At 39.4% G+C, this 72089-nt stretch overlaps 1 protein-coding gene across 3 annotated transcripts; it reads left to right on the forward strand.

The window, feature by feature from the left end:
• The first annotated feature begins 2005 nt into the window (after window positions 1-2005).
• SS18 (SS18 subunit of BAF chromatin remodeling complex) lies at window positions 2006-44557 on the forward strand. 3 transcript variants are annotated; one of them, XM_039730083.1, is made up of 11 exons: window positions 2006-2211; window positions 5675-5751; window positions 6962-7046; window positions 18845-18998; window positions 25331-25552; window positions 33489-33656; window positions 34371-34475; window positions 36659-36751; window positions 37477-37599; window positions 40218-40351; window positions 42480-44557. In XM_039730083.1, the coding sequence occupies exons 1-11, from the start codon at window positions 2143-2145 to the stop codon at window positions 42504-42506; spliced, it is 1257 nt and encodes a 418-aa protein (XP_039586017.1). In that variant the 5' UTR covers window positions 2006-2142; the 3' UTR covers window positions 42507-44557. The 3 variants fall into 3 exon arrangements, with proteins under 3 accessions (XP_039586017.1, XP_039586019.1, XP_039586018.1); XM_039730084.1 differs by lacking the exon at window positions 36659-36751 and having other exon boundaries at window positions 2013-2211; XM_039730085.1 differs by lacking the exons at window positions 34371-34475; window positions 36659-36751 and having other exon boundaries at window positions 2012-2211.
• The last annotated feature ends 27532 nt before the right edge of the window (window positions 44558-72089 follow it).

Raw genomic sequence — 72089 nt, forward strand, 5'->3', positions numbered from 1 at the left:
GCTTTTTTCAATGTTTGTTTAGATTTGTTGCTATTTATGAATGTGGAAGTCGAAAATGTTAAACACATGAATGAAAAAACATCACAAATGGCAAAAAAAACCAAAACAGTCCTCAGACAAAATGAGGCAAAGAAGATAGTTTTAATGACTATGAATGAATGATCTTATATCTTCCCTCTAGAAACTGACAGAGTTGCATTTCAAACACTGTTCTCCTGTATTTTGCATGGAAATAGGAATGTACTAAAAGAATTCACATATTTAGTTTGTACCATTTGTGGAAATAAAATGGGAAATTACTCCTTTCGTTTTAAGGTTCCTCACCTGTGGCCTCCCACAAGCTTTTTCTTTTTTTTTTTCTTCTTCCTCAACTCAAAAGCCAACCCGAAAGTGTGGAAGAACAAAATGGAACATTCAGATCCTAAGAGCAGTGTTTATGTGGCTGGCATCTAACTACATCTAACTCAAACGCTGTGATCACCAAGGCACCCCAGTGCAAAATACTTGATACAAATACACAGGGGTCGGGCAACCAGAGCATGACATCTGGATGTCCCACTTGTGGAAAAAGAAAAACATTTTGTGGCATTCCCCAGTGTTCAGTGTATTTCATGGGAACATGTTTGCTATGCCTTGGGACACTTTCAGACACCTCAGCAGTTCTCCAGGGACAAGTATATGCTAAAAAAACAGTATTCATAATTCTGTTACTAACTGGGTAGGAGATGGTTGGTTCTGATTGCACACTGATTTGGCCCATGGCCATCATGCATTCTTCACTCGAAGGGTTCTTTGCTGCTGTTTGCAGTAACTAAAGAAGTACCAAATAGAACACACAGGTACTACAACAGTTACTCTGAGTCCACTCCAAGACCATGTAATAATAACAACAGATCACTAGTAACTAAAGAAGTACCAATTTGAACACACAGGTACTACACCAGTTACTCTCTGAGTCCACTCCAAGACCATGTAATAATAACCACAGATCACCACTGCAACTCTTCATTCTTCCAAAAACTCTCTTAGACTTTGCAAACTTGTTCACGAGGCTCCTCAGCGACACCGAGATTCCCTCCAGCGGCTGCACTGATACAAATCGAGGCTGGTTTCAGGGCTCCCAGCATCTGTAATTTTATGTTTAATGTTGCAGCCGAGCTTCTTCTTGCTCTGTTTCACTCTCAGGGCAGTGAACCTGCAGCCGTCCCCGGGCAGCTGTTCCAGTGCTCTGCCACCCTCCATGTAAAAATCCTCATTTAGGAGAGGAAACTTCTTGTGTTCTAGTTTATGGCCACTGCTCCTTGTCCTGTCGCTGGGCACCACTCTCTTGGCACCCTCCTCTGAGATGTGTACATGCATGAATGAATCGTCTGTTCTGGAGACTAACAGGGTCAGATCCTGCAGTGTCCCTTCAGGAGAGATGCTCCAGACCGGGTCTCCTCCAACTCCCAGCGCGTCCCTTCAGCACCTCCCGTCCCGTCCCGCTCCGCCCCGCGCTGCCGCCAGAGCGGGCTGCCCGGGTGCAACCAACTGCGGCGCTGGGCAGAGGGGGGACTAGAGACTGCCGCCCGGCACAGCCTGAGCGTGTCCCCTGCAACGTGCGCGCCACAGCATCGTCAACCCCCCCTCCACCCCCCCAGTCGACCGTACCACTTCCCTGCTATGAGGCTCGTCGGGCAGGAACGTACCAAGGCGACGGAGGGAAAGGGGCAGACAAGAAAGGCGCGTGACAAGGCGGTGTGGGGAGATCTCTTTCGAAGCGGCTCAGGGTCGGCTCTCGGTCCAGTTTTTCTGGCCGGGCCGAGAAAGGGGTAGACAAGAAAGGCGCGTGACAAGGCTGTGTGGGGGAGATCACTTTCGAAGCGGCTCAGGGTCGGCTCTCGGTCCAGTTTTTCTGGCCGGGCCGTACGGGGCGGCCACGGTCTCATCGAGACGCCCTCTCGCCAGGGGGAAAAGCAGGGAGGCGCCGCCGCTCCTCCTTAACCCCTTCCCCCGGCGGGACGGGGATGGGCCGTCCCACCGGGCGCGCGCCCCCGCCCCCCCGCGCGCCGCGTTCTTCCCGGATCGCCGCCAGTGCTGGGTCCGCGGGGCGCGCGCGCGAGCGGGCGGGAGCGGAGGCGGGGGCTCCCGGCAGCGCCAGACATGTCGGTGGCGTTCGCGGCCCCGAGGCAGCGGGGCAAGGGCGAGATCACGCCGGCCGCCATCCAGAAGGTGAGGAGGGCGCGAAGAGGAGGGCCCGGCCCGGCCCGGGCGGCCCCGGGGGCTGCAGCTGCCGCTTCCTGCCGCGCGGGGAACGGGGGCGGCGGCGGCTCAGGCCCGGAGCGCCGAGGCCCCGGCGGGGCAGGGAGGAGGGCGGGCCGCACTCGCCGTGCCCGGGGCTGGGCCCCGGCGGGACGCTGCCCCTCTCTGTGCGCTTGGACACTTGTTGGAGGGTCCTGGGGCCGGCGGGAGGCGCCGGGCGAGGGGGGCGATGCCCCCGGGCGCCTCCAGCCCGCGTTTTCCTTCCTCCGCTTGGGCTGCCCCGATCGCCCCCGCGGGCCTGAGCTGACCGAGAGGACTGAAAGTGGAGGAGCCGAGTAAGTCCTTCCTGCGGGGGGGCTCTGGCAGCGGGAGCGCTGCCGGGGTGTTCCAGACCCTCTGCCTGACTCCGGGCGCTGCGGGGCGGGAGGCGGCTCCAGTTCCCAAACTTGGTCGACCTGGTAGTTAAGGCTGCCTCCCAGTAAGCCTGAGGTGTGATTGAAAAAGAATATCGCGTTCGGAGCCAATGACAGCCGCTCCGGAGGACTCCGCCTAAGCTTGTGTGGGAGGGAGCAAGTTAACTCGCTAAAGCGATCGAAGAAAAGCGCATACAGGACTAATAATAATCCACAGCAGCAACAGAGGAGCACGTTCAAGTTCACTGGTAACTATGTGGTGTTTAGGAACTTAAGACTCGTACCATCATTGGTATGGGTGGCCGCGAATCAAACAGATTTTAGATTGGTACAGCTCCTTATGTAGAGGAGTTCTTCAGGTAGATAGAGCTAGTCTCTGATTTAGTAAAGAATTGGAACCTCTACAAAGCAGATGTTACAGCAATACGGACCTCAAAGAAGACCCTGGAGTTGTAATGGGAACATCCAGGGTACTGTAGGAGAAGTCAGTGCTTAGGAACTGTTGATGAAAAATTCATATCCATTGGGTGGAAAGCTACACAGAGGTAGTCAGTAGAGACTTCAGGATGCTGAGGTGCACATTGAGAATATGGACGATAAAATTCTCCTCAGTCTGTAGTCAAACTATTAGGTTGATGGTGGTGTGCTGGCAAAACCCCAGTGTCAATGTTGAAGAATTTTTGTAATGTACCTAAGTTATCAGAAGCCCTGAAGGTATATTATCCAGCTGGAAACTAAATTCTCTTTCGATGGTAAGTGTTTATAACTATCCCAGTTCTCTATCAGCAAACATTCAGTTAAACCTGTAAAAAACAGGTTTATGTTGTGTATGCAGCCCCACCTAGGATACAGTTATATTCCTTCTTGTTCCCTGTCCTCTTAGCCCTAGCATTCCTGTCCCCCTCCGGTCCTCTCCTCCCCAAGATGTCTGGCTTACATGGCTATAAGAAGAATGCAACCATCAATGGGCAGTTTCAAGGTGTGCTTGTCTGCTAAGCCTTAAGAATCTGCTGCTTCCCTCAGGACAGTGGGAGGTGTTCTGAGGAGAGCCTTGATTCACAGCTTCCTTTGTAAGTGCTCTGTTAGACTTTGGTATCAAAGGTATTATCTCATTTTTTCCTTTTTTCCTGATGAAAATGGCCACTGTGTTTCTTACAAAACTTGAAGTTAGTACATGTGCTGCGTGCCAGTGTAGCAGTGGGTTTGTGGTCCTCTTCAGAGAGTGCAGCTGTAGCTTGGCCTGTTTTCTGAGGCTCACACAGTAGCTGAAAATACTGCAGTTATGTCTGTGTTTAGTGCTTAATGAGTGTATTTCCAGATCCAGCATTTCAGGCAGAATACTTGCACTGGGATCATTCTAGTCTATTCTGGTGAATTATTGTTTAAAGTTTAAGAAAATTTGGCTGACTGGCTCGTTCTTACTGGATAGAAGTCCTGAGTGAACTGCTTAAGGTTTCTGATTCCATACACTTTTCATAGTAGAGATGGATTAGGTACAGAAAAAAGTGTCACTACTTGGTTTTTTTTTCCCTCCCTGTAGAATTTCTTAGAGAAATAAAGGTTGTGGAATGGTGTTGTGCTTTCCTTGTGGAAGGATGAGTCTAGTCATGGCTAGTTTCAGCCATGTTTGGAAGAAGGTGAGAATTTGTGGGATGTTTTAAGATTCTGCTAGTTTTGTGAAATTCAGCAGCTGAGTAAAGGGATCTAGCTTTCCAGTGAGAGAAAGCAAAGGACTAAATTGATGCAAAATTTTGCATTTGGCAGTAAATTTCCCATTTTTGTAAGCTGACTTTGATAACTTGGCTGGTGGCTCAGATTAGCCATGGTTCTGGTGAATCTTGCCTGATCAGAGTGCAGACCATGAGCTAGAAGGATGAGTGTGGGCCACGTGCACTCCAGGAGACCAGGTTGTGTGTTTTTTCCTTGTTTACAGAGCTTGGAACACTCTGACTTCATGAACTTTTTGTAGAAAGTTGTGAAATTGGCCATTTCCCATAATTTTTAGAACTACTCTTTTTTGGTGAGAAAATTAATTAGTTTGTGTTCATTTTCATGGACTCTGCTGAAGTATGATAGATTCGTTGTGTCTATTTGTCCTGGTTCTGGCCACCACAGGATTAATTCTTGCAGCAGCCAGGAGGGCTCATGGCATGGACCTGGAGGTTTTCCTGCAGCGCCTCACTCCATTTCCAGGGGATGGTGGAAGGGGTCTTGTATTGTTGGGGGCTCTGTGTGGTGAGCACTTGTCTGTGAATCATTTGCCCTCTTGTACCCTCCATTAGTAGTATTTTTGCTGGTATTGTTTGTTTCTTATCTCAGTGGTATTTCCAGTAAATTTTTGCTATCTCAACTGGTGATCTTAACCTTTTGTACCTCCAGTTCTCCTCTCCACCCTACCAGTGGGGAGAGGAATGCATGGTTTGGAGTGTTTCAATGGGAATACTAAATTGGGCAATACCATTCCTAAACCATAATGTGCTGTTATACCAAATATTTATAAAATGCAGTTTAGTTAGAGATTTTCATGTAAATATTGCCTGGCTTTCTAGTACATTTGCTTTTAACAAATCTGGCCAGCTCAGTTTTCATCAATAACAATTTCAGTGTCTTTTAAAATTAAATTTATAAGCAGTTGCAGGCTTTAAAAGGAAAAGGGAAGCTTGGGGCATGGACTTTTGAGTGAATTTCTTGTTAGCAATCAAATGAAGGAATGCAGAAAATTTTTAAAACTTTTTAAGAACTTGGTGCAGAATCAGCAAGGTATTTGAACAGGATGCTTCACAAATGTAGCTGCTGATGGTAGCACTGTAAAACCCTTAAGCCAGAACCTGTAAAACTGATCAGAGGGTGGAAATGGGAGCAAAACAGTGTCCTGCAAATAAGTGGTGACGTCAAACTTCTGGATAACATTTTTTGTTGTTGTTTAAGAAGAGGAGCATTACTCAAGACTCAAACTTCTCTTCAGTTTCTTTCCAAAAAGAGCATGGAATTGACTTCAAACTTCTTCTTTATTGTTTCAGATGTTGGATGAAAACAACCATCTTATCCAGTGTATAATGGACTATCAGAACAAGGGAAAGACTTCTGAATGCTCTCAGTAAGACCTTAATCCATACCTACTGTGGATGAATTTCTATCTAGATCATCATTCTTGATTTGTGTAGCTTACCTTACAGGACATCTGTGCTGTGAAGAAAAGCATTGCTACAGATACTACACTTGAAATTCTTGGGGGTGGGTGGGTTTTATTTGCTCTAGGAGTATCACTTTTCTCACTGAAATGTTGCAACTTGCCTACTGCAAGTTAATGTCGTGGTGATGATGCTCATAAAAATAAGGACTGTCTAACAAAGATCTTTTTCTTCTGTATTGTAATTACATTGTTGGAAAGAAGTAGTTTTGTTTGAAAAATTCTCAAAGCTAAGTAGGAGAATGGACTTTTCTGCTTCCTGATGGCATGTTTGAAAACCACCTGCTTTTCACATGTCCAAGAACTAACAGGCTTGTTGTAGAAGTTTGGCTTGCCAAAATATCTGTCATAGACTTCCTGTCTAGTGGGGTCTTTGTAGAATGATCTGAGAGAACTATAGAAGGAATGAATTGTTAAGGAGTGTTATTTTCCCATTACTCTTTTCTGGCATGAGATGATGATAGCACCTACGTAATCAGACAAATATGGCCAGATAGCATGTCTTACTCCCTTGCCAAGAGAACTGGTGATCTGGGAATAGGAGTGGGATCATAAATAATAGGTGCTTTTAGTTTAAGGAACTACTTTTTTTTGCAAGCCTGTAGTTATGTACTTGTAATCTGCTGCAGCTTTCAAGGTTGTTTTTGTGACTGTGGGCTAGATACTGAGAATCAGGACTGTGGTTCTCTAGCAGAAAAATTATTCCATAGCAAACTTCCAAAGCTCAGGGTCCTAATGAAATGTGGTCATGTAAATCTATGATATCTTGAATATGGGGACATAATAAAAAATAAAATACCAGACACAAACACACTCCCTGTATGTATTCTGGTGATTTAGTTTAAGGCAGGAAGTGAAATACGTGAGAACAGTGTCGCCCAGCTTTAGATTTATTTTCATAGCAAGAAAGGCACAGATATGATGGAGACATTGAGAAAGATTGGATAATAGATAAGTGTGAGGGAAAAGGCTTAAGATTCCTAGTAATGGTACTCTTGTAAGTCTCTTGAGTCTTGTTTTGCATAAGTAGCTTTCTTTACATTTGTGGAATTAAAGTAGATTCTGATGTTACTGTATTTATGAATTAAGATTTGTTTTGCTTTGTTTATTTTGATAGATACCAGCAGATGCTGCATACAAACTTGGTTTACCTAGCCACTATTGCTGACTCCAACCAGAACATGCAGTCTCTACTACCAGCAGTAAGTACAAAGTAGTGTAAAAGTAGGGAATATATTTCATTTGGATTCCTGAAGGTAAAAAAAAACCCACCCAAACCAAAAACCAACCAACCAAATGTTCGAGATAATGACCAAACACTTGGCCTCTGATAGACTGTGCAGCAAATATATGATGCTGTCTCTTTATGCTCTATTTGGAGTAATCTCACTGCTTAGGTATTGCTTAAAGTCTGACTTGTTTAAATGTAGACTCTTACTGTGAATTAGATATGCAATGCTCATCTATCTGGTCTGCCTCAAAGATGGAATATATTTTTTTCCTTTTTTGTTTTTCCCCCTCAGCTGAGAACTGTAGTGGTATGGTTCCTAGTCAACTCCTACATCAGTACTCTTTTCCCTCTTAGATTAGGGAAAGGTGGGGGAATGGGATTTTTTCCTTGTCTCTTTATTTTTCACTGCAATATCATCCATTCTCTTGCCCCAGTGGAATGAGCCTGGGTCAATTTTTCTCTGCTTTTCCACCTTCTGGGTGAGTCTCACATTCTTTACCTTTCTCCTGTATTGGAAAACAACCTTTTTTTAGGGTGGATTATGATAATATGAAAGAAGTAAGGGCCCAGAGACCCTTGAAACACTACATCGCTTTGCATGTCTTGGATATTACTTGCTATCTTTTTTAGTCTGAATTTTTTCTCAATCTGTATTCTCGAGCTCTGTATTTTATAAGATACCTCAAATTTTTCCCCTTTTCCATTGTTTATTCAGCAGTAAGAAAAGAAACAGCAGTATAAAGATAGCTTGCTGTCTGTTTGCTTTTTGTGGTAAACAGAAAGCTTGGGGAGTTCATTGTGAGTAACACAAGGAAGTTTTGTTTTTTGATAATAAGACTTTTCTTGAATTAATATAGTTTTGATTCATTTCTGCAAAATGAAGCTAAAAAGAATGTCTATAAAACAGCCATTCCTAGATACTAGTTTTCACCAGCTGAAATTGAATTACTTTTTCTTTGGTCTCTGGAGAAGTGTTCTCCAATCATTGCCACTGGCGAAGCATCCTTTCAAGTTGGTACCTAGAGGACTATAGAAACAGTGCTTTATTATGTCCAACCTGTTGTGCCTGTAGAGGTTTCTCTTTTTATAAATCCATGCTTGTAGCTGAGGGAGAGGGAAAGAACCCTTTAAGAGGGCTGTGTATGTTCCTCAACTAATATGTTTTTGGAGGCTTAATTCATATCCTGGTTCTGATGACAACTGGAAATGAATTTGACCTTATCCTAGTCCCAGGTGGACAGCCCTGTTGTTAAAGTTCAATTTGATGACATTGTCTTCCTAAAAGAAAATGAAGATAGGGCTGGGAAAGGCTTTTGCAGATCTGGGCAGAAGTGTGTTTCTGATCTCCAATGTCAGGAATATTCCATGGTACTGAGAAAAGTAGCATAGTGTGTGTGAGTGGGTAGAGAAAGTCTCTTTTGGACAGGTGAGGAAGGGAATAAAGGTTCTTGGGTTTCTTTGAGTTTTCTTTCAAAAATACTAAATGAAATTCAGATCTTCAGTCTTATCTATATGTAGGTGCTCTGACCTACAATCTTTGAAGATTGTCCCAAAATGTAGCATAATATGACAAGATGATTTTTGTTGAGGTTTATAGGAAAATATTCTTTAAATTCTTTCTGTCTTGCTAGTAAATTTTAGCTAACAGAATTTGGGAACATGTGAGCTATCATGTTATCTTCCTTTTTCCAATGCAAGATGAACTAATTCAGAGGCTTTTCCTGTACTGGCTTTCCGTGTAGGAGCTGGTGAGGCTCATGCTGACTTGGAGGTAGTATGATTCTCTTAACCATGCTTATGTATCAGCAGTTGATCAGCCTTACTAAATTCAAGTTGTGGATGGTAACAGTAAATACAGAGCAAGATACTGTGTGTGCAGACATCTACTATTTTTAATACTAAAATACATCAGTTTTATGCTACTACTGTTGCGGTTTCTTTCCACAGAAGTTAGGAGATCTTGAGCTTGGATACCTTCTGAATTTGGTATCCATCAGTTGTGTCTCATCTATTAATTTCTGGAAGATTGTTCCCCCCAGTAGACTAAATTTTCTTTTTTGTTTTAAGTTTTATTCTGTCATTGTTTTAATCAGGAAAATAAGCTCTCAAGAAATCTCACAATTTTTAAAGCATTTCATAAAAATAATAGTTATGTCTTAAAGTGAGGCTGAAAAGAGAATGCTTCTCTTCAGATATCATTTACTCTGAACAAAAGACATAAGTTACCAGGTTTATTGACATTTTTAATGCTAGCAAAAATTACTCCAACTTTATGAGAACTTCATTGCGTCCTCTTGCAATATTCCTTACACTTAATGCTTTATATTGTTAGGAGAAATGCTTGTAGTTGGCTGTTGTGCCTTTTCCCTTGCCTTTCAGAATTCACTGTTCTAATGAAATGACTGATGTAGTTTCTGAAACTCTGTTATTGCCTTAGAGAGCAAAAAGTGTAGTGATCCAACAGGGCTGTGCAGAGAAATGTTTGTATAACTGGGACCTGGAAGTGTGGAAAGGAGAAACGAGTGAAGCAAGCCCTGCAGAGTCTGGGTGAAGGGAGCCAGGAAGACTTTGAAAATCCAGTGTCATAACAAAGCTCCTGTAGTCTTGTATGCGTACTAGAGTATTAAATTATTACTTTTGGGGTAAGACACCTTCTTTCACATTAAAAGACAAAGTGTGAGTTCTTGAGTCACCCAGTTTTTCCTCAGCTGTGTGAACAGCTGTGTTATTAAGGACAGGGCTGTAATGTGGTGTCTTCCCGGCTGGATTAGAGCAGTGACTAAGTTCACATGTGAAGTTCATGCAACGTATTGCTGTCTCTTTCTGAGTTGTGGCAGGTATTCTTGGATCGTAGTCGAGAGTCTCTTTACCATCACTTTGAGATAAGCTAGCTTCCCAAAAAGGGCTTTTGCAGCATGAGGAACACAACACTTGCTTTCTTGTGGTTTTTCACTGGTGCTGCTTTTGAGGGAGGCCTACAGCAAGGTACTGATGTCCTTGAACTGTAGAGAGCAAAGATGCAATTGAAGTGGTGGTGAGGTATTGTGTGTGTTTCTAAACATGAAATTTCAACCTGCAGAACAAGCATCCTCCTTGACTTATATTTTTTGTTTTCTGAAGTGTTTTTAGTGCCCTTAAAAAGTCATTGAAGAATACTGAATAAAAAACCCCCAGCTTTTCTGTTTTTTTTTTTTTTTTTTGACATCCTCCCTCTCTTCTATGTCTTCATTTTGCCAGATACTTCTAAGGAAACAACCCATGACTGTCATTTTATTTGGTATATAGTGGGAAACCTTCCATTTTGTAATGGGCGGATACCGAGATCTGCAGGAGTTATTTAGGAACATTGGTGTGTGAGTTTTTATTGGGGTTTTTTTTTGGGTTTTGTTTTATGTGGGGCGGTTTTTTGGGTTTGGTTTTTTTTTAGTATAGGAAGTGATTTTTTTTCAGTTTTTCTTACATTCTGTCAGCATGCAGAGCATGAGATTTCAGCATGTATTTCAAGGTGTTGAAAATAAGTGCTTCTGATTATTACTCACTTGTGTAACATTGAGCTTTCTTTTATGTTGGAAGTGCCAGTTTTTTTCCAGTACTAAGTTACAGTCTGTATATGTAATGACTTCCAAGAAAACTTACTGTGTCTAAATCATAGAAGAATCTGAATATTGCATTAGTTTTTCTAAATTTCATAATATTGTAAAGGTTATTTATAAACTTTCTAATTACAAACCAGAAATACCTTTTTTCTTGAGCTGTTTCTTTCAAAAATGAAGCTTTTTTTAGGACTTGCAAAATGCGTTATTTTGTGCTGTTCCCAAACCTGTCACACAGATTAGGGAGGAGTTCATGTCACTTTAGTTATAAAATACTTCTCTATAAGATAATGATTGCTTTTTATAAACACCTAATCTCAACAAGCACTGAAATGCTGGTTCTTTCCAAAGCAACTGCATCAAGAGATAGGAAAAACCCAAACCACAACAAACCAAACTAATACAAAAAAATCTCCAAACCAAAGACAACCACTGCCCATACACAAAATAATTAAATACTTCCAAAAATTAACTTGAAGACAAGCTTTCATGAAGTGTTAGTAATGGTGTTTAATGGTTCTAAGTTGTGGAGCTCTTCAGGCCAAATAGGAATCTTCATTATAAGCATGATTTCATTCAAACAGTGAAAACTTATATATAATTTTACACACTTTATTTTTCAAAGGGGTGATGTTCAATCTATCGTTTTAATGTACGATGTGGTTGTAGAAAAAAATCTGAGTCTTAAGAACTGAGCTGTGTTCTCTGTTTTTCTAGTAGCCTTTACTTTGAATACAAAAGCTGTTCTAAAATACATGTTAATTGAATTACCTTGACATGGCTTTTCTTGAAAAAAGCAAGGTGGCATCCTGAGAATAAAAATGTGGCTCAGTTTTGACACTTTAAAATAAAATTGTGGAGTAAAACTTTTATTACTGATGATGAGAGGAATCCTAAATTAATGAAATTATTGTCCAGTTATGCACCAAGTGCCTGGTAAAGTGGCAGCTAAGTACCATGCAGCTGCTTGGTTACCCCACACACCTTCCTTCCCCTTGCTGTGGGCTGGGCAAGAGAATCAGGAAAAAAGATGAAACCCATGTGTTCAGATAAGAACAGTTTAATAATTGAAATAAAATACTACAATAAAATTATAATTATAGTTAAAATGAGACAGTAAAACCACAGACCAATGCTCAGCCTGAGTCTGGTGCTCTGTAGTGTGGATTATCCCTTTGGTCTGCTGTCCCAGCCATGCTCCCTCCTGGCTTCTTGCACACCGTGCTGACAGAGCCTGGGAAACAAAAAAACCTTTGATTTAAGAGTAAGCACTGCTTAGCAGCAACTGAAACATCAGTGTGTTATCAACATTTTTCTGCTGAATCCAAAACCCAGCACTGCGCCAGCTGCTGGGAAGAAAATCAACTCTATCCCAGCAGAAATCAGGACAGGTGGCATAGCAGAAAATCTGTTTCTGGTATGTGGAGAATGCTGCATAATTTTGCGTTAACCTTTCAGAACACAAGTGCATGCCCAGTTCAAGTTCAACTCTTTGTAAACTGAATTAATGGAGAACAGAGCAAAAGGAAGGTTGAATGTTTCCTGTCAAGAGGCAAGGGAGCTATTAGTGATTACTGGAGCTTGGATTTTGAAGAATAATTGCTCTGATTAAATGTTAAACAGTTTTGGAAAAAACCATAATAATTTCTTAAGATGTTATAAAAGAGAAGAAGGCGGCTGTGTTGGCACAACTGAAAGGGTTCTCTTGGAAATGAAGAGTCACTGGTGGGAGCTTCTTAACCCAGCAACTACACTAAGAAAAAAATAAATACAGGAATTTCAGTTGTTAGGATGTTAGAAGTGAATTCAGAGCCCAATAGCTGCCATTTTAAACCACAGGATAGCTCTAAGTTCTGTAAGCTACTTTGCATGTATTGTTAATCAGGTGTGTCCACATGGGGAGCTAGTGCACTGTACACAAAAAACCACTTCTGTTGCCTGTGAACTTCTGTGGCTGATTTAGAAATCAGTAAAAGTCACTGGCAGTTTGAATGAGGAGTATGCTCTAAAGTGTAATTCTTTCATACTCAAAGATATCATTTGCCTCTCTGTAGTGCAGTATCTGCACAATAAATACCTTTTGAACTGCAGGCTATTTCCTGAGAGCTGTACCAGGTAGTCTGGTGACATAGGTGCAGAGGCTGAATGGTTTTGGTGTTTCCCAAATGCCTTGCTTGAGGGTTCTGCTGGAGTCTTTCTGCTTTGGGTGGCTTTACAGAAAGCCTTTTAGCTAGAACAGAGGTGGGTTTTTTTTTTTTCTCTCAGGCTACTAAATGCAAGCAAAACCTGTAAGTATCAGACCAAACATTAAACCATCTTAAAAGCAAAAGAGGCAAGGGCTGTGGAACACAAAGCTTCTGAGGACAGATAGGAACTGCATTTCTTGGGGCAGTTATGGAGCACCTCAGAAGCTGTCTAGTTTCCATAATTTAGTGATCCCTGAGTTAACATCCACAGTTAACTGATTAGTGGTTACTTTTAATAAACCCATATGAATAAATACTGAATAATGAATTAGTTTTTAAAATTTCTGATTTAAGTAATTTTTAGTTCTACTAAAACCCCCCAAATAATTTTTGGGAGGTTATTTTTATAAGTATCAGAGTAGCTATTGCTAAGAGAACATCAGATATTTCAGGGTTAAATTTTGTTTGTTAAAAAGTTGTTAAAGAATATTGGGACAGTAAAATATTTTTATGCTGTGATATATGCAATTGGAAACATTAAAGATTTCAATTGCCTCTTTGAACAGAATGTTTAAGTATTAAGTCAGAATTTCTCTGATTTTTGAAGATACTGATGTAAATCAAGATATGTAAACTGGTTGTCATTCTAAATTTAAAATTCCTTACTCTGAATCACAACTGGTAATTCAACAGTGAGAGCACAAATTACATTTATAATTAATTTCACTATTTAGACATGATTGTGAATATTTACCTGTAGAAATCCTCCCTATCCCCAAATATTATACTAGCTGAGAATTGATACGGGGTTTATTTTATTTTTTAATTTTATTTTATTGAAGACACTCAGTACTAGAATACCCAGTACCTTGTAGAAGAAGAGTTGTAACCCAATTAATTCTCTGCTCTTTCAAATCTCAAAAGCATATTCCTTTACGATCTTATTTCCCAGTCTGACACCTCAGTGAGTACTCCACAGGTGCCATCACCACCTATCAACAGAGTACTGCTCTCTGAGACTGGGACAGGTCCTGTGATATTAGCAATGTGATATGAGCAGGGCACAGTCCCCCCTGGGAAGGGCTGTTTTGCAGAAAATGGTATTTGAGAATTGAAAACAAAGATGATTGATTGAATCCGGAGTTAAGGCTTCTCCTGGAAAGAAAAGAAGGCTATTAATATTTGCATTTCCTGTAGCTTTTAATTGTTATTCTGAGAGAATTTCAAGAAAATTGTATTTTTGATAGTGTACTTTAAGTATCTGTTGCTAGTTGTATTGATTAGCAGTATTGTGTTTTAATGTGCTTAACAGTATTTCCTGGTTTTTGCCTTTTTTTTTTTTTTTTTTTGTGACTGAGTTGATATTCAATCTCAGTTTTTATAACAATAGATATTCCCTAAACAAATCTTTAAACCTGCTGGTGGTGGGAAGAAAAATCTTACCATCTTCAGGTGCACGTTATCACCCTAGGAGATTTTATTGTTGCGTCTTGCATTTGATCTATTTTATTATCTAAAAGAAAATCCTCTAAAAATGCAGTGTAGCTGTTGTCTTTAAAGCATGCATTCAAATAACTTTAGGATTTAGTAGGATTTTGTTTGCTGGAACTTGTCAGTTAAAATCTAATTTTTTTTCCTTGTCTCTTTTTTGTGGCAACTATTGAGTCAGTTTCAGTCTTTTTCCAGTTCAAATTTTTAGAGTTCTACTAAATAGCTTCTAATTTTTTTTTCATGCTCTGATAAATTTTAAATGCTCATAGCCACTATAAGGATAATCTGTGTGTTTGGGGAAATGAGCCAAAAGTTAGCATTTAGCAAGTGAAGCTATATCTGACATTTTCTAAGTCTTTAATTTACTTTTTACTGGAGTAAAATATTTACATTTTCTACTACATAATCTGAATGAAATCAGCAGTGATTTCAATTTTCATTCCTTTTTGTCACAATTCCAGCAAACGGAGGGAAGTAGCCTTTCCTTTGGTTCTGTTAACCAAACTGTGTTTGGATGTCGTTTTACCCTTCGTATCTAGGCTTAATGGCTAGGGTTCATTTTGGGTAGCTTTTCTTCTGTAAAGGGTGGCTTGTTTCTTTTGAATATGTGTGAATATTCTTTGTGTGATCATTTTGCCTTTTAAAAAGTCTTTGCTATATATAGTGCATGTTCCTGGGGATAGTCAATTTTCTTAACTTCTGTAAGGGACAAAAAAGGTTAAAAAATCTAGTTTATGTAGCTGGGTGGGATTCTTTTGTTGTGGGATTTTTAAATTGAAGTCAATTTAAAGAAGTTTATTATCTGTAAATGGCTGGATCAAGTCCAATAGAAATCGGGAAGTTACCATTTAAAAACAATTTTTTCTTGTTTTCTGCTGTCCGCATCCACTAGAAAAATACTCTGGAGGAATTTCACTGGGGAATAATTATATCTGCAGGAGACATTTCATTTTAATTACTATCAGGTAGTGATTGGTTTATGATCTGACAAAAAGGCTTGTAATGCTCTTTAAAATATCCTATATAATATCCTATGTAACCATTTCTATTGCATATATGTATGTGTAATTATCTCTTAATCCTATTTAAACTTAGTTCTAGTGTACTGTGTTGATGAGTACCTCAGATTTATGTGATTTATGGCATGTCTTATATGTTTAATGTTATTCTTCAATTTACTGACTATTCTCCTGAGGTTTTCTTTCTTGTTAAACCATAAATTGGATGATCTACTTTTTGTGTGTATCATACATTAAATTGTCTTCCTGTCATATCCTCTTAAGTTATATTCCTTTATATGCAAAAAAAAAAAAATAATCTGTCCTTTTTGCTGTTTCAGGTGTAAACAGTCAAAGTTTATAATCACTGACTGCCTCTCTTTAGAATCCTGCTATTTTTACAGTATCTTTTTGAGATTACTTTGCCCAAATTGAATGTGTATTATGGTATCAAATACATCAGCATTTTTTTCTTTAGTATTCTGCCTGACTTTGGATATTACTGAAGATAATCAGAATGTGACCACAGATATTACACATAGATTTTGTGGGGTTTTGAGTTTTCTCTTCGTTTTGTTGGGGTTTTTTTTTGTTTTGGGATTTTTTTCCCCACCAAACTCTCTGGATTGTGGTCAATTCGTTTTTATTTGTTACTTTTTTTCCGCATTAATGGCAATAGGAGCTTCCTCTTTCTGAAGAAAGTGGTTTACAGTTCCATGTAATTGCTGTATATTTATCCACATCACTTGGCACCTTCTGCTTATTCTTTCTTCCACATTTTCAGTAATGTTACAGTAGCTTCACATGTTGACATTTACTAAAATATTTTCAGCTCTGTAAGTTTCTTTACTCTTTGAACTTCCCTTTGGGCAGTTTTTGATTGGTGCCATTGGACAATGTATTGCTCCAAAAGGCTTTGTCAAAAAACTTGTGTTGAGAGGCTTCTGTTAATTATGCAGCTAGGTGGTTTAATTTATATTTTTAAAAATTTCTAGTAAATTAGAAAGGTTTGACTTTACTATGTTGGTCCTACTACTTTTTTTTATAAGTAGAAGGTATAGTGTTTGTCTACCTTCTAGATACCTGATAGGGTACTTTCTTTTAATGGAAGATTGGTTTTTCTTTTTAGCACCTTGGACCTTTTTCTTGCATAATTTTCAAGAATCTGATATGGATTCACACAGGTCTTTGGGCTGTTGCCATATCCAGAAGCTCCTCTTGATGAATTACTTTTCTGGTAGTACCTCTTTGAGTGTTTTTAGTTGTTCCCTCAGTTGACTTAATTCCCTGTAGTTTGTGAAGTCTCTTTAAGGTTTTTGTATCTAAAGTCTTTAACAATTTTTTGTTCCCTGTCCTTGCATGTCTACACTCTCTCATGCTTTTTGATAACTGCAATGTTTTTCTTGAAGGATAGTTGTTTTGAAAACTTCAGACTAAATAGAGTTGGAATATATATAGTTTTGTTTAAATAATCCTTGGAGCTTTTTTGTGTCCCTGTTTCCAGAGATAAGGGCATGCCTATGTTTGTACAATATCATATGCAGGATAGCTAAAACCTAGGTATGAGCTGATCTTCTTTAGTAGTTCATTGGACTTTCTAATGTTTCATATTTGGAATTGAAGAAGTTCATTTTAATTTTAAAAACATTTCAGCTTGGGTGATTTCTGACTCTGCTCTCAGTTTGCTGGCATGGGCCTTCTCTGTGGCTTACATGGGACAGTCTCTGAGCTCTGTTCATGTGGAGGTTACCAAGTGTGTTAGTTTTGATAGTATTCCTGAACATACTTTCCAAACAAAAATGAAAATAGTCTGTTTTCTTTTTTGTTTGTTTCTTTGTATATCAGTTTTAGATCATTTCTGTTAGATTCTCTTAAATGCAGAATTAGGATGATAGTGAGTTTTGAAGGTGAAGGAATGGAAGACTTGAACTGAGGGGAAGCAACCTTGCCTTGGTTGCTCACTAGTGGAGGAGGAAGAAGCAGAATGGAGCAGCATTTCAGTCACAGTGTTCAGAGGGTAGAGCTGCCTTTCACTCTTAACCTTCTTCACCTCCTGCCGCTTCTGCTATAGGCTGAAGAAGGAACTTTGTAAAATGTTATTCTCTTCATCATGGAGGAATGAAAGGAATTTAGTAAGAGAAGTTGCCTATTTGCTTGTATTTTTCTTCATCTACTTCCTTCTTCCTGCTGGAAAAAAAGCCTTCACTAGTTTCCTGAAGAATTTTTTAAAGTACTGCAGGGAAAATAATTCCTGCTTGAGGTATTTAAAGAAATGTTGAGATAACAAATTACTACCATTCACTCCCCTCCCCTGGCACGTGAATGTATGTGTGTGTCTGTGTTATCCTGCTGTTACCATCTCCAACATACACTCACTGGGAAAGCCTTACTCTTTTACTACTGTATTGTGTTTTATCTTTATGAACCTGGTGAATAGTGTATGCATAGGCAGGTACTGGGCTAGAGAAGAACTTAGGGTTCACCTGCTTGGTTCTCTCTGTGAAGAGAAATGGTGAAAAATGCACACGTGGTTGTCTCATGGGGACAGTTTTTCATGAATAGTTATAACCTGTAGACAGAGTCCTCAAAAGCCAGAGAGCCAGGAATTTGCTCTCACTGAGATGATTTTTACTCCCCTGAAAGTGCTTGGCTAAGGTATGTGAGAAGGATCATAGAGTCTCACAGGTGTTTTTAGTGGGAAAACAAAGCTGGCTACTAGCAGTTTCTCTGTCTCCTTACATTGCTATGAGTAGAACCTACCAGTAAATTCCCCCTTGTATTTATTGTTTTTCTTGCTCTCCCTCTTTGAACTCTCAAGGTTATTCAGTTATTTTCCTCACAATTTCATTAGGAAATTTGCCAAAAACATCCTTTCTAGGCAGCTGTCTCTGGACCTTTGGAGGCCAGCACTAATGTGCTTCCAGTCTGTAGGGGGTGTTTGGCATGGAATTATGAACTAGGCCTTCATCGCTTTGGGGGAGAGCGGGGAAGAGATTGCTAGTGTTTTACCACACCCAGGTGCAATTTTTTTGCTGGTCTATGAGCATTCAGAGGCTTTCATCTCATGTTGTACCTGTTTTGTCCCAGTGCAAGGTCTGTTAACAGCAACAAATAGTTATTGTGAGAGAATTACAGTGAACGCTTATTTTTCTGTTGAATGAAAGCTTTTGTGTGTGTGTAAGCAATCTTAAACTGTTCAGATGTAATTTTTTAATGAGGCATTGATTTTTTTTTAAAATTTTTTATTTTGAAGTAGTGCTCAAAGGTGCTGTGGTGTTGTCTGCATGTAATACTTCATGTAAAATTGATTACAATGTTCAATGTTGTGCCAGAATTAATGTTGGGAGGAGTTAAACATATCAGATAGAGAAAGAAATGCATTTCAGCACTTTCTTTCATACGCCGTTGAGCAGTATAGGCTGTAGTGCTGTACCATATGTACATATAATATATTTGTCAGACTAACTGCTTCTCGTGTTTGACTAAACTGTCTCCTTTCAGCCACCCACACAGAATATGCCTATGGGTCCGGGCGGGATGAGTCAGAGCGGCCCTCCCCCACCCCCGCGCTCGCACAACATGTCTTCAGATGGTATGGTAGGTGGGGGCCCTCCTGCACCACACATGCAGAACCAGATGAACGGCCAGATGCCTGGTAAGTTTTTCTCCTCTAAGACATTAACACCAGCGTTGCCTGGCAACTGAAACGACATGGGGGCTCAAGGGATACTAGATTGTTGATGACAAAACTGCTTTGAATGCCCCCGAGTACAAGCTCTCTTAGAGTTTGTTAGCTACAGAGCTACGTGACCTGTATTCAGTGTTTATCAGGCTGCCCTTGGGCTTTGATGTAGCTGACACACAGCATTCCTCTGATGAACAGAACTGGCTAAATTTAGTCTGTTTGAAACCATGCAGTACAGCTGGCTTTAGAGGGCTTACTGGGGAAAGGTATTGGCCTGTGGCTGAGTGAACACAAATCCTTCCATAAAAAGATAATGTGAAATCATTGTAGGTAAATAATTAGATAATAATAAAATAGATACATCTGAAAGAGGCTGTTTCTAATTTGGGTAAGTGTTTAAAAGAAAAAAAGATTGCTTTTATACAGCTTCCACTAATCTCCTGTGTTCTTTATTATTGAAGATATGTTGAATCGTAAGGGATTTGTAAAGAAATGGCCTCCAGATTATTGTTCTAGGTGTAAATTTTAAGTCGGTTTCTATGCCATCCTGTTTTGTAATAAAAAGAAATGTACTTGGGAAGACAGAAACAAAGCAGAGGAGGAGGATAATAAAATTCCACATTGTACCTACCAATACTGGCTTCGGGGTAACTATTCCCTTTAGCAGTCAGATCAGAGTGGAGTAGGCAATGGAAGAGCATGCTTCTTTATATAGAGGCTATTTTCCTGAATTTCCACTTGTAAAATCATACTGCCTATTTCATGTGAAATGGCTTTCAGCTTAAAATTGCATTCCCAAGATTGCTTTTGTTCAGGATCCCTTCCTTTTTTTTTTTTTTTTTTGTTATGGAGGAACTTTTCATGCAAAAGCTGCTCAAAGTATTGATATTTTCAAAAAAGGAAACTACTGTCAAAGGATCTTCTTTGAAAATTCATCTCTCAGTGGTGTCAGGGATAACCTTCTTGACAGCCAACACAGTAATAACTATGCAAAACTTAATACAAAGCAAAAAATATAAACATTGCTGTAGTCTCTAATTTCTGTGCAAACCTTGATAAAATGGACTTGATAATGGTGTCTTTTCTGAAAGAGTAGCTTTAATAGCCTCCAGAGGCTGTGTGTAAGAAGTGCAATAAAAGATCTAGAGAAGTTAGTTTCATCATACATGTTGGTCATGGCCTGTATTGGGAAGTGTAAAGAGCAATATGTGCTGCTCCCTAAGTAGGGCAGAGATATTCTGATTATGGTGTCCTTTATCTATCTAAGATCCATCAGTTCCCATGGAGAGTAGCATTGCCTCTCAAAAATCAGTCTCTTTGACCCTCAAGTGTAATCATATTATTGTTATTATAGTGATCTTTTCCAAGGAGAAGGATTACTAAGTCACAATGTGAGCATAATGACTTCACTGCAGAGCCACGGGGGAGAAAAGTCACTCCTTAAACATACATATTTTGTAATTAGATAGAATAAGAAAAGAGCTCTTAGGAAAATATGTGAAAGGTAAATAGCTTTGTTTTGGTATTCACCTAGACAGATACTTAACTACAGTTTCCAACTAAGCTTTAATTTAGCCTTTCCTCCAACATATTCCCTTTCTTGAATGTCTGTTCTTTCCATCTCAGTTTGAAATTTTCTCTGAGGATGTGAAGATAAACAGCTTAGGACGAGGGCATCTCTAATACCAGAAAGCCTTCCTAAAATCATTTCATAGGTTGGAAAAAGGGAAACAGAATCATCTTGTTAAGCATACAGCTGAATTACACATATCTTTTCAAGTGTCTGTTAGTTTACCTGCTTGTGAACCTCTCTATATTTCACAGAGAAGTTTCTCTGTATTTCTAATAATTTCTGCATTGTATGCATTTGCTTTCTGGTTTTTAGGATGCTTATTCTGTGCTTACATAAACATTTATGCTAAAAACCAGATACAAAATCTTAAATATCTGTGGAGATGATCTGTATAAAAGGAGTAAAGTCACTAATCTTAAACCAAGAGAATCCAGGACTGACATTTGTTGACCAGCATGGCAAAAATAAAATGCAGGCTCTTAAAAATGCCCGCTAAGGATTTGAGGTATTACCTGAGCAGGGGCTTCCACAGGTTGGAGTATGGGCAGAAGAGAAGGGTTGATGAGAGGATTAGAAGAACTGCCTAGTGATCATCAGGGCATGAGTAATTTTAAAGTTCTGCTACAGACCTGTCCCATTGCCTGAAGGGCAAAGGATGATTTTTCTTGTACTTGTGTCCTGGTTAATACAGAACCTGAAGTGCTGCTGGGGCCTTTAATTGCATCCCCTGACAAATGTGTGTCTGTATCCTCTTGCCAAGGAAGACAGTCATGACAAACCTTTTTCAACTGGTGATACACTTGAGTGCTATTTGTACCTGTGACAGATTGTGGTTTTTAGCTGAAAAAATTGCTGTCTGAAGAGTTACTTTGACTGAGTTTATGTGATGCAAAGTAAGGGTGGTGTGGATTTGGAAGGAGATGATGAACTAAGATGTGCTGGGCACAAGTTGTCTTCCTGATTTCTTGAGGTTGATTTGTCACATATAAAAAGTTGAAAGGTAAGACTAGCTGTAGGGGTCTCTGTCCTTTTTTCATGGCACTGGTAGGTGACCTTCCTGAATAACAGGTTGTCCTGGTTCCAGCCAGAACAGGGTTAATTTTTGCAGTAGCCAGGAGGAGGCAAGTGCAGGACCTGCAGGGTATTGTGGGGGTTCTGTGTGGTGAGCAATTGCCTGTGAAGCCTTTGCATCTTGTACACTATTATTAATACTGTTGCTGTTACTGTTCTTTTTCTTATTTCATTGCTGTTTCCAGTAAATTTTTCTTATCTCAACTTGTAATCTTTATTTTTTTTGCCTCATGTTCACCTCTCCAGCCCAGCACAGGAAAGGGGTACAGGGGAGTGAGCAAAGTGGTGTGTGGTTTGGAGTGTTTTAGTGGAAATGGTAAAGTGGGGAATAGTATTTCTAAACCACAACACAGGTGTTTGTGTGTTCCCAACAAGTTATATCAAAATCTTCCCTTCCTGCAAATGTAGTCTCAAATGTATTTAGTTTGGATTACAGCTTCTTGGAGGTAAGATGTGTGCATAGGTGGTTAAGAGGAAAAAGAACTTCTGTTTATACTCAGGATAGATAGTTACTCTGCTAACTTCATTATAACACAAATCTAATTAGAAGTATATATATCTAAGAATAGCATTTAAAGCAGTTACTTTAAAGTGGACACTTCATGCCTCATTAATTCACTCAGTTCATTCATATCCTCTTCTTCCTATTTCATTTATCCATATAAAAAAAGAAAATCAATTGTTTTGTCCTTATATGCAAGAGAACGCAATGAAGTGTTTTGACAAACTATAAAAAAGTATAAGTGAAGTGTGTTTTTATTATTTTTCATTTGCAAGGTTTTTGATCCTATGGTTTTAGCTTTTTCTCTGTTCCTTGTTTTCTAGCTTCTCACTAACAAACCCCTGGATTTTGACCACAGAAAATTCACATACCTTGCATTTCATATGACAGCTTTTTCTTATGAATGCTTTCTTCTGTTTTAGTGCTGAGACATGAATATAAACCAACCTTTTAGAGAGGGTGTGTTATTTTTTTCAAGCTATCTCTTGCAATGATTTTTTTCTTCCTCATTTTGTTTCTTATGTTACCAGTTTTTAAAAACTTGCTCCCCTGTGTGCTTGCCTAACTCTCTGAAGTCTATCACTGACAATGTCTTCCTTTAATCAGAAAGAAGCAAAGCTAGTCCCAGGCCCTAACTTTGTGGCACTAACCCTGTGTATTCCTTCCTTTACTTAGGCAAGTGTACTTCTAGCAGCTCTGCAACAGTGGCTTGGCACTGCAGTAGGAACCTTTTCTTCACTGTAGCTTTACCTCAGAGCACATTCGTGATTGAGTTCATGGTTAGAGACAAGCTCACTTTTTCATAATTAAACTGTCTCCATGTTCTCATTATTACAGAATTAAGCAGTGTTGAATTGAAGAGGGGCAGCATAGGCATCTGTAGTACTCTTGTGGGCATAATCCTATTCACTGAGTTACTTTTTCTGTATTTGTGGTGGATGTGCCTTTGTACATATCTGCAATCTCTGCTCACTTTGTTTTGCAGGAACAGTGAACTGCATGTTTGATGCCTTTTTCAGCTTTTACACTTTCCTTGACAAAATAGGTTTGTGTTTCAGTAAGGTGTCTTAAGGGCAAGAGGATAAACACATTTTAAAACTTACTCTCTGTTTCTTCACTTTGGCTTTAGTAGCCATGTTCATTTATCATTATTCTCTTTTTCTTCTGCATCTTTTTGTTTCAGTCAGTTATGGTATCTGTGACCTTGTGTGCAGCTGTCTGTGTCCTTTTTAGTGCATTTTTTTTTTCATTAGCCAAGGACTTAGGAGCTGTTTACATCTGAAGGCAGAGGGGGGTGTGTGCATGGTTCTTTTTTTAAATTTTCACTGGGAAATATGTAAACAAATCAGTACCTTCCTACAGCTCTACTAGTGTAGTTTCTTTTAGATACTCCTTCTTAGACTTTTCTAGCTTAACAAAAAACCTGTGGTGTGTTAAGCAACAGCAGCATCTTCTTGGTGAAATCTGTACATATCAGTATTTGCCTTGTTTACAGTTCACCTAGTCTGTCATGTCCTCTGGTTCTACATATTTTCATGAGGTCTTCATGTGGTGCTTGTCATGGGCATAATCCATGCATTTCATCTACTTTTTTTACTTGTCATAGTTACATCCAGTCCCAATTCTTACTAATTTTAGTTCTAGTAGCTGTTCACCTATTCCACCTAAAGTAATGAGTAAACTGACCAGATGGTATTGTAATGTTGTACTTGTTAAAGTACCCATTGAGAGTAGATGGAATTCAGAGAATGATCCGAATTCAACCTCTGTTGTCAGGAAGAAAGGAAATAAAAGGTGAAAAGATGTTGTTGGCACATGCGTGTTAGAGCAAGTTGCTTTTCCTTTGCATCTTCACAAGCTGAACTGATAATTTGGAGACTGTCCTTTGAGTCATCATCCCCCACTCTAGTAATCTGCAAATACAGTTGCAGAATATTGGCTATATATAGTATATGATCAAAAATGTTAAATAGTTCTTCAGCCATTTTTATTCTACATTGTTTCATACTGTCTGAATCACTGCAATGCTTGGTCCATTAGAAACCAAAAGCATTGATTTTCTGTTGTGTTGAAATTTTCCACCTAATTTACAAGTAGAGAAGATGCAGCACATCACCTGTAACATTTTCCCTTTGTTCCTTTTTTCACACTTTCTTGGTTTCCAAGGTTGTTCTTTTACGTATTCACAGCAAAGGTGATGTGTTAACCAGCCTAGGTCACTAAATGCTTTCCATTTACATGTCATTTTTATAAGAAAGTCATGATTGAAGTATCCAAAAAAAGGTCTTGATGTCTTACCACAAAGATTTGTTCTCATTCCCATCTCAGGAGATAAACTCAGGAGTTGTCTTCTTGTCATAAACAACTTCTGGTTACATTTTTATCTACAAGGGCATTAAAACACCTGTGCAGAATAAGTTTGGCTCACAGGTTTTCCATAAAAGCCTTTGCTGTTGTATCAGTGATCCATGGAATGCTTGTCACCTTGTCTTACTTCTATGGGTGACTGTATAATTATTTGAATGAAAGTTAGCCCAAGTTAGCATTTTGTGGTGGACTTCACAGTGTTAAATTTGTTGTTTGACTTGACAATCTTAGTGGTCTTTTCCAACCAAAATGCTTTTATGATTCAATGTAATTATACCATGTATATGTTCATACTGCCTGCATTTAAAAATAATCATAATTGTTAGTTTCAAAAAATTGTCTAGCATGGGTTGTTTGAATACACAGAAATGTTACATCCATTGTAAAAATTACAGCTGTGATGAAGTTATCAAACTGTCTGTTTGTTACACTGGTCTTGTGCCATTCAGAATGAGATTCAGGCTGTATTATGCAAGTACAAAAAAAACTAGTTTTGTGTATGATATGGATAGAAGATAAGCTCTATGATAATTCACCTTTGTTTCAGTAGTTTTAGTTACTCAACAAAAGAAAATGTATTTCATAGTAGAGATGAACTTTATTGTTCACTTTGTTATTTCTAAAGTGAGGAAATCACATGTAAATTGTATTTTAAATTTGTTTTCATGTAATTGTATTTAATGACTTCTGTTTACTTTTGTGATTCAGTATGGCTGTTTTCACCTGGTGGTGGTTTATGGTTTTATGATGGTTAATGTACAACTATTTTCCCTGTTTTTCTTTCTGAAGGACCCAACCATATGCCTATGCAAGGACCTGGACCGAACCAGCTCAATATGACAAACAGTTCCATGAATATGCCTTCAAGTAGCCATGGGTCCATGGGTGGCTATAATCACTCAGTGCCATCGTCACAGAGCATGCCAGTGCAGAATCAGATGACAATGAGCCAGGGACAGCCGATGGGCAACTACGGGCCCAGACCAAACATGAATATGCAACCAAACCAAGGTGAGTGAGGTATCTGTTAGCTTCTGTAAAAGGAAAACATCTTGGGTGCAGATTTTTTTTTTAATGGTCTTATATTGTAGATTTCCTTCTCTATTTGTGTTTGTAATTGAGATTGGCTCTGTTGCTTAGAGCATGGTGTTAAGAACACAAAAATTGTGAGTTCAGTTACCCTATGGACCATTTACCTAAGATGTGGACTCAATGATCCTTGTGGAAGGATCATCTCAGAATACTCTGTGAATATTCTGTATCCATATTTGGAGGATTCCACACCTCTTTTCTGCCATATATCTGTGACTTTTTGTTTATGTGCAGACATTTAACTTTTCAGGTATAATGTGAGAATCTTGAAATGGATCTACTTTCAGCAGTTATAAGCTGAAGCTACTGTTTTGTATTTTTCAGACTTTGCCCTTCTAGCTAACTGTTACTGTCATTCAGGTTGATAAAATACATCTCTACTTTTAAGTGTCTTGGTTAAATGGAAAAATCAAAGTCAGATAGCCCTCAGACCTAGTTAGTCTTTGTTTTCTGCTGTATGCTGTTTCAGCAGTTTTAGCATGGAATGTCTGTTTAGTCTTAGAGAAGCAAAATTCAGTTCCAGGAACAAATTTGGTACTCGCTACTGTTTTCATGAGATGTCATTGTGTATGTAGTAAAAATCAAAGCTAATTTTCTATCTAAGGTATTTCCACTGCATAAACTGATGGTGTTTTGATGTCCTTGTTGAAGTGCAAGGACATTGTGGAATTAAAATATTGCATTAGAGTCACAGCACAGCAAATTACTAAGTTGTATATGTACTGCATGTTCTTACAGAGGTGCTTTACAAGTCAGCAATCAGTATTTTCAGCTTACCTGTTAAGTCTCTTACTGCAGTGGATCTGTACATAGCACCTGCTAGAAGACATATGACAAACCAAAGCTCCACTTTATGTGTAGATACCATCTGTTCCTGAGGTGTACAGAGAGACCAGGTCATACTGATCAGTTTGATTATTAGGTTACAGAAAGGTGCAAAACAGACAAAAGACTAACTTAATAAGAGGCTAAAAATAAGTCATGATGAGAGAAGCCGTTTCTGCACTTTTCTTACCAGTAGAGAAAGTGGGAGATCTGAGGCCTTTAACATCCACATAGTTAATAGCATTTTTCTTAATGTATAGCAATGGAATAAACAAAAGATAGGTACATAGTAGGGGAAATCATAAGTGGAAGTACTTTTGACTGTCTCTCTGAACTGGGAAGTTATTTCTGTATTTTGGGCAGTACATAATGTAGTAATTCTGTGAATGTTGTAAGATGCTTTGGAAAAGCCTTATGCTGTTTCAATTCAGATTTTTTAGTTGCAGAGATAGCAATAATTGTCACTCTGCAGAAAACAATTTGGTGTGACTGGCCTAAAATTTAGGAGATGATTCTGTCTCAAAGTAGCATTCTTTACATAATATTCCTCTGTTGTGTTTTCAGTACTCTTTTAAACTTGAAAATTGGTCATTAGAAACCAAGCAGAAATAAACTTAAAAAATTTCTGTGCTGAACAAATAGTGGTACTAAAGTGACTTTGGGGAATAGAGAATAAAACAGTATTAGCGAAATTATAGGCTCAAGAACAAGAGCAAAATCTTTACTTAGAACAATGCCATTAGGACCACAGCAAGCTTTTGCATTGTGTAACTAATTCTGCAAATTTTGACCCTTTAGGGTGAGAGTTCTCCCATTTCAAGTGTCTGCTTCAAGGCTGGTTCTATTTTCTGCAGAAGTTTCACAGAAGGAGAGGCCAGTGGCGTGAAAAATCATATTCTTTAAAATGCTTCAACATCTCACAAAAATATCAGTAAACAGAGCATTTCATATATAAATATAGGAGCGCATGTGCCCCTTTCTTCAAAGCAAGGCTTTGAAACTTGTCTGTTATGCAAACAAAGTGCTGTTTGCTGTTAAATGAAAATACTGTTCCAAATACCTGTGAGAGAGGAGTCTTAAGTCTGAAGATGGGGATGTTCGTTACTCTGATCTAAGATAATTCCCAGTCAGTTCTGCTTAATGCATTTCCTCCATTTTCTACTCTTAGTTGTTACATGTATATTGATGTTTGATGGCAAATTAGAGGAAGTATTCTTGTATCTTCACTCTTGTGACTCCAAGACAGCTGGGCAGACAACTACAGCAATCTGTGAGACCATGAGAAATTTAGAGGCAGGTAGCCAAGCCCCAGTCAGACTGGGCAGATGTCTCAGCCAAGCATGGCCACTTCAGGCTTCGCTCCTAAGTGAAGAAAAAAGAACGAACTGCTAGGAAATGCACCCAGTGCAGTTTAACAAAAGGGGAATAAACACATTTGGACTCAAAGATTTCTTAACTGGTCATATGTATAACAATTCAGAAACACAAGTGAACCAAAATTTCTGAACCTCAGTGTTCTTGGTCAGGAGACATTTGTGAACCCCTAAGTATGTTTTGTTTCTTTGTCTTACGGGATTGATCCATACTGAAAATGAGAGATCCTACCAAATCTGTCAGTTAATAACAGCACTAGCTAAATATAATGCTAAATATTCCACAAGATGAGGTCTTAGTATCTCAAGTTGGCTGTTAAAAATTAGTAGATGTTTTTGGCCTTAATCTTTCCCAGTGTGGGTTCCTCATCTGTAGAGGAATGAATCTGATGGTAAGATTACAATACCATCTGATTTCACAGGAGAGTTGTCAAAGTATATTCATTATGAAGATTTGGACAAATTACTTATAGGTGCCATAAGAAAACCTTTGAATAAATTAATCATTTGGTCTTCAGTGTTTGACTAGGCATCACATCTGACATGAACTATTAGGAAGAAGCAAAATATTGGAATAGTTTTCCAGTGGGTAATACCTACCATGTAATGAATGAAGCCAGTGCTTCTGGGGGAAAGGAAGCATACTGTTATATAATAGATAAAACTACCATAACACTTAGGCTTGCTCTAACACTTGGATTATGCTTGAGCATAACCTCTTCATGTGCACTTGCTACCAAAACATCTTGCTGTATATACACCTTGTGAGGCAGATGGTGTTAGCAAGAAAAAAATGAAAAAGCGCTAATTAAGAAATAAAATGCATAATAACAGAACTGTTTGCTGGATTTACTTCCTGTATCCACTTTGTACTCATTATTGATTTGCACTAGTTATAAAATGCTATCCAGAGGAATACCTTAAATGAGAAGGAAAGTTTTCATAGTATTGTTTTTATACAGTCAGTCCAGTTTAAAAGAGGAATTCTAGTAATTTTGGACTTAAAAAGCAGAATATTATAAGTGGAAGATTGTGTAGATGACTCTTCATTGAAAAGTTAATACAGCAGCCCGGTACATCTGCAAGGAATATTGGCTGCCTTTTTGGAAAAAATGGGGAGCAGAAGGAGCTGAATGAATATTGAAGAAACTGTGTTCTTATGGGTGCATTTCTTCATGTGTACGGTAAACTACTTAGGTTGAAAAAAAATTTCAGCTGTTGCCAGTTTTTGACTTTTCAGGGGTCAAGATATAGGCATGATTTTTCTGAAACCTGAAACTTGAATGGAAATTCCTCTTTTTTTATGTTGAACAAATCTTTCATACTCAGGGAATAATATTTAATAGTGGAATTAATACATTTTATAAGTAAGAACCAAGAAATTGTAGCTTGGTCATCTCAGAAACTCTCTTTGGTACCTGTGGCCATCCCAGAGACTGTTTCTCATTTGTCAGATCCCTTTGCTGGGATTCCATTTCCGTGCTAGAAGAGCTTGAAACAAAATTGCCAAATTCCCAGTCTCTATTGAATGAGTATTATATGTTTCCTGTGGCAAGGGAGGGGAACTAGTTTACAGGTAACTTCTACAGAACAAGGTCATGTTGACTCAGTCACTTGCAGACCAGTTGTCAAATCTGGTGCTGAAATTTTTCAATGATAGTTTCATTTCTATAACCTTGGAAAAATTCCATTAAAATTTCAGAGCTCTTTCTCTTACATGCAAATATGAAGATATGGAAAGAGTAGAGATGAGACAGATGCAGGTTCCAGTTGTTTTGTTATGCACGTAAAGAGAGAAACGTAAAGATAGGAACATCCAATGTTAGCTAAAGTGTAAATGTACTCAGGGTATGGCAGATCAGGATAAAGTGATTTCTGAGTTTGACTGCCTTTTGTAAATGTCTTCCCATCTGTTCACTCCCATGTAAGCTGAGACTGTTAGGTTTCAGTACCTTGACTGTTTACAGTAGCCAAGATGTTATGGAAAAAGCAGGGCAGTCTCAATTTTTTTTGAAATCTAGCCTATCAAAAAGAAATAAAATTGCCTCCACATTCTGAAATGTCATCATGCTGTAGCTGCATTGTGTAGGATGTCTAGCTGTAGAAGACACTGTAGTTTTGTCATGAAAAAACAAAAATATAAACAGCTGCCAAGGAGCTTGTGCTTTCATCTTCTTTCCCTGGAGTAAAACATGAAAGGCAATGTTAGTAACTAAGGAATTTTTTTCTGTGTCATTTTGTGTTCTAGTTTTTTTTTAAATGATACCTGAAATTGTGGTTGAGTTTGAGATGAGAAATTTGTGGAATAATAAAGTGGAAAAGTGTCTACTGTCTTTAATTTGCAGCCTCAATCGTACATTAGAAGTAGGAAAAAGTTTTGTATGCTCAGAGTCTTTTGAGATAATGTTTAAACTGCTCCTGGTGTTAAAACACCTTTAGATGGTAGTTCATTTGACTAAGCACATCTGAATTGTAGTGTCTATCAAGTTAAATCGACCCTGCGTTATAGTTTCTAAGACAGCTTTCACGAGGCTTAAAACCGTCATTTAAAAAAAGAAGCATTTTTTTTTTAAACATGTGGGAAAACACCACAGTTTTGGTGAGGGCTGCTGCAGTTTGTTGTTTATTGTTACCTGATTGGAGATTCAAGAGCTGTGTTTTAGAGTGCTTGTAAAAATCTGTGCCACAAATATTATAAAACATTATAGAATCATTGAATGGTTTGGGTTGAAAGGGACCTGAAAGATCATATAGTTCCAGCCTCCCTGCCTGTGCTACAACTAGCCTAGATTTCTCAGAGCCCCATCCATCCTGGTGACCTCAACACATCGAGGGATAGACATTCACAACTTCTTTGTGCAACCTGTTCCAGTGCCTCACCACCCTCACTGAAGAATTTCCTCCTAATAGCCAATCTATACCTACCCTCTTTCAATTTAAAACTATTGTCTTTTGTCCCATCACTGCTGTATAAAAAGTCCATCTCCCTCCCTTTTATAAAGCCCCCTTAAAATACTGGAAGGCCAAAGTGAGGTCTCCCTGCAGCTTTCTCTGCTCCATGCTCTCTTAGTGTTTCTTTATTTATCCCTCTGATAATCCTTGTGGCCTTCCTCTTGATTGGTCCAGCTGGTCTTTCTGTGTCTTTCTGTGCTGCACAGTCTAGAGCTGGATACAGCACTCTGGGTGGGATCTCACCAGAGCAGAGTACAGGGACAGGTCACCTTGCTTGACCACCTGACCATGTTCATGCAACCCAGGGTGCAGTTGGTTTTTTGGGCTGCAGGCCCACGTTGCCAGATCAGACCCAGCTTTTCATCAATTCAAACCCACAAGTTCTTCTCAGGGCTGCTCTTTGTGAGCTTCCCACTCTGTACTCTATCCAGGTTTGTCCCGACCCAGGTGCTGCACCTTGGACTTGTTGAATTTCATGAGGTTCTCTTGGGCACACTTCTCAAGTTTGTCCATATCCTAGTAGATAATGAATTAAGAGTCTTAAGTGTTTTATGAAGTTTTGGGATTTTATGTCATATTAAGTATTACATGATGAATATATGTAGCTTTCTCCTAGGCTAGATTTTTCAAATGGAAGAATAAATTCGAAGTTCCCTCATCCCTCAAAACCACTGCATAAAATGGATATGTTCCATGAGGCAGTAGGGACCATGGTGGTTCTTTTAGGTATCTTTTTAATAAGAAGAACCAAACTGGAAGGAAGCCAGGCCGTCTGTTATGAACACAACACACAGCCTAATACAGGGTAGTGAATTCTCATTGTGGCTCTACAAAGCGTTAATGAAGTTCTAATTTAAAAAGCAAACAGAAAATCTCTACATTGCACCACAGGGACCCAACACATTTTATCACATTGTATTGTGACTAATATTAATATTGTTAATTAACAAGCCTTCTTGAGATCTAGGAATATTATGGCAACAAGTTTCTATTTTTTATTAAGACTGCCTAATGTTTCTCAGTACCTCCAAACAGATGAGCAGTGAAATGGAATAATCTGAATTACCTACTCATTTAGAAGATCAAAAAAGGAAATTTGTTTTTCCAATAATTAAAATAAGTACATCTGAATTTAACCCCTTTTTTTTACTTTAAAGTCGGGGCACAGAAACTTGCCATACTGAAGGACAGAAGCATAACTGGATCTTCTTAAGAGCGTCCAATATTTGTCTTCAGAGGAAAATGAAGTTTAGGCCACTTCTCAGTGAGAGATCCCACATTGGGGTTTTATGGGATTTAACTAATGCATTTTGAATTCATACCGTTAATTAATTTGTCATAACTTTCCTTCATAACTCTGCATAGACAGTATATAAGTGACTACATATTCCTTTGCCTGTATAAATCCATTGTCACTTGGCTGTATAGGTATTTCTCCAGTACTCCAGTTGCACACAGGACTTTCTGCTTGTGCTTCAGCACCTAGTTATTCAAAAATACTAAATGGAATAGAAAATCTAAGCATACAGAAAGAAGGTGATATCTTCCTTTTTCTCCTTGGATAGCACTTAGGAGTGGCTCTGCTAGTTTGATATTTAATGTCATGGTTGGTTTTAGTTTTTAGTGAGGCTACTACTTTCTTACTGTCTTTGTAGTTTATAAAATAAATTGTTTTTTAAAAAGCCAAAAGAGCTGAGGCTTTCGCCGTTATAGACTGGGCAATATGTGTGAAGTTGTTTGAATTAATATATTGTAAAAATCTGTTTTAAAAAAGTTTAGCTCCTTTTCAAAACTTTTTCCTCTTCATGTTTTTGCTACTGGAATAACTCTTCTGAAGTGGTACTACAGAGGAGGCACAGAGGCTCTTCTTTGTTACATGTTGTATCAGTCTAACCTTCAATGTCATATAATGAAACTGTATAATCATCGTTTCATTGCTGTGTGGTGTCAGTAGGGTGCTCTTTAACTGTCTGTTTTCATTACTGAAATTTGCATTTCTTTGCGTACAGCCTTAATCAGATTTTGTCAGTTGATAAAACATGGACAATACTTGATCTCTCCTGGTCTCTTCCTGTGGTTCATAGAAACTTGGTGCAACTAGATAGGAAAGATTTTTTGTTAGAGATTGTTTAGGACTGTTCAGTGTCAGGCAGAGCCCGTGTTCTGTGGGCCTTCTGCGTATGCCTGTTGTGTAATTGCCTGTCTGGTTCATGTGGTTTGTCTTTACAGGCTAAATAGAATTGTTGATTTTGTGATAGCAGCTTAGTGGTTTGTTGATGGAATATAACAGCAACTATGTATGTGTATTGAAACTATGCTCTGAGGAAATCACAAATGTCAAATAATTTTTCTATGACTTACCAAAGTTTTCACCTACGCTTTTTTTGAAGATATTTTTTAAAACAAAAAGTCATGAAAGTGTTTCAGTTGTCTTTGTGTATGTATAAATTAATATCTGTGGTTTTGAAGATAAACCATCTAAAAAGCAACCTTATTTAGGCTGATTGCTGTTTTCTAGTTCGGCTGCTGAATTGATCACCTACATTTGCGTAGGTCCAGAAACAACAAACTCTTACCAGAGCAGTGGATATACAGAGCCTTTTTTGGTCCATTTTTAAAGGTTGGGTTTTCCATGTTCTTTTGGACAGGTTTAATCACAAATCATTTTTGTATATTTGACATTTTTGCTGCTTTTGCTTTTGCAGGTCCAATGATGCACCAGCAGCCTCCCTCCCAGCAATACAACATGCCACAGGCAGGTGGCCAGCATTACCAGGGGCAGCAGCCACCGATGGGAATGATGGGCCAAGTTAACCAAGGAAATCACATGATGGGGCAGAGACAGATTCCTCCATACAGGCCACCACAGCAAGGTAGGAATTCACTTCAGTCTTTTTGCATTGATTTTAAATAACCATGTTTAAAACTATTTTACATCTCTTTCTTGCTTACACCAAATTTCTATCAAGTCATTTGGTGTCACAGACTTTGCATACTCTTTTTGTTACCCATTTTAAGGGTGGTTCTTGCAGCAAGAGATTACTGCTATCACCATGAAGTGTGAAGACAAGTTTGTTTTCTTTTTCATTTGATTCTTTCTGACATTATATGGTCTGAAATTATGCATCTCAGTTATACTGATGCAGGATTCTGTTTTCATATTTAAATGATAGGTACAGAAAAGGAGCAGAATACCTGCTTGGTTCTGGATTCATTCAATTACAAAAAAGGAAAAATGTTCCATGATTTTTGTTATCTTTTTTGTTTTTTAGTCCTTTTCAACAAGGAATAATTTTATTTTTAACACCCTAGTCTGTTATATACATATTCCTAAAATGAGCTCAGAACTGAAGTTTGATATATATAGTCTCAGTCTAGTGCAGCCAAACAACTGTGTGTTTGTATTTGTAGATAGATACATTTACTTATTTTTTTTAACTAAACCAGATTACATATATTGTCTGTAATGCAACAGTATGGGTGGGGAGTACATTTGAGAAATATTTCTCATACTAAAATCAGAAATTAGCAGGCTTTATAACAGAGAAAACAAGTTATTTACGTATTGACTGGTTGTGGTTTTTCAGGCCCACCACAGCAGTACTCAGGCCAGGAAGACTATTATGGGGACCAATACAGTCATGGTGGACAAGGTCCTCCAGAAGGCATGAACCAGCAATATTACCCTGATGGTAATCTCTCATAAATGTTAACTTTCCCATTTTCTATACCTGCCCAATACTAATGTAGTCATATGCCCAAAATTAGGTGATGAGGCAAGAATAGTAATTGGATATCATACCTCACATTTAAAAAACCTTCCAAATTCAGATTTGTTATTACATTTAAGTTACTTTGACTAGTTAAATTTGCAACTTAAAGCATGTAATTTGTATTACTCCCATTTGAAACTCTTAAAAACAGTTTTAGGATTTCAAAAGAATGGAAATAATTTGTTTCTCTCAAAGAATGGAGAATTCCTTAGCATATCTAATATAATTGAGATGAATTTAAACAGTAATAACTTTATTATCAATAAGAGAGGGGGCGATATCCTTTTATTAAAAATTTTACTGAACTGAAAAAACTTGCTAAAAAGATGTCGGTTTTTTCTGTAAATACTTTTTTAACTTAGTGTTTCGTTTTCATGTAAGTCGCACAAATGTGTTATTGCTGACATGGTATGGGCCTCAGTTTAACATTTGTATAGGAATAAAGTGGTCCCTGCCCTGAGGATATTGGAAATGTGAATCCTCTTTAGATGTCCCCTCAGTGCTTTCAAGACAAGACTGAAACTGTGAATTTCATAAATCTGTCCTCCTACCTCTTGGAATATGGAGTGCTGAAGATTATTGGATTGTGTTATAAGTTAGAAAAGTTGAAATTAACTTGTTTTCAGGCTGAGTAGAGACTGGGAGAACAAAGATGCTAACTCCTGACTACTGTGATAACCATGTGTGCATCTTAATGGTGTCTTATGAAGCTCAAGAAATGTGGTAGATGTTAATGTTTAAAAAATACGTACAAAGCAAAGCTGTGTAATTGCCAAAGCAACTACTCATAGCAAATAAAGGGATGCAAGTCAGTTTTTGAATTTGATTTCCGTCAAATTGATTTTAAGGTACATCAAGCCTTATCTGTATAAGCTTACATGTGTTAATTTCTGGAGGTGTGTGTACAGTGTTATTTTACAAGTTGCATTAACTGGTAATTACTCAGATTTCATTTTGGAACATTTATGTATGCACATGAACACTAAATAGTTACAGGCAATTTACTCTAGTAAGGGCAGTTTGATGTTACCATCAATGGCTTTGTGGCAGCACAGATGACTTCTAGGATCTATTCCTTCTGAAGAGTCATCTTTATCATTATCTCATTATTACTCTTATGTAGAACACAAGTAGAATATTTTAAGACTTGTTTCAATGGTTATGTATGCATGTAAGATTCAGTCAGTGATGTATTTGTACAGTTGCAGAACCTATGACAAAACCACTGAGTTTCAGAACTGTTTCCTCCTTTCTTTACTTGTATCTAAAAATTTTATTCCAAATTGATACTATTTAATTTCAAATGTAAACAAAATTTTGGCATGTGTTCTTGACCAAGTTAGCAATAAGATCTTCATCTTCATCATCTGTAAGACAAAATATATGTGTGCTAAAAACAACAGGTGGGGTACTTACTGCATGTATTGGTTTCTTAATCAGAGATGCCTGTAGTCTCTGAGTAGAAAGGTTTGTTTGTAATGAATCTACTCAGGACTGGAATGTAAGAGGAAAAGTTTTCTTAAGACTTTAAGTAGGAATTCTGTTTGTAGGGAAAACCTTGAGAGTGTTGTATTTCTGTCATTCAAAACCAGAATTTAATGTAGATGATGGTTCATAACTTCATTGAGCTTTATTTGTTATATTTCACACTGCTTTTAGCATATGCTTTTGAATTGGAGATCAGCAGAACAGGTGTTAGACAAAGTATGATAATTGCTTTCTTTGTTCATTCTAATTTAATTCAGGTTATTTACATGTGAAAGGCCTAAATGCTTTCATTTTTTTTTTGAGTGAAAGATGAAGTACTTCTCCCCCCCTCCTCCAACTCCCCCAACAAGGATTATTGGAAGGTTAAGACCATCCCTTACTGTGATGTTTCTAGAACTACTGCATTAAGCCTTTTTTTTTTCCCCTGTCACATGTTAATTCAATATGAAAGGAAATCATATTAATAAGTCTTTGGCTAATACAATTGAAAATTCTTTTTCATGTATATCCAGTTGAAATTTTTTTTTTTCATTTTTCTGAGAAATGAAATATTTTTAGGGTTTTCACTCAGAGGCCATTAACGTTTCTTCCTGTCTCTTGTCGAATTGATGTAGGTCATAATGATTACGGTTATCAGCAACCGTCGTATCCTGAACAAGGCTACGATAGGCCTTATGAGGATTCCTCACAACATTACTACGAAGGAGGTATCTATATACCTTCACACACATACGCACAGACATTCCCTTTCCTCCCCCACCCTCAACGGGAACAGAAATTCTTGCACAACACAACTTATACCCATGCAAAGCTCTTGTAGAATACTAGTTGCTGGCTGTCTTGGAAATGGCAGGGAACTTGTAGCCTTCAGAATAATTTCTTGCAAACACCTTAAATATATAACCACAATTTGCCGTTCTAACAACAGTAAAATGACTAAAACACTCTAGAGATTTTTTTTTTTACCTCAATGGAAATTTTTATTTTAACATAAATTTGTTGGTTCAGTTATATATCTTTTTGTGTGTGTATATATTTTGTATAATTATAGTGCCGTTAGGAAACAGCTTGCTGATCTTGTGTAGCTAGTCTGTGCTCTTGTAGCTGTCCTTAATTTTGTCTTTTTTTTATTTTTTTTTATTTTATTTAGCATAGTCATGATCTTATGACTGTGGTGTTCCAGTAAATGTAATGCTCGTTTGGCAGAGATGCTGAAAATGCTGCAGTTCAACTTTGCAAAATTGGCTTTAACTGCAGTTTGTTTGGCCGAGTTCCTTCTGTTTGGTTTGAGTTTTCTTTGTTTTGTTCAGTTTTTGAAATCAGTATTGCATTTTCATTTTGTTCTTGTGTTGTTGGCTGTGCATCTTAGAAGGAAAAAAATAATAAAATAGGTATCTTTATGAGTTTTTGCTTTCTTACAATGATCTTACAGGAAACTCGCAATACGGTCAGCAGCAAGATGCATATCAAGGACCACCCCAACAGCAGGGTTATCCACCACAACAGCAGCAATATCCCGGCCAACAAGGCTATCCAGGACAACAGCAGGGTTATGGTAAGAACCTGAGGACACAGACAGCTGTCACAGAAAGGACTAAGACCCTTGTTGTGTGTTACTCCATCCCAGTTTGACTCTGTCCAGAGGCCAGGCTTGGGCAGAACAGGTCTGTGCCTGCAGTTTCACCGGGCTGAGACAAGAAAACATAGAAGGCAGCATCTTTTGGGAATTAGATCTGTTGGCAGTCTGGGAGAGTGTGGTAGCACAGAAAACCGAAGGTGACTAAACAGCATTGCAATGGGTGTCTGTAATTTAGAAAGACCTAGAAAGATTCTGCTCTTTTCTGTCCTCTGTAGGTGAACATACTCATAAAGATGATAAAGAACCACTTTCATCTGTGGATTTGCCAATTAAAACAGTCTTTTAAAAACTGGTTTAAAACTTCATTCAAGATATATTAATCATTATTTTTAAATTGTTGTATAAATCAGCAGAGAAATTACTGTAAGCATTGACAGCACACCTTTAAAGAAACTGTGCCTTGTAAATTTGCATTGGTAGTCAAAACCTTCTGATACATGGCAGGAATGAGAAATACTTTGCCACAAGTCCCTGGATTCAAGGAAAACCTCCCAAAAAGGAAACTTAAAGCAGTAGAATGTAATTTTGGTACATTAATTCTAAAAAATTTTGTGTCAGAAGAGCATACTGAAACTACTGCTCTTTCAAGTTTTATTTGCTTGCATACTGTAAAGCATATACATAAATTTATGACAGAAGAAGGAACCTGTGAAATTCCATAAATTCCATGTATTTTAGCTTTCAGCTCTTTTGCAGACTTAAGTGCTTAAGCTTTCTGCATTGTGTGTATGTGAGGGTAATTTGTTTGCTGTGTAGATAAGATGTCAGATTCACGTGAAATCCACTTATGTTGAGACAGAGTTAAGTTTTAAGAGGATCCGCTGAGATTTACCAAGTTCTATTTCTGGTGTTTATGGATGAATTGATAGTTCTGAAGTAATACTTGTACCTACATTCTACTAAACATAGTATGGGAACAGACTAAAGGTCAGAGTAGAGGTCCGTGTAGATCACTGCTCTGAACTTTTAAAGTAAAGAAAAATGTGATTTATTCAGAAAGTGTAGGTTAAGAAATACTAGAAGAAGACGGATTAGGAAATCTTTTGGAGCCACTTACCCAACTTAATTTGTAAAACAGAATAACATATTTTTCATTTTCTGGTTTTTAGCAGGAATTGTTACTGAAGTTCCATTTTCTTCTCTGAAGTGTGTCAATGAATATTCAGAATTCAGCTATAAAGAATTACCATGAATAAATAAACCCATGTTCATTTGTCAGATGAACACAGCACTTTTAGGATGTCGTATTCTTGCTCAATTTAATATTTAATTACTTTCTAATTTTCAGAAATAAATCAATATCCCAGACATCATTATCAATCTTTAAGGTATTGTTTCACTGTGGAAAGCTGAAACTGCATAGTTCAAGGGGATTTGAGGCCTGAGGAGAATGGTAATAGCTTATGGAGCTTTTCTTCTCCAGGTCATCTTTTCACTGTTTTACAGAGCTAGAATTACTGAAGGAGTTACCAGCTGATGTCATCTTAATGTCCAATGCCTGCAGCTCAAACTAGCTCTCTCTAGCACTGAATCACTGTTGCTAAAAACACATCTCTTTCTTCTGAAGGGAGGGAAACAAAAGTGTTGGTTTGTTTGAAAGAAAAACCCTTCTGAAAACCTGCAGATGTTCAGCTCTGAAAAATAGAGACCCAGTTTTTAAGGGGTGTTGTTAAAAAAGCTAACAGATCCACTGCAGAGGATTCATGGGAGTGCCACTGAAATAGAGACTACATCTCTCCCAGTGCTGGAGAGGATGAGAATAATTTTGTTTGGAATATTGCTGCACTACCTGATGGTGTTAACATGCAGCTTCCAGTGGAAGACAGACTAAGTCCCTGTGAATAGTAACATAGTTATACTTTTAAAAGAACTACTTCTTTTACAGACAAAAAAGACTGGAGTCCAAGTTTTGGGTTTTTTCCTAACCTTTTTCTGGAAAGTTAATATTACCAAAGGAGTATGGAGTAGAGGGTGCTTTTTTCCATCTCACAATACCTTTTACTGCTTGTCACATCTCACATTTTATACATATATAGCTTGCTTGCCTGACACCCCATCCATGATTGCCTGCTGTGGTGTGAGACTTCACTTTCTGGCAGCACAGTACTGCTGGTCTTTTCAAAAAGTCCAAATGTTAAACATAGCTGATTATCTGGCTGTTCTTAGCATTAGAAAATTCTGGAACTGAAGCAGCATACATCAGGAGACTGCCTTCCTAAATCCCGGAAAGGCCTCATGTTTATAATTTCTTGCCTTGTTCTTCTCTGTCCTGTATGTGGAACTGCATGCATTGATACTAAATAATGAATATATAAATAAAAGTAAATGTTTCTGTGGTTGAAGCACGGGCCCTGGCAGCCAAGGTGCTTTCCAGGGGGAGGGGGGTGGGGCACTCAGAAGACCTAATTGCATAGTAGTGGTATTTCTTAGTCCTGGTTAGCTGTAAAATTCAGTGTTTTTCCTGTTCTCTTCTTTCCAACATCTTAAGCACTCTTTTTTTGCTTTCTTTTTTTTTTAAATTTAATGATCTCCAGGTCCTTCCCAGAGTGGTCCAGGGCCTCAGTATCCCAATTATCCACAGGGACAAGGACAGCAGTATGGGGGATACAGACCCACACAGCCTGGGCCACCACAGCCACCACAGCAGAGGCCTTACGGATATGACCAGGTATTCTTCTGTTTGATCAGAAAGTTGTGATTCTTACACTCGTTTGATAGTCTTAGATTCTGGACACTTAAACTAATGAATTTTAAGATATGGTCTTTCAGGTATGTATGTACAATTCTCACGGAGTTTATTTCTTGGTGAGTTACCAAGAATCATTTATAGGGAATTGTGATTAGTCATTCTCTCCTGAGTTTGCTAAGTTTTAATGCAATTTGGCAAAGTGAGGCCTTCCCAGCAATATTTTTGGACGTTAAAAATTAAGGTGATGTGTTTCATAGCCTTCTGGTGAACGACTAACATGAAAGATGAGGTTTCTACAATCTCATGGTGGATCATTTTTCATTACTTCTTTGCAGTAGAAATGGTTGAATTTATTTTCCACAAACACAAATCCTAATCATAATCTTCCTCTTCAGCTGCAAAAGCACCTGAGGCATGCAGCTGAGGCCCTTCAGCTACAGAGCTTATGGGGAGACACGAACAGATTTTCTCTAAGCAGTATAAGGGGGCAGTGAACATGGGAAAGAAGTGACCTGAAAATAAACTGCTTCGTTCCTATCACTACTAAGACAAGACTAAAAAAAAACAAACAATTGCCACCAAAACTTTAGGCTGGAGTTGTAGTGAAAGGCTCATGTAAAAAAACTGTCTTAAAATTAAAGGATGAAACAGGTTTTGTTCCTGTGAAAGGTACTAACTTGTAGAAATCCAAACTTTTCACTATCAGTCATTCAGAAATGCCACTAAAATGTATACTATCACTTTTCTTGGTATAAATAATGTTAAGATTAACTAAATTATAAACTTGAGGTTCTAATGTTTAAATAAAATTCTGTTACGTCAGTAGAAGATGAGCTGAACTTTCTAGAAAAACTTCTCTGAGGAAGTGAGAATTGCCCACAATTTTGAAGAACAGTTGGCTTTCTTTCTAGAGAAATTAGAAAAAACAAGAAAGAAGGAACAATCTCTCTGTGTGGTAGTTTAGAGATGCAGTTACTTTTAATTATTTAATAGATAAAATGTTTATGCACTGAACCAGTGGCTTCCTCTGAAAACAATAAGCTACAGAAGAATTCTTTTCTTGTGGCCAGAATAGGGTCAAGGAAACTTAATCACAATTTGCTGAGTTTTTCCAGCGTTCCTTGCAGTAGAGGTGGATAAGCCTCTGTGTTGATAGGCTGTGCTTCTCCAGTTTGTGCACTTGTAAGTTCCATTGGGAAACTCAATTACAGAAGACCTCTCTTTCATACTGGTCATTCCCATAGGAATTGTGCTGTTTAAATTCTCATCTGGCAGCTGTTGTGAAACTTTTTCATGACTGATTGTTATATTATAACGGAACATAACTGACATTGCAACATAAAACTAAAATGTAAAATACTGCCTTGTTGTGGTAGTACTTTACACGGAATGGTGGCAGGATCAGTTTGGAGCATGTTCACTTCCTAGCACAGTACTTCTTTCTGCAAGCCTTGAACCCTGTTGTGAAGGATCATGGTAAGCTTATAGCATTGATGCTTTCACCTCTGTCCACCTCTGCAGTACATGACGTTCTGTCAAAAGAAATAGAGAATAGCAGTTGGGTGGTAATTCTGTGTATCAGATCTGTGAAATAATTGCCTCCTGTAGGATATGTGGACTGGTTGTTCATGTTTACCAGAATGTGCCTTGGTTTTGAAATACATGTACCATTATTCTGTAATGCTCGATAGAGTCATAATTTTAGATACCTCTGTGTCATGGTTAGTTTCCTAAATTAGTTTGAATTTCGGTGACCTTGACTTTTTGAAATAATTTTCAAAGTTCAGGTGTGGGAAGTAATCCCTATATTTTTTGGTGATGATGTTCTGCTAATTTTACAGCAGCCAAGTGAAAATAAAGGTATACTCTTTTGACCAAATTAGCTTTCTGGGCTTAAATTCATGTCTTTGGTCTTACTTCTACATTAGAGCACAAAATATTTTTAGTGAGATGAAACTATACTGGTTACTCATGTCAGTATATAGTTTACTTGTATTTATTTCCACCTTTTAGTATCGCGGTTTATTTGGATGGTCTTCCAATTACAGCTTTAAATGCAGGAAAATATGCCATGTGGTCTAATTATGTATTTTGAATTTTTTTTTAGGGTCAATATGGAAATTACCAACAGTGAAAAAGTACTCACATTCCGGTAGGCAAAATCTATTAGCAGCCATATTGTCTCCTCAGCACTGTGGACATCTTCCCAAGATGAGAACCTCCCATTCCATCTAGATTTTGGAAAAATCTTGTGGCTGTTTTATGGTATACAGTCTTTATGGGTTAATTGTTAAAGACTGTAGCTTCTCAGAAACTAGTTTCACATCTCTACTCTAGATGGCAATATTGGACAGAAAATCTGTGACATAACAATTTGCAGTGAGTCGAGAACTGTATGTCAAATATACTGTTACAGACTGAGAGGTGCAAACAGCTTTGTATGTTTATGAAGGTTATGGGAATTTAATATTTTTTCCACAGATTTTTTTTTTGTAGGGGGAAAGGGGAAATGCACACTTTTTACAGCAGCAATATTTTGTATATTATGTTTTACATGTGGTGAATATGCAAGACAGTACACTACTTGCTAGGCAGGATAACACATCTACTGTTAAAATGGATAGGGGCATGGTAAATGCTTGATTGTATTAGTCTCGAAATGGTGTACAATAAAGATAACAGTGAAAAGATGGAGAGCATTCTATGTCACTGATGGGGTCACATACAAAGATTGAGAATCCCAGTTATTTAAATGGGGTCATAATTAAGGACAGTGTAATATAGTCTTGTGCAAAGATAAATTTTTTAAGCTTTCCAATTTTTCTGAGTGAAGCGGTTTTGTAAAAATTGTTTCTAACATAGTTTGACAATTTTCTGCGACATTTTTTGGGTAACAAGATAAACGTTTGGGTTTTATTTCTCAAGTGTTTTGTCAGAGCTTTGCATAAGCAAGCTGTAATCCTTCTTAATAATTGCAATAACAAAGAAAATGACAAGTGTTAATTTTACTTGGCTTGAATATGCAAAGAACTTGAAAAAGAATATGGAGAACAGGACTGTATTGTATAAGTGTATTTTAACCTTTAGTTGAATAATTTGTATGTATCAAAATAGCCTAGAGGACTTTGTAAAACCTATCTAAACTTTTGTCATGGTTTAGGAATGGTGTCCCCCAATTTTAGTCTTCCCACTGACACACTCCAAACCACATGCCGCTCACTTGCTCCCCACTCTCCCTCCCCTCCCCTTGTGGCAGGCTGGAGAGGAGAATCAGAGGCAGGAAAGGTAAAGATCAGGCTTGAGAGAACAATTGACTGGAAACAACAAAACAAAGGTAACGCCAACAATACCAGTGCCAGAGGGTGCAAGAGGTGAAGGCTTCACATGTGGTTGATTGCTCACCACGCAGAGCCTGTTCCACCCCATGCTACACAGCCTGGAAGGGTCCCTTAGGAGGGTGCCCTGAAAATGAGGTGTCCTCTCCTGGCTACTGCAGAAATTAACCCCGTCCTGGCCGGAACCAGGGCAGCTTTCCTAGCTGGGAGTTAATAACTTTAGAAAAGGGGCATTTTTGTTTTTGCCTGTTTTTCTTATTGGTTAACATGAGACCAAGGGGATGTTTTATAACATTAAGTATAAAACCTGTTGGTGAGGCAAATGCCAAATTTTCTTTGGAACTGCATTAATGCATATAGAGTTGCATGTGTGAGAGAGGCAGCACCTTGATCAATAACAACAGTACACAAAAAAATTGTTTTTGAAACTGCCCTAGAACTGTGTATCAGACAAATAAATGGATATTCTATTCTGCAGAAATATATGCATTCAAGAATCCCTTGCAACTTTTATAAATGATAAAACCTAAAATTAACCCAGGAGTAAAATGATATTTTGTGTTTTTTCAGTTTGCAATCAGTGTTCAGGGGGATAAAAACCAACTCGTGTTCATAGTATGTGTGACATTATATATGGAAGACAAGATTTTCAATTTGTGTATCCTTTTAAAAAGGAAAACAGTCAATAGAAAATACACATCAAGGTTTGAACAGATATGGCATGAGGAACATTATTATGAATTAAAATCTTGTAGGTTCTGTGCCAATTTTCCACCACTGTGTACTTCATTGCTATTTAAAACTGTACTCCATCAATTCTAACGGAAGAATAAATTATTTGTGATTTTAATTTTCTCATTTGTTTCTTTAAATTAGATCCCTATCACTCTGATGTCTCATCTGGAGACTCTGCTGTGGGTTTTGATTTTAAAGATGTTTGGCCAGAATAACCAGACCTTATTTGCAGTCTAGGACTTTATCAAAATTCTCTTGCCATAGCCAAGTTAATTAGAATTAACTGTTCAGTAATCAGCATGTTGTGTAGGTTGTTTGTTAAGAAATTCTTTCTCTGAAAATGAAGGTCCATGAGGCTATAATCAAGATGACTGAATTAGATAAATGAGTTGACGAGGCAAAAATGTGTTGAACCCAACCTGGTGTAGATACGTTATCTCATTTGAAATAGGCTCAACTGACATTAAGAAATAATTTGTCTTGCCAACCCATCTTCTGTTGTCTTATTCTCCTTTTTAATGGAAACTAAAATTGCAGTTTTAATAAGCAGAATTTCCTCCAGGGTTTCCCTCCTAGAGACTACTGCATTTGCAAGGTTTAATTGTTTTATAACAGTCCTGTTTCGTAAAACTTTTTAATTGGTGGTGACAAAAATTACCTTATTCCTCTGATACTATGCCAAAAGAACAACTTGAGAGGAGATAGCTCCACGCAGAAGTATTTCTACTAAAACTATATATTAAAAAGGAACGTGTGTTCCCTAAACAAAAGAAGAAGCAAAAGTGCATGACAGGACCAGGAGAAAATGGCAAGATACAAAGTTCATTTTAGTAAGTCTTCCTCATTAAATAAAATTCAGCCAATAGGAAATTAGTAAAAAAGGTGCTGCAACTGGCATTTTACATTCAGAATATAGAAAACAAGAGGGGGACTGACATACCAAATTAAACACATGAGCAGAAATAATAAAAATATTAAAAGAGTAAAGAGGAGGGGTTAATGCATTCTGTGACTTTCAGTTATCAGAGGGTTATGATTTTTGCCATTGTATTTTTTCTCTATTCAGACTGTATGTCCTTTTCTGCTTTGTGAATGACTTGCAGAAGGAAGAAGCTGGCTCCTTGTATAAGTTGAAACTGACTTCACAATGTTGGCCATAAGAAAGCAAATGTGCTATTTTATAGGCAGGGTAAATATATCATTTTGCAAAAGACACAATTCCATTTTCATACCTAAATTACTCTAAAATGTGTAAAGTAATTGATTTTTTTTTTTTTTTGAGAAAATGCACCTGATAAAAGAGGGGCAAGGACTTCAGTGCAAAAATATTGTTGTATTTCTACAGTTTTCACCACAGAGGATGCTAAAAGACTACAATGTGATAAGAAATCAGATTTTAGATTAAAAAAAAAGAAAACTTAAATTTACAAAATTAAGAGAAACTGTTACTCCATCAAGTCTAGGTGGAGTTCTGCCAGAAGCCCTGAAGAAGTTCAGAAAGAAAGTAAGTAGCAGGCTTTCCCTACAGGAACAGCAATTGCTGTATCATAAAACAGAGGCATAAGACTGACATCCTGTGAAATAAAGCTAAACAAACCTTCTGACATGAATAGATACCTGGATTAAGTAGTAAGTAAAAAAAAAAAACAAAAAAAACACCCACCAACCCTACAACCTAAGCTAAATATGTTCATTTAAAAGAAAGATAGAAAAGAATAAAAGCTGACCCTCAGTCTGGTAGAGTTATAGTAACAACTCATAGCACAGTCTGATGGAATTGATCTTTATGTTCACAAAGCTGATGTTCTCTGAGAAGCTGCTATCAGAAAATAAAGCATGGAGTTAGGGTTGACTGTGAAGCACTAGGAATGGGATAAGACAGCAGAAGGGGAGTAGGAATAAAGGCTAAGTATCCCAAGTGATAGAGATTGATAGTAAGTTATGCTGGACCTCTCTAGGGATCACTGATTGACACTTAAAAATAAATTGGAGAAAAGAATATGTATTTCAACAGCAACATGAGGTGGAAGTGGTGCTACTTAGATTGTGCAGGACTTAAAACTAGAAATGCAGTGGAACATACATAGCAGAATTTAAGAAATTGCTGATGTTTATAAATACAGTACTGGGTGAGATAATTCCTTTTTACTGGTGCCCAGCTATTCAGCTGTCAGGAGTAGTCCAGCAGCTAACACAGTAAAAGTTCTGTTCAGTGGCTGTCAGGAGTTACACAGCTACAAAAATACTCAAAAAGCTGTGCTGTGGAATGCTTAACGAAATACTCTAATACTGATAAGAATTCTTTTCAGTTCAGAATTGTTCAACCTTGTCTCTCCCACATCAGAAAGATAGCTCAGGTGAGAGGTAAGTGGGTAACAAATGGCCAAGGACAAATACAGTGTGTTTGGGATTATTTCACGTCAGTATGTGTAAACCAGCAGTAAATAACAGATGGTGTAATTTTTGTAAGGATACAAACAGCATGACCAAAAATTAAAAGCAACACCTTTGAAATTGATAAATGCTTCTTAAGGCATGCAGAACTGCAGACTCAATCTGATGAGTTTAGTAAGATTAAAAAATGGATGGATGTACAATAATGTAAAATTGGTTAGGTTGGAAAAGACCTTTAAGACCAGTGAGTGCAACCATTAGGCCAGCACAGCCAAGTCTACGAGTAGCCCATGTCCCAAGTACCACGTCTGTTAAATACCTCCAGGGATGCCAACTCCACTACTTCAGTGGGCAGCACTTGACAATCCTTTTTGATGAGAAGCTTTTTTTAAATACCAAATCTAAAGCTCACTTCAGTGGGCAGCCTGTTCCAACACTTGACAACCCTTTTTGATGAGAAGCTTTTTTTAAATACCAAATCTAAAGCTCCCCATGTGCAGTTTGGGAAGTTGGTGAGGGGAGAGTAGGACTCTTGTCCTATCAGCTGTTATTTGGAGAAAAGCCTGACCCCTACTTTGCTGCAACCCAATTTCACATGAACAATTAAATTAGGGCAGATGAAAAACTTAATTTGAAAGAATGTTAAAACCTCATGTTTCACAGCTTTGTGCAATAAGCAGTGTTCCAGAGTGTAGAGCTCTGTTGGTGCCTTGACGGTAAATGTTGGGAGTAAATTTTGATTTTTTTTCCAACTGCCACATTTAGAATGTCACTCTGCAAAACGTGGAAGTAGGCAGCACTAGCAGAAGACTGTTGTATGTTCCAGTATCAAACTGGAGCTGAACTGGGGTAGCAATGTTCTATTTAGAAAGTTATTTTTTTGCTATGGTGAAATATATCTCCAAAATAATGTGAACAGTGAAATACTTACATTTCAGTCTTGCAAGATGCTGGCTGAGTACTTGCACTGAACTCTGTAAAGCTTCCCATGACATAATTTTTCAGGAAAATTCTGACTAATCCAGCGAATGTCTGTTTTCCCCTGCTTGGTATCTGATGATTTTACAAGAGATTTTCTGTTTTCCATACATAAAGTTTTCTAATTTTCTCTTAACTTTTCACATGTTGGTCTTAGGAAATGAAGATAGTTTGTTATGTCAGTGGCTTCACATAGGTACACCTGGAGGTTTTGGTGGGATGAGTAGTGGGGCTGGAAAGGAAGCTGTTGGAATAGCCAAATGCAAGTCTGTGAACTTTTCAGTGCACTGTGTTGTTTTCACTTGCCTTGGCACTTTTAAAACAAATGCTGCAGGTGAATTGCCATATAAATGCTTTTGCATTTTGGTTCATAATTTTCATTTAATCTCAAAGTTAATTTTACACAGCATAAATTCTAATCACCTACTGCAGTTGGTGTTGCCAGAAGTGTGCTGGCATCTTGACACAGGTTCATTATGGATACTTTTATAGAAAAATGCCATTTGCGAGGGCAGGCTTGGTAGAAACACGCATTTGTTTTTATGAAATTCAGTACCATCAGTTGTACTTCCTGATGCTTTTAGCAAATTTCAAATTAAGAATTGTTGGTCTCTGGTATTAAGTTGCCACATTGACATTTTTCCACATGTAGCTGTTCTCAGCCCAGAGCCTTTAGACTTTCTGTCCACAGGGCTACAATGTAAACAAGTGCCACAGTTCTTAGAGTATCTTTCTAAATGCTAATTATGGCCTTACTTGTTAAGGTAGTTTTTTGGCAAGTTGATGCAGTGTCAGTCTCAAAGGTTAATGATCAGAATCTCTGTCTCTCTCTTTTTTTTTCTTTTTTTTTTTTTTTCACCCCAGCAAGGATGCAGATTAAGAGCTAGCTCTTGTTTGAGCGCCTGTATCTATCTGCTCACAACACTGTTTCCAGTTTGGCAGAAATGTTTGCCATCTATCCTAGAACGCCTTCTTAGCTTACTGGTGTGTAAAAAGGGTTCTGCCTATAAACACCAGAGTTTCTGATTTCATAAGCACAGAGATCCAGCCCATCTGAGTATGACAAAGTATTTGCTAGAGTGACACTGGCTTAGGATTTATTTCCTACTTCAGTGTCCATGTAGGTTCAGGAAGAGTGCACGTGGCAAACCTGAGGCAGCATGAAGGTTTCTGTTGTATCCCCCAGTGTTTTTGGCTGATGGCAAGAGGTTGATTTTAGGACCAAAATAGATATGTGGTGAGTATGAGGATGTCTGCTACACGAGGATATCTGTCATGGCTACAAGCACCTTGTGTCTGTGCAAACATGTCTAATGGAGCCTGTGTTCATTGATGCTTCTTACAGCTGCTGCTTGTTACAGTCTTGCTGTAAAGACAGCACTGATACTCGATTGCCTCAGAAGCTTACTTCTAAGTTGCCTGTGCTATTTGCCCATCAGTTTCACATTGCTTCATGTTTTCTGCCTCTCTGGCTGCAAAAAAGGAAGGCAGAAAAGCAAGAGTCTTATGTGAGACTGCTGACAAGGAACTTGAGACTAATTGATTTGACTGCTTCAGTAGTTCTTCTGACTGTTGAGAAATCTGGAGTTTAAAATGTGGCAGACCTGAGATCTGTGGGCCAAGCACGATGGGGGTGACCAGCTGTCCAGGATTTTGTGATACTCTGCCCCATTGTCACTGTTAAGATGACCACTGGCAGCAGCTGGTACTTGGCACTTGGCTGCACATTCAGCTTGTTTGGTAAGAGTGAGCTCGTGGGTCAAAGCACCTTTTGGGCTGCTGCTTTTCACTGAGAGTTGTTGCAGGAGGATGCTGGAGTGTGCTGTGGTGCTGGTGATTGTGGTTGTGTGGATCAGCAACAGGCTGATCCAATCGCTCAGTAACATGTAGGCTATCCCACGTCATGGCATCAGTAGCAGTTTGTATGTAGAGATGAGTATTCAGAAGTTCTCTCCTTTGCTGCTGTTTCTCATACAGCAGTGGGACCATGTTGGCCATCTGTTGTAAGCCACGACAGTTTACCTTTTGACTATGCTCATCTTCTAGAAGGGTAACAGGCAAAACTCTCCTGGATGTCTGACGAAGATGAAAAGGCAGAATTGCTGCTGGAGATACTGGGAGATATCTGTGACATGGTGTGTGTTTTGAGGGTGCTTTCTCCATTGTTGAGAGTAGGCTCTGAGCCCAAGAGATAGCTATGGATTAGTGGACTTAGTTTATATTTGGAAGCAGGGCCTCTGGGTGAAGATCTCTATAGTGAACTGCTCCCTGAGTTTCTAAAAGATCAGGGCATCTTCCAAGCACCAGTGCATGTGAGGGAGAGGCTCCCCAAGAGGTTTGATTCTATTGCTCACTGACCGATGACTTAGGAGTGGGAAAGTCTACTGCAAGGAGGATGGACAACTAAATCTGCCTTGGCAAATTTTGCCTGAAAAAATCTGTAAGGTTGTATGGAACCTATCCCAGCACTGAGTCCTCAGTTTTTGGCACTGTGAGCACCTGTGACTCCATCAACAAGAAGAGTTTGCTACTCCTTTTATATGAGGATTCCTAGATTTTCACAGATGCACTGACTGACCTCACTGGCCCAAACTGGGACACCTTTCTTTCCACCATCTTCTGCAAAAGTAGATCTTGATAGTGGGAGGGACCAGTACTGTTTTCTCCAGATAAACAAATATCCAAGGAGAGTGGCTCCCTGAGCGCACTCTGGGAAGTTGTGGCACAGTTGTGGCATAGGGTCATGAAAGGATTCCATTTATCCACCATACTGCACACTGATGAAACTCAGAGCTATGTAGCCTCTCAAAGCAAAAAAATCATGTTTGAGTAAAAGGAGGGTGTAGAAAGCTTAGGAGGAGGAATAGATGGTGAAACTTAGAAACATCAGTAAGCATAAGGGCTTCCTTAATGTAACCCAGGAGACTTGCAAGGACAAGGGAGGGTCTGTAGCACCAGTGCCAATACAGATGGGAAAAGGGGAGAATTTGGTGGTTTACAACAACTTTGATGACTGATGACATTCTCAGAAGGCAGCAAGTCAGATAATAAGCTAATACACGTTGGAAGAGACCTAAGGAGGTCTCTAGTCCAACCTCTTGCTCAAAGCCTGGCTCAGATCAGGTTGAGCACCTTCTGAGAAGAGAGACTGCACAGCCACCCTGGAGCCATGGTCCCCTGACTGACTTTCCTCCTCCATGTGAAGAAGTTTCTTCTTTTAGCAAGTCTGAACCTCTTATGCTTCAGCTCAGTCTGTTGTCTCTTGCCCTCCAACCATGCACTGCCATGCCGTTCCTGGCTTGGTCTTCTTGCTAGCCTGCCTTTATACACTTAGAGGTATGCTGCTTGTAGGTCCCGTCCCAAACCATCTCATCTCAGCTGGACAAGCCCTGTGCTCACTGTCTCCTCTCAAACAGCAAGTGCTCCATCCTGGGGGCCCTCCACTGAATTTGCTCCACTTCATCAGTTCCTTTGCTGAGGGTGGGACGAGTGTGGACACAGCACTGCAGGTCCTCATGCAGTCAGTCCCCAGCAGTCAGAGATGTCAGTGCCCAGAAACAAAGGGTCAGGAACCAAAGATTCTGTAGAGTGAGGTGGTTGATTTTATAAGATCAGAGGATGAACAAGAATGAGGATATTGAATTGATAAGCTTAAAACTCCAGATGTTTGTGTATAAATGCAGTAAGTGCAGGAATACACAGGAAGATCCATAAGTGTATGATTGAAACTATAGCTACATAGGAATAACAAATACACAGTTCTATTTATTTATTACTGGTTTTGAACGTTGGCTTAAAATAACTGGAGAACACATTGAAATAAAATCAAGGCAAGCAACAAACTGAACTATAATTACTGAGAGATACTGGTAAAAATAAGAGAAGAGGTGATCCATTACTTCTCAGAGAACAAAAGCTGTAGACAGTGTTGCTGAAGAGTATTCAAGCTTAGGACATTGTTCCTAGACTTAGGTAGGAATAATCAGTTACACAAATACCAGATGAGGAGAAATTCATTAGGTACATAGAATTTTACTATTGTTGCCATGAAGATTGCTAGCCCTATTCTAGGATCAAGGAACTAGTAAAATAACAGCAATAATAGCAATAGAGTTCAGATTTGTTATCTTATCAGACCAATTTATGACAGAAGGAAAGACAGTGGGCACATTAGAGGTAGGATCTTGGTGGGGATAATTATCCCCAAATGACTACTGGCAAGAGGTGAGTATGGAAAGATGATGGTGGGGGCATCTCAGAGGGGAATAACATCTATTGATCATATTTATCAAACACAGTGAGCTGACCACAAGATCCATAATAGTATATTGGCTCATTATAGTACAAAACATATATTAGTTCTTACATAGATTACACCTTTACTTTTAATCCCCACCAGCGCTGAGGGAGTAATGAACTTCCAGCAAAGGAGAGAGATGGGGAGTAAATAAATGGTCTTGCAGAGCACCTGCCAGCTGCCACATCCCATGGAAATGGATGCTGGGAAACCAGCAGATAAAACCCATATTGAACATCAGTTTCTGCTGTTATTCAGTTGCACTCTTCCTCTTTTCAACTTCAGAAAACATCCTTTAATTTTAAACTTTGCCTTCACCAATTCATAATGTTATGATTCAGTGGGTCCTGTACTCCTGAGTGATTTTCAACCTTATTAAACTTTATTCCAAGTTTCCTAACTGGTGCTAAGAAGCTGTGATTTTTGGGGAGGTGAGAAGCCAAGGTCTTTACTAAATAGGCTGTTCTTGGGCACCATCCTAGAATCAAAGAATAGCTTGAGTTGGAAGGAGTCTTAAAGGTGATATAATTCCATCCCCCTGTCACAGGCAGGCACACCTTCCACTAGATCAGGTTGCTCAAACCATCTTCTGTAGTTTTTTTCTCTTTTTGATACTAAGAACATAATGCTTTTCAGGATATCCTTCCATCATCCTCTTCAGTTGGAGATGAGCTGGAGTTGCCCAGCTGGAGCTGCAGACCGTGCCTGTGCTAGGGAAGGAGGCTGAATTACCATCACGAGTAGAGTTCCCATTCCCTAAATACCCTGGCTTTGAGTTGGGAGGAAGAGGAGGTAAAGAAGATCTTGTATGCTTCCTCCTTCTTTTCAGGAAGAAGAAAGTGTGCAGAGCAGCTGGGTGCCAAGTTCAGGGAGAGCTGCACTTCCTAGAGTGGGGAGCACCGGACTGGCACTGCAGATCCCCTGCAAAACACGGAGCTCAGGAGAAACTGGGCTGCAAAGTTCCTTAATTGACCCACACCTGTTTCGGACCATGCTGGCTGATGAATGCACAAAAGCGAGTACTGCTTCTGAGGTGTGCTGATAAAATGCATTTGTCCCACCTATGGATATGCCTTATCTAGTAAGCACAGGGATTTGAGAGCAATGGAGATGGGATACACTGGGAAATGACAATCCTAGTATGCATATTTTGGGCACTTGCTGCCACATCTGAGACCACAGGAGCAAAACAACTCTTTGTATGTTACCTCCAATCTCCTCACACTCTTAAGACTCTTCAGAATCCCCTTAAAGGTTTCTGAACAGAATCCTAAAGGCTGCAGCTCTCCTCAGCAGCTGTAGCTCTGCCACGTTACCAAGACCTAGTTCTTTAATTTCAATATCCCATCCTAGCAAGTCATGGAAGCTTCATAGCAAAAGTTGAGTACTTCATACCCTGCCAGTTAGAGCTCAGTCCTCATTCCCACATAAACACAACCATTTTGCAAACATGATCTGATATTAATTACCCCCCTGGCACCAAAAGTCAGGATTTCCTGATGCAGTCCGCTAATGTAAAATGCATTAGTGAAAATGCTGGCTCCAAGGGGTTAGGTTCTCTAAATAAACATAGCAAAGTTCTTTTTTATTTGCAACTCCCAGGCTATTCTGAAAGACTGATTTCTCCAACAAGAAAAAAAAAAGAAGACTAAAATCATCCTTGGGTTTTTAATAGGTTATAAATGCCTTTTTTCTATTCAGTTGCAGGAACTGAATGTCAAGTTGTAGATCAATGAAATTGGAGTCTTTGCCTTAGAATGAAGTTTGTCCAAGCTCCTTTCTACAGCTGTGTGCCTTGTGTTGTGTCTTTCAGTACTGATGGCTGAGGATCAACAGGGCAGGACTGCAATGCTGACTTTTGGGCTAAGGTGACAATGCTAACATTTGTAGATAAAAAAGGGAAAATTGTGCAAAAGCTAGGGAAGATTATTATGAAAAAAAAGCCAACAAAAAACAACTCAAAACTTAATTTCAGAGGCAGTGACTTAGAATTGTTTTTCTTCCACTGAAAATCAGAAGTAGGACTCAAACAAAGCCAGCTTGCAATGAATGAGAAATGTTCAGCTCTGTTAACAAAATATGGCTGTGAGGCCAGTGATTTCCATCTGAGAAATTGCCCGTGTCCTCATTGGCAGTAGCAGCTTTAGGCACTGCCACCTTCTGCCAGTACTGCAGTGCCTTGCCTTCACATTTGTGCCAGGACTTGGACACAATCCGGAATTTCATCTGGCTTAAGCAGAAAAATAAAACCTTAAAAAAAACCCTAAACCAAGACAAATCTCTCAAGCTCTTGCCAGCAGTACTGTCCTGGGACACCTGACAGGCACAGGATGGCAAGAATAAGAGACAGCAGATGCAGGGGTAACCCAGACAGGACAGCCCAGAGCTGCCCATTGCTGAGCTGCTGCTGCTCCCCACGTGCCAGCAGCAAACAGCTGGGGCTGGAGCCTTGTGCTTTGCAAGGCTGGACAGGGCCTGGCATCCTGGGGCTGGCTGGGGAAGGTCCCAGCATGGGCAGGAGTGGAAGGGATCAGAGAGGGCTGTGTTTTGTGTCCAGAGAGGTTCTCCTGGCTCTCTCTGGCCAAAGCTCCTCCAATGTCCCAAACTGTAAAATTTCCATACCGGCTAATAAAAACATCCCTTAAGTGACTGTGGGAGATGCTGCAGAAGTCACACACCAGCCAGTCTGGGCACCTCTGCCTCACTGGGGGCTCCCCATCCTAATTTTGTCCCAGCTTTTAGAAGGGTCTTTGGAAATTAGACCCATGGTATCCATCCTTGTTCTGCTTCTGTTTGTATGTCCTGTTCTTAGGGATGAAAGCAAGGAACTGTGTTGAAGCCCTAGTCTACCTTCTCATGTGATGAAAAGAGGCTGAAACAGTGGTGGGGATTTCAATCCAGAAGTGTATACATATAGCTGGTGTCATATAACTGAATTGCTAAAAAATGTCTACTCAGTCCTCTTGCCATTTCAGAGCAATTAAAAATTCGTGCACTGGTATGATAAGATCAGGTACCAACACCAGCATCTCATCTTCACCTGTTTCAAAACACAAATACCTGTTTAACATTACTCCACTGCAAATAATTTTGTATCCGAAATGCTGTTCAGTGCCTATAATAGAGTCTATTCAGATAATGGTCCCTTCATATTTATAAGAAAGGCTGCAAACTTCTTATATGTTGAAAGAAAATTCAATTACAATTTCAAAAGACTACTTGTCCAGGTCAAGTTTTGTTTGAATCATCTAATGAGGCACACTTAATCGCTGGGAAACTGCAGCATTTTTTAGACCAGTTTTGAACTGTTAATTCTGAGACTAAGCTCATCATTGTATTGAATGGTTTCTCTTTGCCATGTTTCATTATAAATTTAACTTCCTTGATTTCAGCTAAAACAAGATCCCTTTCGGTTTTGGTGGTCTAACCTTGCATATTCTGTTCTTCCTTGGAATCACATCCTAGAAAATGTTTTCCTTTTGTCTTCCATGCTTGTGGAGGGATGAGTAGAATGCCAGCTTCAGTCTACACCAAATTTTTTTAAATACAAAAAAAAAGTTTGCTGTACAGGTTTTCTACCAGGGTCAGGATCTAGGGGAGGGGGTAGAGGATTCTAAAATTTCAAAACTAAGTACCTCTTTTCTACCCAGAGTTTTCAGAATTCATTCTTTGTCTTGCAGGTCCAAAAGGTTAAAAATAACAGTACCTCCTGAGACTTCTCCCTGGGCTGTGCTCTTCCCTGGGATTCTGTGAGCTTTTTCCACCCAAACTGGGTCAGCCTCGTGCCTAATTTTAAAATCTCTGGGATCCAATGCTTTATAAAAATCAATGAGAACTTTCCCATTATATAATCCCAGCAGTCACATATGATGTGGTCTTGCCCGATTCTGCTTAAGCTTGATTTTATATATTGAAATGATGATTATTAGTTTTAAAGAGCTGCGAGCTTCTCTTGAAAAATTATGGGGAAAATTCTTCATGCGTGGAGTCTTTATCTGTTTTTGCAAATTCTTCACTTTTCAGGCAGGAAGACTTCTGTTAAATGAGAATGTTTCCTCATGGAACGTAGGAAATTGACTTTTAAGCTAAAGGTTGAGAAAGTACATTTTCTTATATTTGCTCCAGTTGTGTTTGTGATCTCTTTTACTCTCTGAAAATGTAATTACAAGAAATATTGATGGAGTTTACAAATATCTCCACAGATCTGTTTCTCTAGACATTTGATACCCAAGTTATTCCTGCAGCTAGCCTGCGAGGTCTGGGAAGAACTCAAGCAACATTAAATTATATAGGGGGCTGTAACTATCAGATCAATGAATAAACCAAAAATAATTTCAGTTTTTAAATAAAATACCTCATTGTTTTTTTCATTCTCTGCTTAGACAGACTCTTCTTTGCTATAATGCCTACAAAATATATGACAACTGTTTGACAGCTTGCATGCTGCACCAGTGTCCAGCGTACCCACCTGTTGCTGTGCTCTGGCTTTCCTGGTAATATCCAGCTGTTTGTAGACTTCGACTGGGTATTGGAATAAGAATTTTTTTGATCTTTTATGCAGCACCTAGCACAGTGTCATCCTGATGCATGGCAGGAACTAGAAGATGCTTCTGCAAAGCAAATTAACACTGTCTTTGGGATTTGGAAATGACATGAAGAATTATTCAAGATCTGGCTCCAGAAAGTAAATCACTAAGTCAAACTGTTAATGATAGCTGTGACAGCAATGCATGGTTTGGAATTTTATTGGAAAGAATTTGACAAATGCTTTAGATAATGAACAAAGTAATAAAAAATCAATGTCTATTCCCAGATAATTTGTGAAAAGGAAAAGGAGTTTATTTATCAAATATATTGTTTCTGCAAATAGTTCACCTCATGATTTCAGAGGGGAAGTAGGTAGGAAGAGAAAATGAGCTTAGCAAAACAAACATTGGTTTATATGTCAATATTCTTGTAAATGACAACGACAGAAGGGAAATACAGCTAATACGATATGGGAACAAAATAACTTCTGAAATGAAAATTTTGTTGTGACTCTTCTAAACCTCACCAGATCCATAACAATGACAAATCCAAGAACCACCCAGTGCACCCTGATATTGAGCATGGGGCTGCAGGAGAGCCCTGGCTGTGCTGCTCCAGTAGTGCTTCCCAGCTCTCCCACTCTCTCAATCACTTTTTGGTGCCATATATTTCCTTTTTACTCAGTTTGTCTGCAGCAAATGAGTGCTTGGGAAGCAAACAGACACATTTCTGTATTCCAGGGGAATAGCAAGCTGATTTACAGCAGATTTCCTTATGACTTTTTAAGGACAACATTAATATCATTTATAGTCAACCTAATCATTCCCTTTGACAGAAACAACTGCAGAAGAGGGAAACTTCTTCTTGTGACTTCTACCTTAATTAGGAAGCCAGAGGTGTATATGTCTGAAACCTATCTGGGATGGAGCTGGGCAGGTTTAAAAACCCCAGGACATCTGTCAATTCAATACCCAGCTACCGGCCAGCCCTAGCCAGAGTGCAGACATGTCTGTGTCACCTTTTGCTACATCCCTTTGGCATTGAGTTTCATGGCAGCACCCCTCCCCACCTTCCAAGGTTTTCATTTCAGTCTGATGAATTCCTGTGATGGTTTTGGATGGGGTAGAGTTAATTTTCTTCACACCAGCTGGTAAGGGGTGCTGGCTTGGACTTGTGCTGTAAACAGTGTTGATAGTTCAGGGGTGTTTTAGCCATTGCTGAGCTGTGCTTACACGGAATTAAGGCTTTTTCTGCTCCTCACATCACCCCACCAGCGAGGAGGCTGAGGGTGCAGGGGGACCTGGGAGGGGACACAACCAGGAGAGCTTCCCTACCCAACAGACCAGAAGGGTGTCCCAGCCTATATGGGATCATTCTGAGCAAAAAGAGCTGAGGGATGAGGCAGGAAGGGTTCAGAGTGATGGAGTTTGTCTTCCCGAGTCACTGTTAGGTGTGATGGATCCCAGCTTTCCTGGGGGTGGCTGAACACCTGCCTGCCCCTGGGAAGTGGTGAATGAATTCCTTGTTTTGCTTTGCTTGTGTGTGGCTTTTGCTTTACCTATTGAACTTCTTTTGTCACAGCTGATGAGTTTTCTCGCTTTTGCTCTCCCAAATGTCTTCCCCCATCCCACAGGGAGAAGTGAGTGAGGGGCTGTGTGGGGCTCAGTTGCCAGCTGGGGTTTGCAGGCAGAGGGGAACAGCTGCTCCAGAAAGGTACAATAACTTATTTTGTTTCCAACTGGAGTCATCGTGATTTTTTATGGCTCATTTTTAGTCTGATCAGATGTGGGAGAGGAAACAGGTAACACCATAGCAGAGATCAGGATGAAAACAAAGCCAGGGGAGTTCAGAAAGCACAGCTGAGATCTGTCCCCCTCTTGCCTGCAAAAACACAAGTTTACAACCTGAGAAAGCACAGCAGCCAAGTGTCTGTGTGTCTGTGTGTCTGTGTGTCTGTGTGTGTACATGTAGGTGGTTTATGGGGTCCTGCCGTGCCCATTTGCTCTCCCCTCGGTGCAGATGCTCCTCCTCACTTCTGTGGGAAAAAGAAGAGCATTAAGTTTGAGGTTTGCCCTTTCAGGTCCCGTGTCCTCCCCCAAGGAGAGCTGCTGGTGTTGCTCTCAGGGGGATGACAGTCCCCAAGCACAGCTTGGCTCTGCACCTGGAGAAATCCCACCACACCTTCTTCTGTGGAAGAGCAGCGTGGGGCAGAGGTCTTCTGCTAGTGCAATGGCACAGGGGAAAGTGGAGCCCTCAAGGTGCTCCAGGGTCCTGGAGACCTGGCAGGTGAAAGGAGGCCGTGGTCAGGGCTGGCAGCTGCTTGCTGTGCTGTCCTCACGCCCTGGACTTCAGCACTGCTTGCTGCTCCCCTGGATGTCTCAGGAGCAATCCAAGAGCTGGCCTCTTGAGGGGCCACCCTTTATTCCCTGTGCTTTATTCCCAAAAGCAGAATCTCATTAGATTCTAGTGGGGAAAACTGTCAACAGAAAAATCCTTTTTCTCTGCCAAATACCAGGACCCTAAATAAGAATGCAACTGCAACTGGAGAATAAGCTGAGCAAAATGAACCTCTCAGGGGGTCTCTTCTTTCCCATTAAAGCCCTAAAACCAGGCAACATGTATCTGGGAGTTTTGTGGTCTTCTTTCCTTTCCATAGTGCTATCTTCCATCAGTAATAATAACCTTTTAGGGATATGTTTTCCTTTCATGTCTATCCTACTACACAGAAATACAGGCAAGCATTGTCTTTCTCCTTGAGAGAGACCCTGTTTGCAATGAGGGAAAATGACATCTGAAGAAGACAGGTGACACTGAGCTCTCCAGACTCAGCTCTACATTTGCTTGCACCACTGCAAAAAACTTTTCCAAGGATCTTGGAGGGTGTGGAGGGGGACGGAGCATTTCCACAGCTTAGTAAGAAATGGCTGCAAAATTCAGCTTATTTTAGGGTGTCAGATGGATTTCTGCCACTATGCCCATTCAAAGTCAAGATATCCTAAACTGGGGATATGAGCAACAGTGCTCGGGGAGCAGACAGCAGGCATTGAATGCTGCTGTAATCAATGAAGGTTTATGCAATGAGTGGCTTTTAGTAGTATTTAAATCTCAGATGTATGTGGAAAACATCAACTTGTGGAACTTTCTGTCCTCAGTAATTTAGATTGTGTTCATTGAAACTGAACAGAGAGCATCGAGTACTCTCAAGTTCATTTAAAGCCCACGCTAAGTTATGGCCTCAAATTCACATTTAAAGCACCAGGGAAGAAGAAACCTGACTTTCAAACAGTGATTGTAAGTCCTAGTTTTAAAGGTAGTAATGAAATGCCCATGGAAGGAAACTGTGTATTATTGGTTTCAGACATACTCCTTGGCTTGGAGAAAAACAAAAGAAAAACGTTGGGAAAGTCATTACAGGAAGGATTGGTTTCTGTTTTTCAAGGTTACACGAGTCTCACCCTGACTGCTTTTGTTCTCTAGGAGGCTAAGTGCTTATCTTAAACATCAGGGAGGCTCTTCATGTGCAGCATCCACCCAGGCAATAGCAAAGGTACAGTAAGGATCTTAAAACATGAAAAAACAAAAACCAAAGAAACACAGTCCTAGTCTGCCCAGAAATAAGACTTTTTCTTTTATCTGACCAGATTTCTGAAAATAATATTTGCAATACTATGATTTTTCCTCCTGAGAAGAATGAAGTACCTTGAGGGAGCCTACAGGAAAGATGTAGAGACTATTTACAAGGGCCTGGAGTGGCAGGACAAGGGGGAATGGCTTCACACTGACATAGAGTAGGTTTAGATTAGGTGTTAGGCAGAAATTCTTTACTTTATGGTGGTGATGGTGGTGAGGCACAGAAGCAGGTTGCCCAGAGAAGCTGTGGATGCCCCATCCCTGGAAGTTTTCAAGGCCAGGCTGAACAATTCTTGGAGCAACCTGGTCTAGTGGAAACTGTCCCTGCCCCATGGCAGGAGGAGTTGGAACAAGATGACCTCTTAAGGTCCCTTCCAACTCAGGCCATTCTATGATTCTGTGGATTTCCTTCTACAGACTCCAGCTCGCCATCTGTACTTTGCTTTCCCTTGCACAGTCTGAATTTACTTTTCCTGAGGATCTATGGGCATAAAGACCAAATAGCACAGTGCAGGGGAATCTGGCAAGCCTCATCCTCCTGCTGGGTGAAGTACAACGTCTCACTGTACCTGATGGCAAACTCCATGTTTTGATAGATTTAGATGTGAAGCTCCAGCTTAAATGGTGGCACAGAGTTTCAAGCATCTATAACCTATGGGAAATCACTGAGTGCCAAATCTTTATGCTAAATCTCAGGCTCCTACTCAGAGAAGTCTGGCCTTTCCATACAATTATAAAACTTGTAATCCTTTGTGCATTTTTAAAAATTTTTTTTTTTTTAAGTGTTTGCTATGCCAACAGCTGATGTGGAAGCCCAGCCCACAGCTGTTTGCACCTGCAGCAGTCTTCAGCTGAGCTTCACAGCCTCTAGAACATCCACAGTGTCTGGTGCTGGCATAGGATGGTTTGATACAGTCTGTCAGTCAGTCTGGATGTCTTTCTGCTCTGTGTCTGACTGCCTGGACCACTCCTCAGGCTGATGCCCTGGGTATGAGTGACCCGCACTTTGTGGCTCCCTGCAGCACATCCTGGAACTGGCTGCTCAAAGGGATTTTGCAGTTAAACTGCTGTAGATCCCTTGGGACTGATGTTAGCTCGCTGCAGCATGAGCTGGCCCTTCCCAGAGCTGCACCTCCTCCATATCCCCGTGTTTCAGCTTTCTGCTTTGGTTGCACTGGGGTTTGGATGCACTGGTAAAGTTGACAGAAGATATGAAACCCAAACAATCCTTACAATGGCAGCATGGAAACAAAACTCACCTCTTTGCAGGAAGGCTATTGCCAAAAACACCAGCAAACTGTGCCTTTGTTTTCTTCGGCTGATCTCACCTTGTTTTGCATTGTTTGTGCATCAACTTTATTTAAACCCCAACATTTAACACCTCCAGAAATTAACACCTCTCCTTGCCTGCTCAAGCAGGGAATCTGCACATGCTGAAGACAAGGGAAATCCATATCATGCAGCAGTTTGGGCTTCCTTCTCTACCACAGCCTCATCTCTCCCCTGTACTTGCTTGTGTGTAAAGGTTCTTGTGTATGAAGATGGAAGTATGTTCTTTATACACCAACTGAGAAATTATTTTTCAATACATATTTATGTGAACCACAAACATATTTAAATGTAAAGTTGTCATTACAGTGCCAGCCATCTCTCTAACTGCTGGAAAACCCCATACCTAAGCAGTGCTTTTTATAACTCAACACATTAATTATATTTAGCATCCTTAATTATCTCTTTTCCATAGTCGACTCTAATAAATTCCAAACATTTAAAAATAATTTTCAATAATGCTGCTTTCTTTGCATATTTTCAATCAACTGCACAAATATCTAAATTAGCTGGTGATTATACGACATTTGGTTTACTTTAAAAACTGGTAATTAATTGCCCAATGAAACATTTTCTTTTTTAGTCTTCATTGTCCCTCCCCCTCACTGCCCTGGGACTGGGATGGGGTCCAGACTTTCCTTTGCCCACTGTGTCCCTGCTCTGGCTGCCTGGGATTAACAAGTGGAAATACAAACGATGAGCAGCAATATGCTTAAGACTCAGACACATATATATATTAGCCTTTTCCACTTGTACACACTGGCAGCAGTCATTTTATTTGACTAATTGGCCAAAAAGATTGGTTTTTTTAATTGAGAATTTTCACTACAAATGTCTTTGAAATTTTTTCAAACTTCTGTTGTAAAATTGTCTTTAAATAAATTGTAATTTACCATTGTTATTTTAATATTAAAAAGAAATATATTACTTTGGTTTATATTTGTTTTGTTATTTTTCTTTCTCGATTGACCCTCTCAGATGTATTTTAACTTAAAAACCTTAGCAGATCAATGTATGTTTTATTAACAGTTCTTGTGATGCTCGAAAATTTTCAGTGAAACAAAATTCCTCCTAGTAGAAAGCTATTGGGAAGAAAAATAGCATCCCACTTACATTAAAAGAATAAGTGATTTTATATACCTGACTATTGTTTTAGGTAATAAGCTGGTTTTTGTTGTGCATTTCTTGGTGGGAGGGAGACAGAGGATTGAGTGGGGGCAGAAGAATAAGAAGACCACGAGTGTGCAGGGGAAACTTGTCAAAGAAAAGGGGAGAGAACATCAGAAAGAAATGATAATACTCAGCTGATTTTCATTGGTAACGTAATTTCTTCTGCTTTAGTGGTGCACTTAGCACAGCACAGCTGCATAAAGCATCCACAAATAAAGACTCCCCACAGAGAAAAGAGGTGATGCTACTGAGAGTCTTCAGAGAAATAAGACAATGGCATGATGAAGGGAAAAAAAAAATCAATGTAATTTCTTTCTAAAAGTAAGAATTAACAACTCATTCTGGACAGTTTCACAATAACCACTGGAGTTTTTTTCTAGAGGACTTTCTGCAGCAGTCTGCCCAGGCAGGTTCTACATTTCTACCTAGATATCCTGTTTGTGCTTAATGTAGGATTTAGTAGCATTTCCTGATGGGACAGGGATGAGGAATTACAAGTTGAGTGTGATCTCTGACACATCCCATTGTGTGCTGGGCAGATGGGACCCTCACCACCTGCTCACCTTTGTAAAACACTTTGACAACTTTGGATGAAAAAGTAGTGCCCTTATTTAGAGATTGCTCTATGCTGGCTCTGTGGCAAAAAAGAAAAAAAAAAGAAAAAGAAAAAAAAAAAGGTGATAATAAAACAGGGACTGAGTTTGCCCTTGGGGTAGTCAAAAGAAGATGAACATTTGAATAGTTGAAGAAATATTTTCTGGCAGATCATCTCATGTGAAAGAAGGGAAGTGGAAGCAAAGAGGAAATATGCCTAACAGGAACAAAAAAGAGATTTGTGTCTTGGGACTTTCTTTTCTGTGCTAGGACTTCTGTGATGCAGGTCTCTCCCTTCTTTCCATCCTTTAAATTGCTCCGTTCTGGGGATTTCTTACTGTTATTGAAGACTCTCACAAGGATATGCCAGAGCAAACTCTCAAAAACTGACAGGCCAGAAAGCAGAGGCTTTATAGAGCCAGAGAGATGGCTCCTATGAGGGGTAAACTTGGAGCAATGCTGAAGAGAGCCAAGAGCCAGAGAATGAAGGAAATTGAGCCTCACATGCAGGCAGAGGAGGAAACAAGCAAAGCCTCTCAAATACTGTCTCGACATCTGTCTCCTGTGGCAGCACAGAGGCAAAAAACAGCTAGGGAAAAATCTGGACATACTGGAAAATTCAGTACGCATACTTTCAAGGAGGAGGATTAGGTAAGCTGGTGATCAGAAAGAAAACACAGATCCTGACATGGCTCTGCACAGTCATATTTGTACTGAAAGCACTGAGGGTGAAAGTAAAGGACCAGGATATCTACTCTAGAAATAAAATTTATTTAATCTCTGTGAGCAGAAAGGAAACAGTGTCAAGAAATCCTTAAGCTTGTTCATTACTATGAGAAAAATAATAGCCCCATTTTACAGAGAGGTGAACTAGTTGCCAATGGAAGTGAGTTTCTTGATGCCATCACACAGCAGATCTAACTCATACCTAGGCATGGATCACATCAGGTCATTCACCTGTCAATTTGTGTGCCAGCTAATACGAAAATACTTCAATTACAAAGAAGGACTGTAGAATTTGCTCAGCAGAAGATGATTGCAAGGCACTCATAGTATCCTTCACTAGCCAGCCCACGGAAACATCAATCTGTCCAGACAAGGAGTTCCCAGAGGCTGGCATGTGAAATCTTTATTCACAGCCAGCAAAAGACATTCTAAAATCCCTGATTGTGTCTCAGAGTTACCTTGTTTCATATACCCTCTCATGAAGGAAACCGTAGGTACACCATCTTTTTGTGCTTTTCACACTGTGTGGCTGCTAACATCTGCACAAAGTGGGCAATGGAGGGAATGTAACTTTCTGGGTCTTTCATTGTTTTCCTTATGTTTTGAACTCATTCTCTGCTCTGTTAATGGCAAGATACAAGGCAGCAGAGACTTAGACCAGCTGACTACCTGTTCATGTAAGTGCATCTCCGCATGCTGCTTTTTCTGCCTCTGATTCCTATAAAGTGTTTTTTCCCTGAGGGATTATATTTTAAGTTGTGTTATAAAGCCAACACACAATTCCCCAGTACCCATGTTATTTGCACTGGATTGCAGCTATAGAGAAAACTCAAAAGGTAGATGTGCAACTAAACAATTCAGATGAGACACAGACCACCACGAAATATATTATTAAATAAAATGATGTTTGATTTGTAGCTGTGAGACCAACCCCTTTTGACATTCAAGGGAGCACAGCTATGGGCTGTCTTGAAAGTCTCCACACATCGATAGTTTTTCTGTTGCTAGGAGGAAGGGTTTTGAAGTGGGAGGAGAAGCAGAGACCCTCCAGTCAACAGAAGGATCCTCATGTAAGGGTCAAGAGGGAGCAGAACACAGAGAGAAAAAAATATTCAGCTGACCATACTGTACTATTCTCTATTCACTTTAATACCTATGCTTAATGATATGCTTTAAAGCTAAACCTCAGGAATGTCAGGAGTCTTTTTCTCATGGTGACATCCCATGTAGGCAGAATCTCTCGAATTCTCCCTTTAAAATAGAAAGATGAATAAAGGCTTGCCTTGGAGAAATTTCCTCTGGATTTGAGCTTGTTGGTGTGTTGTTTACTCAAATGATTTATGGACTGGAGATTAGTGAAGTCATAGCAACACAGAAATTGCCAAGTGAAAATAAAAACAGCCCTGTGTATCCTTATTGAACATAATCAAGGAAGCAGCTGACAAACAAGGCTTTTTTTCCCCTGTTATGCAGAGACTTGGTATGAGACAAAGCTGATTTTTGCCTTTCAAAACTCTTTGAGCAGTGTCTGGCATTCTAATAACTGTCATGATAAATTTGACTTTACCAAATAATGGGATATTTTTTATCTTGCCATCCTTTATATATAGCCATCAAAGACTTATTTCCTTCTGGAGAAATTGCCATGTCCTTCCAGGAGGCAAAGACTGGGAAAACACTTATTCCCAGCACTGCCAGACTTGCTCTCAAGTCACACATGGTGAGATTTGTCTTTCAGTAAAACTAGTGAAAAGCCATGGGTCTGAGCTGAGCTCATTTCCTGGAACCTCTGAAGACCACAGAGAGGACCTGTGCACCTCTGAGCAGGGGCAGCATCTTTTAGGGTAAGATGAAGGCATCTGGAGGACTGCAGAGGGACCCCACAGGAATACCTTTTGCAGATAGGTTCAGATCCTTCCCCTCCCCTTCTGAAGCCTCTCCTTTATTTTCTTACTACAAAAGTGGGATGATTAGTGTCACTGAATGTGTTAGCATTCTGTAGCACATCAAAATGAGAGTGCTGCCTATTGCTAAGGAAAAACAGAGCAGAATAAACTTTACCTGGTTACTCTCTTTGTCGGTTCAACCACTGTATAAGACTTTTTTGCCAGGCCCTGCAGAAGAGGACTCCCTCTTATTTTATTTTTTCTGGTTTTGCACAAAGGCGAACACAATAGGGTGATGTTTGTTGTGGCTGGACATTCCTGCTGTGATGCAGTTAATAGCTTATTTCAGAGAGACCAAGCTTGAAATCTGACCTCAGAAGGTTTTTGCCTCGGTGTGACAGGGAAGTGGCACCTTGATGGCATCTTTTGACACCTTCATGAGTGGCCTTGTGAGAAAGCAGCAGGGCTCTGGGATCACTTAGACTACGGTAGATTTATTCATTTGTTTGCATGCATAGAGAGAGATTCCCTTTCCTTAAATTCTGTTCAGACAAGGTAGGCCACTAGAGAGGAATGAAGAGTGTGTATGGGCCTGGAAACCAGAGGAAGAATACAATGGCATCTATGAAAGCTGCCAAACTCTAGCCTAGTGCGAGATCAGGGGAGACGCATGTCAGGACCAGTGAGAAAAGCAATTTGTTGAAGTGGCAATTTAGGGGCAGAAAGATCAGTCCAAGAATTAAATGGAAAATGTACATCTATGTCTTGCTGGTCCTTCTATATGTAGCTGAGTAAAAGCACATCACCTGAAAAGGGGAGAGGAAGGATAATACTTTTGACAAGTTTGGGTCTACAAAGATTTGTTCATGACAGACAAATGCTGTGGTACTTTGGGGGACTGTCAGACCTTCAAAGTCAAGAATCCAGTTGAAAGTTGCCTGCAGGCTGCCAAAGACAAAACAACAGTCCTTGTGGGGATGCACACAGGGGATCACCAAGAAGATGGCAATCTGGCAGAGATGCAGATCTGCTGGTAGGAAGCAGAAACGAGTGTCCAGGCTCAGCTGTATTCAGATGGGTCACCTTGCGTGTCTTAGAATCACCATCATAGAGAGCAATCAGGGGAGCTCTCCTCTGCTTTGTAAACCTCCCCATGAGCTAACAGGTCCTCTGATGTGAGGCAGTTGTGGCAGTGGATTGTCCCTGCTCTGGTCCTTCAGTGCTGCCTGGGAGAGCTGTCTCCTCCACGAGATGCAGTGTTCCTGACCCCGATGCGTACAAGCTCTGTCCCAGACGGGTTACTGGGAGTTCATTTCCTACCACGTAGCATTTCCCTGTCTCACACTGTGGTTGTTTTGGTCTCGCTGCCTCTCCGTAGGTGGAGCACTGCCAGGACAGCTCGGAGAAGTGACACTGCCTTTACCCAGTTCTCGTTGTAACAAGAAAGAATAACATCTTCTTTACTCAGCGCTGATGCAGTGGAATACTGCCAAACCCCTGGAAAGCCTCCAAATCAGCACATTTCTCCTTCCCATTAAAAACTAATACAGTACTAGCAACACAGAAAGCACTGGTGACAAAAACATATTTTTCCCACAATCTGAGATCCCAATTTACATGTAAAATAAACATTGAATACAGATTTAACTCGCTTTTTACATCTTCTTATGGTGTATAATAGGAATAACGCCTCTTCTAAAGTAGGCTAGGAAAAAAAGACAGACTTTCATGCTCTGAATTAAGATCTCAGCTCACAATTTTGGCTTCCTCGGCACACAGCACTAGTTTAGTTCCTAATTTCCTCTCGAGTGACTTAACGGTACTATATTGCTTAATTATAGCAGTTGCAAACTCCATCCTCTAAGAAGCATCACTGGGACCCAAACATCTGCAAGATTTTGAAGGAAGATACCACATAAAATACCATTTTTGTATTATTTTGTGTTTATTAGCCCATCACACAGCATAGCTACTAAGCAGACGGAACATTCATTTAAATAAGAATTAATGGTAAGGAAATAAAGAACATTAAGTTACACAAACTCTCTCTTCTCTGAAGACTCAGGCCACAGAAGAGGGCACTTGCATGTAACATGAGGCTTTAAACAGTAAAACACAGCTGGACCAGAGATCCTAAAGGTGGCCTATATCTACCAGATCATCCTAGCCCACTCCTCCCCTGGACAATAAGCATTGTTCTCAGCTGCTTACTTGTTGCTGGTTTGCCACATCTTCTTTTAAATGTCCCAAGCACACAAAACTGGTTTTGATGAGGAGAAATCAGAGATCACTGTGTGGAAATAGCATCTGCCTGGTCAGAGTCTCCACAATGTGTGAAACCTTAAAGCCTGATGAGTAGGAAGAAATTTCAAAATGCTTTAATGTAGTTGCTGTTGCTATAGAAACAATTTCCTGGGCACCCGTGCACCCTGTGCATTTGTCTCACTTGGTCCCTGGCTGCCCAGGGACAGAGGGCCTGTGGGGCTGGGAACAGAGAATGTGGGGGAACTCATCAGAGGTACCACAAGACCCTACTGTTTTGTATTGCCTTCTCTGGAAAAGGTGTTTAAAACCAGACAGCTGGGGAGCTGGTCAATTACCAGTGGAAGAGAGGAAAAGAAACATCAAGATCCAGAGAACTAAATTAGTCCTGATGGAGCTCCAGTGGACAAAGGATATCCAAAGCAATTTGTGTTTTGCTGTCTGAAGAGCCTGGTCTGTGTGACCCACCTGCCCAGATGTTTCCTAAAGGCATTGGTTTTTTCAAACTTCATTATGAAAAATGTTAACTACTGATCTTAAGAGTTTTGCCTGCACTTTCTGAAAGTGATCAAATAGACAGCAGCTAAAGAACTCTTCAATTTTCTTGGGTTTGTTCTGACTTTTGGGATAGCTGGATACAAACTCATGGAAGAAAAAGAGAAAGGATGTTGGTAATGGAGAAAAAACTTAGCCCAAGGCATTTCCAGAACTTTGTCTCTCCTCACTGTGTGCTTTGTCGAATTATTAAAACGTTAAAACTGAACAGGTAGTGCTTCCTTTTCCCATCATCTTCCCCAAGCACCGTGTTTAAGTGGCCTATTTTGAAAGGTGGCTTTTTTTTGTCTAAGCTGTGGGTATGCAATTGCAGCGAGGTCAATGAGAGGTCAGGCAATGCCAGTCAGCCGGGAGGTCAGGCGATTTCTGTTCTGTTCCCTGGAAAGAAAATACTTACCTCTCAGCAATCACATTTCTTGTGGGAAGGAACAGGAATCTGAATGGGGAATTAGAATTTATGCATGCAGCTCCTATTAATTGTTAGGTTGGGTTGTGGGTATTAAAATTTGCCAAGACTTTTTGAAAAGTGCACACTGCCGTCAGTCCGTCAGTAGAGCAGCAGCATAATTCTCCCCTTTCAAAATGCAAAAATGTCATAAATAAACACACAAATCCCCTAAAATAGCTGATGACATCTAACCCCAGTTGGTCTTCTGCTTTGCCAAATCTGTCAGCTAGACATAAGGAGCCTGTTGCTGCTGGTGCCTCTGTGTTGGTCTTTTTGCCTCCACTCTTTTCTCCAAAGACTTTCTCTGGAACAGCAAACTGTTAGCATAAGACATATTGAATAACTGTCTTCTGAAAAACAGTTTCAATTCTCTTTCACTCCTTAAGAAAACTCACTATGGTGAGGAAATTACATGCTGCCCTTTGCATGTTTTCATGAAGACACCTAAATGTTCTCAGCATTCTTCAGAACTGGGCTCCTCCTGGAAGGAATTTAAGATTATTTTTTTTATATATCATTAATTAAGTCTTTAGTAGAATTTTGCTACCTTCTTGTTGCATGTGTCCTTCTGGCATCTTGGCTGTCTTTCCTGGTGGCTTTGAAAGGACAAGGGGAAATATTTGGTTTATAGATTTACAGTTGAATATTGAGAGCCAACAGAAGAGCTAAGAAAGATTTTAGGCTGAATCTACTTTATTCACTAAATAATTATATTTCTGTTTGACCAAAGCATTCCATAACATAGATTTTAGGCTGAATCTGAATCTACTTTGTTCACTAAATAATTATATTTCTGTTTGACCAAAGCATTCCATAACAAAGCTAAGATTGAATGAATGAATTGAGCCAAACAAGTCTGAAATTTTTAAAGACCTGTAAGTCAAATGTCTACAAACTTCCAGCAGAGTACTTTCAAGAATCTTGAAAGTGAGCATGGCATCTTCTCTTTGTTAGATTGTGTGCTTTTTCTGGAGATTGTTCAAAATCATAATAATGAACCATTATTGTCACTTTTAATCCTATTAAAGTGAGAGAAAGATTGTGCTACTTGTCTCTAGGCTTTTTGTAAAAGTAGTCTGATATTTTAATATGGTCTTTCTTAAAAGTCATGCAAGTGGTATCCTGGAATGTGCCTTGGAATAAGGGGGAAAAAGAGTTGTATAAAGCATATGCATAATGAAATAATAGATGTGAATTTCTAGGTTTTCACACTTTTCTTTCATTCCACTTGATATATAAGGACAAGAATAAATGTCTTGCTCATTTTTTCTGCAGATCACCTTGGTGGGCTAAAGGAGAACACTTTGAAACAATCAGATTTATCAGCCTTTAATTTAGATGCCGAATAACAGAGATCTTTTCCCCTAGACAATTTTGGGTATGGTAAAGAGATTCTGTGGGGAAAAAAAAGAGAAAAAAGTAATAGCTTTAAATCCTTTAAGTAGAAGTATGTTACCCTCATTTTTTCAGGTTTAGTTTCTGTCAAGCTTCTGACAGAAATACCAGCTCCGCTGTCAGCTGCACACAATCCTGAAAAATCAAGACAGACACAGTTTACCCTTTAGAACAAAAATTTAAGAACCTTTAGCCCAACCCACCTTACTAATGGTTTATAGGGGTAACAGATTTGATATTATAAAAATAAATATATGTATTTATATGGATTTACCACCCCCCCAACACTGATTTCATGTTTTCTGAACATGAAACAGGTCAGTTTCTACTCTCTTTCTCGTTCCCACAATAAATATATATTGAATGCTCGGTGCACACATTCAGTGTTTTTTCCCCCTCTCCCATTCAGTCTCTTGCCACTGACTTTTCCTGGTTTCCAGGTTATATTAAAGCTTTTGGCTTCGTGGCTGTAGGGAGAAATCTCAGCGCAGACATGGAGCTCAGCAAGGGAGGGCTGTGAATAGAGTCAGCCAGAAATACTGACAGCAAGGCAGAGGTGGGCAGCAAGGGACAGCAGAAGCAATTGACTACCGGCAAAGCCGAGGATTAAAAACATATCAGAATGTTTGCTGGGAAACAAAACCAGCAGAATATGAGATTCTATGAAATGCTCTCTGACGTAAAATCAGAGCCCCAATAAAGTCTGAAATAAAAAAGTTCTGACTTGCTCTGTTTTATATAAAATTCCCTCTTTACCTTTCAGATGCAGATCAGGTACAGGGTGTTTCCTCTCCTTCTGTTCTTTAAAAGCCAAATTAAATCCATGGTTGTTTTATAGAGAAAATTGTAAGCTAGAGGGGTTCATAAAAAGATTCACAGAATGAAAGTTTTAGTCTTTTGACAGGAGGGCTGCATAGGCTCAGCTATTGCAACCTTTCTCCTGCAATAACTTTTACTGACCTCAGGTCCAATTTTATGCTCATTACTCAGGCAAATGGCTCATTGTTTTCACTGGCAGCTCTGCCCAAGTATGAAATTCAAGAGGAAGCTTTGAAAGTGCAAAGACACTGTAGAAATTCATAACCATTGCATTGAATTAAAGCAAAAGCTGGAGCAGTGATGCTGAAAGGTATCTGAGAGCTCAGGACAGCAAAGATCTCCATAGCCAGACACCTGCCAAAACATCTCCAGGGCTGACCTGGATGTCCTGCCTAAAATGCTGGGAGATGCCTGTGACATTAAGAGCTATGTGTTAAATGACTTTGCAACATGAATACAGGCTGTGCACAAGTAAAATCTGCAATAAATGAGTGCCGTGGTGTTCCTGAATGTAAAACAGTGCATTGGGGCATAAGTGATTTGCATCTGAGAAGATGTGTCTGGCATAGAAAAGAATGTAGTAAAGGATTGTTCAACAGCTCCACTCGAGTTCAAGAACCCATCAGAGAGGAAAGGG

This window comes from Passer montanus, unplaced genomic scaffold (assembly GCF_014805655.1).
Source record: "Passer montanus isolate IOZ18808 unplaced genomic scaffold, ASM1480565v1 scaffold70, whole genome shotgun sequence".
In the NCBI taxonomy this organism is placed as follows: domain Eukaryota; kingdom Metazoa; phylum Chordata; class Aves; order Passeriformes; family Passeridae; genus Passer; species Passer montanus.

What these genes read in the sequence shown, in the direction of transcription:
- SS18 (XM_039730083.1), top strand. Translation starts at nt 2,143, where the DNA reads ATGTCGGTGGCGTTCGCGGCCCCGAGGCAGCGGGGCAAGGGCGAGATC. An exon ending in AAGACTTCTGAATGCTCTCA is followed by an intron (nt 5,752 to 6,961) that starts GTAAGACCTTAA and finishes TTATTTTGATAG; the next exon opens with ATACCAGCAGATGCTGCATA. An exon ending in GGCCTTACGGATATGACCAG is followed by an intron (nt 40,352 to 42,479) that starts GTATTCTTCTGT and finishes ATTTTTTTTTAG; the next exon opens with GGTCAATATGGAAATTACCA.